Genomic DNA, 66,642 nt, shown 5'->3' with positions numbered 1-66,642 from the left:
GTCAGCCAGCACCCGCATGAGATTCACCCTCGGCTTCTGGTGGCCCCGAGCAGCCGCCAGCGCTTTGGGGATGCTGCAGGGGGGACCCGGGGATGCAGGAGCCCCTGTGACCCCTCCCCCAGCAAAAGCGACTTTTCTCACCCAACAGATTTGTTTATCTCCCCCCCAAAACCCCCCAATAAATCATGGAGGAAACTATGAATCCCAGGAGTTGGGGTCTCACCCCAGCAGCGTCACATCGCTGGGAAGAAATGAATTTATTTCACGCCGGGGTGGAGGAAGCGGTTTCAGCCCCAAGTGGGTCTCACGGGCGGGCGTGTGGGTGGCTGCGGGGTGTGAGGAGAGAGTCAGGGCGAAGGGGCTGTGAGGGGAGTGCCTGGGGGGTCACCTCTGGCCAGATGCCATCTGTAGAGCAGGATGCTCAGCTGGAGCAGGAGGAGGAGGCAGACACAGGACAGGGCCAGTGGCAGCGGCCAGGAAGGGCAGGAACCTGTGTGTGCTGGGAAAGGAGAGGGAATAGAGGGGCAGGGGGTGGGCTTGGTGCCAATGGAGAGCCCAGCGTCCCCCAGACGGGGTCAGGGCCCAGCGAGGGGGACGCGCAGGTTTAAAGCCTGTGGGTGTGGGGGAATTTGGGGCTGGGGGGACAGGACTAATTACCCTCCTCACGTCCCTTCCCGATGCTGATACTGATGCTCCTGTTCGTGCCGCTCTTCTCGGCCGTGCACGTCGCAGCCCCGTCCCAGCCCTCGGCCCACACCCAGGTGATGCTCCATGCGCTGAGGACACCGTGCTCATCCACGGCCGCCGCCATCACGGGCGTCACCTCCCCGCCGGGCTGCCAGCGCACGGTGTCCCAGCCCGCAGGGATGTCGTGGAGGTGGCAGAGCAGGGGGAAGGTGGCCGGGGGCTGCCCGGGCTCCTCTGTGCCCACGGGCACCAGGATGGAGAGCTGGGGCTCGGTGGCATCTGAAAAGGGAAACGGGGTGTGTGGGGGCACAAACCTCCCCAGGGATGTCCCCAGCCGCTGGGTGACACTCACTGCTCACAACCAGCCTGGTCCCACTCCCAAACACGGCGGGGAAGCGGGAGGAGCTGCAGTAATAAACCCCGGAGTCCTCCTGCTGTGCAGGGCTGATGGCGAGGAAAAATGTCAGGTCTGGTTTTCTCCCCCCAGAGTATTTTCCCTTCGGAGGGGAGTAGCTTGAGCTGCTGTAAATCCGTTCCAAGCTGCCGTCCAGCTTCTCCTTGTACCACTGGATGTGGCTGTCGAACAATGTGCTGCTGCAGCTCATCCGCGCTGTGTCCCCAGGGCGCACCCAGAGCTGCCCCGGGCTTTGCTGGACCCATCCTGCCTGTGCTGAGATCCCTCCTGCACGGGGGGAGCAGCTCTGAGTTGGGGTTTCTGCAATTCAGCCTTTCCAACAGATCACATTACAGTATTTTGGGGAAGAGCCCCCCTTCTGCAGCTCCCCCAGTCAGCAGATGCCAGAGGGTTGGGGTGTTTGCGGAGCAGGCACGTACCTGGCAGCAGGAGCAGGAGGGTCCCCAGGAGCCCGTAGGACATGCTAGCCACAACCCTTGTGCTGGGGAGATCTTGTCTCCCGGCCAGGCTGGGGGCAGCTGGGGGGGCTCTGAGGCACCAGCCCCACGTGTGGTCCCGTCCTCTGGCCGTGACGCCTCCCAGGCCTGGGGGGGACAGAAATGGGGCGGCAGCGGCGGTTTGTCCAGCCGTCCCCCAGCGACGGGACCCTTCTGGGCTGGGTCCAGCGCGGGGTGGTGCCGGGAGGGGGACTGGGGGGTGCCAGGGCCCAGCCCCCTGCCCGTGTCTCCCAGCAGCCCTGGGCTGCGTGGTGCCCGCGTTCTGCTGCTCTCCAAGGCACAGGCGTGGCTGGCTCGGGGTGCTGGGGCTGGGTTTGCCCAGGCTCCTGCCTGGCAGCCCCTGGGAATGGCCCCCGCAGCCCGGCGTGGGCGGCCGAGCGCAGCACATCTCTCTCAGGGGTCCCTGGGACAGACCTGGCGCCTTTCTGCAGCAGCCGGAGGCTTTGCTGGAGCCGCAGGTGGCTGCGGTCAGCCTGGCTGCTGGGCTGGGGCGCTTCTGCCGGGTGTCTTGACACCGACCCCCTTCCCCCACCGCCCGCAATGGGGCTCGGGGAGGGTTTTGGCCGCTGGTTGGGCCGAGAGCTCAATGTGCCCAACCGCAGCAGGAAAGGCAGCGTCAGGGCTGGGGGCTGGGAAGGGCTTCACAGCTTTGAGTCCCTTTGAAGGGTGTCGTGGGCTGCTGGGGGGGCGGCTGCAGCTGCCCCAGGGTGGAGGAAGAGTCCCCTGCACAGCCCCAGACCTGATGGCAGCCAGGGACTTGCTGGCCCCTGCATGGCTGCTGTGGCTCTGCCTGGGTGGGTAGCCAGGCTGCCCTTTGGGTAGAGCTCTGGGGTTTTCCTGGGGGGCATTGGGGGAGATGGTGGTGCTGGGGGTGAGCCTGGAGGGGGAACCAAGCCCATGCTTGTTCCTGCAGCCCCGGCAGCGCTGCTGAGGCTGCACCAGCCCCAGCCCGTCCTGGTTGTGCAGCCCGGGGACTCGGTGACCATCGGCTGTGAGGCCAGCGAGTACATCGAGACTATGGGGAAAGTGTCCTGGTACTGGCGTGTTGGTGGGAAGGAGCCCAAGCTGTTTCTGGATTGCACAACCCAGTCAATGAGGGGACATTTCTGCGAGGTCAAGACACGCAACATCACCCTGACCATCACCCGTGTTGACCGTCACAACACCGGCATCTACCTGTGTGCCTACACCAGGGGCGAGTTCCTGGATTTAGGCAGCGGCACCACACTGGTGGTGGGAGGTAGGATGGCGACATGGCCAGGGAGTGGGACACCCATGTCCCCCATCCCCTGCTGCCACCCACATCCTCTCTCCTCCTTCAGGATCCTACATCCACCTCTCTACCTGCCCTGTCCCCTTTTCCCCGTGTCCCCCATCCCTCCCCTCCCTCCCCTCCATCCCTGGTCCGTGCCCCCCTCAGCCCCCCGCAGCCCCTCTCCTTGCTGCAGACAGCTGGAGCGCCGGGAGCAGGGTGATGGTGCTGGCGCCCCATGGGGCTCCCCAGGCCCCCCCCGGCCCGGTCTGTGCCGTGGGTAACGCCACCGGCCCCGTCCTCGTCTCCTGGCCGGGGGGGCCTGGGAAGGTGCTGGGGCTGGGGAACGACACGAGGCTGCTCATCAGCCCCCTGGGCACGGCTGGGGGCACCGGGGTGCTCTGCGAAGTGCGATTCAACGCCTCGGGGTCCCCCATCCGCAGGAGCGTGGAGCTGTTCAGGGACGGGGGTGAGTACAGGGAACATCCCCCAGCTGGGGCACCCGTGGGGAAACCGAGGCAGAGGGAACAGTCTGGCCCTGATGTGTTTTGGGGCGCATTAGGAGGAGCCAGCCCTTCTCCACCAGACAGCTGCGTGATCAACCCTCTCATCGATATGCTGGCCGGGCTAAGGATACTGCTGCTGCTCAGCATCTGCCTCAGCATCCGCTGCCTCCTCCACACCAGGCCGATGGGTAAGGAGCGTGGGACGTGTGGGGGGTGTCCCACCATGTGCCCTGCTCTCCCCACTGTCCTGTCCATCTCACTGTATCCTCTTCAATGTCGATCCCCCTCCATCCCAATCCCCTCCTTACCTCATCCCCCTTCATCCTCTCTGTCCCCTACATCCCCACATTGGGACCATGTCTCCTGTCTCTGTCCCCTCCAGGCCCCCAACCCGGCAGCAGAGAGACCCCCCTGCGTCACAGGAGGATGAGGTGAGTCCGGGCGGCCCCGGTGCCCCCGGGCTGGGCTGGCTGGAGGCAGCGTGTCCCTGCTCGGGGCCCGCAGGCATCAGGGGACGGGCACAGCCCCGCTGCTGCGGCCAGAGGGGAAACTGGGGTGCGGGGGCTCTGACGGCATCGTCCCCCCAGGGAGAGCTGAACTACGCCCAGCTGACCTTCGCTGCCCCAGCGAGGCCCCGGCCGTGACCCGCAGCCGCAGGCGGTGACACCCCAAGCCCGGAGCTCGTCCCTGCCTGCCCGCACCCCCCAGCATCCCCCTGAGAGCCCCGGGGCGCCGGGGGGCTGCCCCCGCTGTGCCCAGCAGGGTGAAATAAAGAGCTTTGGGCTTCGGCAGCGTCCCCCCTCCCCGGCCCCGTGTGCCCGGCGTGTCCCCAGGGCCTGTCCCCGGGGCGGGACTGCACACCCCGCACCCACCCTCTGTGTCGGAAGGGATTTTGGGTGCAGTGAGGGTCCCCCATCCCCGCCCGGTCCCACGGCATCTGTAGCACCTTCTGGTTTGAGAGGGATGGGGAGGAGAGGGGCCAGGGCAGGCAGCCCCCTCCCCAGCATGAGCCCCGTGCTGCGGCAGCCCCAGCCCATCCTCAGGGCTGAAGCCCAGGCCCATTCTTCAGGCTCCCAGGCACATTCCTTACACCCCAAGGCCCCAGACTCAGCCCCAGGCCTGATCCTCAGGCCTAAGCCCTTCATCTGGCCCCAACCCAGGGCCCAAAGCTGAACCCAGGGCCCCTATTCCCATCCCCAGCCCCATGAGATGTACCCAGGGCTGCCCTGGCCCTTGGCCACCTCCAGCCTCTCCCCACCCCAGCCCCACCCATCCCAGCTGGGCTGCCCAGCCCCAGCCCACAGCTGGAGCCCCCAGGAGCCGGGGAAGGTTTGTTCCCCCCACACCTCAGGAATCCCCGCCCGGGGCTGCGCATGACGGACAAAGCACGCTGCGGAGCTGAGAGCCAGCCCAGGGGACGCTGGGGGGGGCTGGCCCTGCCTGGGGGACAGGGACCCCCGCAGCCGCTCGCTCACCCCCCAGATGGGAGGGGGCGGCTGGCGGTGGCGCCGCGCTGGCTCGTCCCGTCCCCCCTCGCTGCGAGCCCTTGGCAGCTCCCCGGGGTTTTGCATTATTTCCGGCGCGCTGGGGCGCTGGGTGCTGGTGAACCACAGCCAGGAGCTTTCCGGGCGCTGGGTGTGCACAGCTCGGCCCCTCGGCCTGGCAACGGGGGAGATGTGGTGGCGAAGCCAGCGCTGCGCCCGACGCCCAGGGCTTGGCAAGGGGCCGGGCTGCTCCTGAGCTGCTGCTGCCATGGGGAGGGCTGGAATTGGGCCGGGGGAGATGCAGTGCTGTGCCCAAAAGGGTGCTGGGGGGACACCCAACCAACGCCTGGGAGCTTCCGGCAGCCGGAGCCGAGTGTCAGCCGGCACCCGCATGAGATTCACCCTCGGCTTCTGGTGGCCCCGAGCAGCCGCCAGCGCTTTGGGGATGCTGCAGGGGGGACCCGGGGATGCAGAGGCGTTTCACTGTGTGTCCCCCGAAAATGTTTACCCCCGAAACACTTTTCCACCCTCACAGCCTTGTTTCCCCCTCTGTCCCCCTCAATAAACTCAATAATTAATTCAGTCCCAGGAGTTGGGGTCTCACCCCAGCAGCGTCACATCGCTGGGAAGAAATGAATTTATTTCACGCCGGGGTGGAGGAAGCGGTTTCAGCCCCGAGTGGGTCTCACGGGCGGGCGTGTGGGTGGCTGCGGGGTGTGAGGAGAGAGTCAGGGCGAAGGGGCTGTGAGGGGGGTGCCGGGGGGGTCACCTCTGGCCAGATGCCATCTGTAGAGCAGGATGCTCAGCTGGAGCAGGAGGAGGAGGAAGACACGGAACAGCCCCAGTGGCAGCGGCCAGGAAGGGCAGGAACCTGTGTGTGCTGGGAAAGGAGAGGGAATAGAGGGGCAGGGGGTGGGCTTGGTGCCTCTGGAGAGCCCAGCGTCCCCCAGACGGGGTCAGGGCCCAGCGAGGGGGACGCGCAGCCTGTGGGTGTGGGGGAATTTGGGGCTGGGGGGACAGGACTAATTACCCTCCTCACGTCCCTTCCCGATGCTGATACTGATGCTCCTGTTCGTGCCGCTGTTCTTGGCCGTGCACGTCGCAGCCCCGTCCCAGCGCTCGGCCCACACCCAGGTGATGCTCCATGCGCTGAGGACACCGTGCTCATCCACGGCCGCCGCCATCACGGGCGTCACCTCCCCGCCGGGCTGCCAGCGCACGGTGTCCCAGCCCGCAGGGATGTCGTGGAGGTGGCAGAGCAGGGGGAAGGTGGCCGGGGGCTGCCCGGGCTCCTCTGTGCCCACGGGCACCAGGATGGAGAGCTGGGGCTCGGTGGCATCTGAAAAGGGAAACGGGGTGTGTGGGGGCAGAAACCTCCCCAGGGATGTCCCCAGCCGCCGGGTGACACTCACTGCTCACAACCAGCCTGGTCCCACTCCCAAACATGGCGGGGAAGCGGGAGGAGCTGCAGTAATAAACCCCAGAGTCCTCCTGCTGTGCAGGGCTGATGACGAAGAAATATGTCTGGTCTGGTTTCTTCCGTGACGAGTATTTTCCCTTCGGAGAGGAGTTAGTTGAGCTCTGGTAAATCCATTCCAAGCTGCCATCCGACTTCTCCTTGTACCAGTGGATGTTGCTGCCGTACAATGAGCTGCTGCAGCTCAACTGCGCCGTGTACCCAGGGCGCACCCAGATCTCCTCTGGGCTTTGCTGGACCAATCCTGCCTGTGCTGAGACCCCTCCTGCACGGGGGGAGCAGCTCTGAGTTGGGGTTTCTGCAATTCAGCCTTTCCAACAGATCACATTACAGTATTTTGGGGGAGAGCCCCCCCCTCCCCACCTCCCCCAGTCAGTAGATGCCAGTGGGTTGGGGTGTTTGTGGAGCAGGCACGTACCTGGCAGCAGGAGCAGGAGGGTCCCCAGGAGCCCGTAGGACATGCTGGCCACAACCCTTGTGCTGGGGAGATCTTGTCTCCCGGCCAGGCTGGGGGCAGCTGGGGGGGCTCTGAGGCACCAGCCCCACGTGTCGTCCCGTCCTCTGGCCGTGACGCCTCCCAGGCCTGGCGGGGACAGAAATGGGGTGGCAGCAGCGGTTTGTCCAGCCGTCCCCCAGCGACGGGACCCTTCTGGGCTGGGTCCAGCGCAGGGTGATGCTGGGAGGGGGACTGGAGGGTGCCAGGGCCCAGCCCTCTGCCCGTGTCTGCCAGCAGCCCTGGGCTGCGTGGTGCCCGCGTTCTGCTGCTCTCCAAGGCACAGGCGTGGCTGGCTCGGGGTGCTGGGGCTGGGTTTGCCCAGGCTCCTGCCTGGCAGCCCCTGGGAATGGCCCCCGCAGCCCGGCGTGGGCGGCCGAGCGCAGCACATCTCTCTCAGGGGTCCCTGGGACAGACCTGGCGCCTTTCTGCAGCAGCCGGAGGCTTTGCTGGAGCCGCAGGTGGCTGCGGTCAGCCTGGCTGCTGGGCTGGGGCGCTTCTGCCGGGTGTCTTGACACCGACCCCCTTCCCCCACCGCCCGCAATGGGGCTCGGGGAGGGTTTTGGCCGCTGGTTGGGCCGAGAGCTCAATGTGCCCAACCGCAGCAGGAAAGGCAGTGACAGGGTTGGGGGCTGGGAAGGGCTTCACAGGTTTGAGTCCCTTTGAAGGGTGTCGTGGGCTGCTGGGTGGGCGGCTGCAGCTGCCCCAGGGTGGAGGAAGAGTCCCCTGCACAGCCCCAGTCCCTGATGGCAGCCAGGGAGTCGCTGGCCCCCACGGGGCTGCTGTGGCTCTGCCAGGCCATTCTTTGGGGAGAGCTCTGGGCTTTTGGGGTGCAGAGGCTGCTGGGGGGCAGTGAGGTGGACAGCAGGGCTGGGGTTGTTCCTGGAGGGGGAACCGAGCCCACGCTTGTTCCTGCAGCCCCGACAGCGCTGCTGAGGCTGCACCAGCCCCAGCCCGTCCTGGTTGTGCAGCCCGGGGACTCGGTGAACTTCAACTGCAAGGCCAGTGAGGACCTGGAGAGGAAAGGCAAAGCGTTCTGGTACCAGCGTGTTGGTGGGAAGGAGCCCAAACTGTTCCTGGATTGCACAACCCAGTCAACGAGGGGACATTTCTGCAAGGTCAAGACACGCAACATCACCCTGACCATCACCAGTGTTGACCGTCACGACACCGGCATCTACCTGTGTGCCTACACCAGGGGCTCGTTCCTGGATTTCGGCAGCAGCACCACACTGGTGGTGGGAGGTAGGATGGCGACATGGCCAGGGAGTGGGACACCCATGTCTGCCCCATGTCCCCCATCCCCTGCTGCCACCATCATCCTCTGTCTTCCTTCACCATCCTCCATTTCCCTCCCAACCTCCCCTGTCCCATTTTCCCCGTGTCCTCCCACCCTCCCTCCCCTCCATCCCTGGTCCGTGCCCCCCTCAGCCCCCCGCAGCCCCTCTCCTTGCTGCAGACAGCTGGAGCGCCGGGAGCAGGGTGATGGTGCTGGCACCACATGGGGCTCCCCAGGCCCCCCCCAGCCTGGTCTGTGCCGTGGGTAACGCCACCGGCCCCGTCCTCGTCTCCCGGCCGGGGGGGCCCGGGAAGGTGCCGGGGCTGGGGAAGGACACGAGGCTGCTCATCAGCCCCCTGGGCACGGCCGGGGGCACCGGGGTGCTCTGCGAAGAGCAATTCAATGCCTCGGGGTCCCCCATCCGCAGGAGCGTGGAGCTGTTCAGGGACGGGGGTGAGTACGGGGAACATCCCCCAGCTGGGGCACCCGTGGGGAAACGGAGGCAGAGGGAACAGTCTGGCACTGATGTGTTTTGGGGCACATTAGGACGGGCCAGACCCTCCCACCCAGACAGCTGCGTGATCAACCCCCTCATCCATGTCCTGTCTGGGATCAGGCTGCTGCTGCTGCTCAGCATCTGCCTCAGCATCCGCTGCCTCCTCCGCACCAGGCCGATGGGTAAGGAGCGTGGCACGTGTGGGGGGTGTCCCACCATGTGCCCTGCTCTCCCCACTGTCCTGTCCATCTCACTGTGTCCCCTTCACTGCCAATCCCCCTCCATCCCAATCCCCTCCTTCCCTGTTCCCTTACATCCCCTCCATCCCCTCCATCCCCACACTGGGGACAAGTCTCCTGTCTCTGTCCCCTCCAGGCCCCCAACCCGGCACCAAGGAGACCCCACGTCCCGGAAGGATGAGGTGAGTCTGGGCGGCCCCGGTGCCCCCGGGCTGGGCTGGCTGGAGGCAGCGTGTCCCTGCTCGGGGCCCGCAGGCAGCAGGGGACGGGCACAGCCCCGCTGCTGCGGCCAGAGGGGAAACTGGGGTGCGGGGGCTCTGACGGCATCGTCCCCCCAGGGAGAGCTGAACTACGCCCAGCTGACCTTCGCTGCCCCAGCGAGGCCCCGGCCGTGACCCGCAGCCGGACGCGGTGACACCCCAAGCCCGGAGCTCGTCCCTGCCTGCCCGCACCCCCCGGCATCCCCCTGAGAGCCCCGGGGCGCCGGGGGGCTGCCCCCGCTGTGCCCAGCAGGGTGAAATAAAGAGCTTTGGGCTTCGACAGCGTCCCCCCTCCACGGCCCCGTGTGCCCGGCGTGTCCCCAGGGCCTGTCCCTGGGGCGGGACTGCACACCCCGCACCCACCCTCTGTGTCGGAAGGGATTTTGGGTGCAGTGAGGGTCCCCCCTCCCCGCCCGGCCCCACGGCATCTGTAGCACCTTCTGGTTTGAGAGGGATGGGGAGGAGAGGGGCCAGGGCAGGCAGCCCCCTCCCCAGCTCCAGCCCCGTGCCGGGACAGCCCCAGCCCATCCTCAGGGCTGAGGCCCAGGCCCATTCTTCAGGCTCCCAGGCACCATCCTTACACCCCAAGGCCCCAGACTCAGCCCCAGGCCGGATCCTCAGGCCTAAGCCCTTCATCTGGCCCCAGCCCAGGGCCCAAAGCTTTACCCCAGGGCCCCTATTCCCATCCCCAGCCCCATGAGATGTCCCTGGGGCTGCCCTGGCCCTTGGCCTCCTCCAGCCCCTCCCCACCCCAGCCCCACACGTCCCAGCTGGGCTGCCCAGCCCCAGCCCACAGCTGGAGCCCCCAGGAGCCGGGGAAGGTTTGTTCCCCCCACACCTCAGGAATCCCCGCCCGGGGCTGCGCATGACGGACAAAGCACGCTGCGGAGCTGAGAGCCAGCCCAGGGGACGCTGGGGGGGGCTGGCCCTGCCTGGGGGACAGGGACCCCCGCAGCCGCTCGCTCACCCCCCAGATGGGAGGGGGCGGCTGGCGGTGGCGCCGCGCTGGCTCGTCCCGTCCCCCCTCGCTGCGAGCCCTTGGCAGCTCCCCGGGGTTTTGCATTATTTCCGGCGCGCTGGGGCGCTGGGTGCTGGTGAACCACAGCCAGGAGCTTTCCGGGCGCTGGGTGTGCACAGCTCGGCCCCTCGGCCTGGCAACGGGGGAGATGTGGTGGCGAAGCCAGCGCTGCGCCCGACGCCCAGGGCTTGGCAAGGGGCCGGGCTGCTCCTGAGCTGCTGCTGCCATGGGGAGGGCTGGAATTGGGCCGGGGGAGATGCAGTGCTGTGCCCAAGAGGGTGCTGGGGGGACACCCAACCAACGCCTGGGAGCTGCCGGCAGCCAGAGCCAAGTGTCAGCCGGCACCCGCATGAGATTCACCCTCGGCTTCTGGTGGCCCCGAGCAGCCGCCAGCGCTTTGGGGATGCTGCAGGGGGGACCCGGGGATGCAGAGGCATTTCACTGTGTGTCCCCCGAAAACGTTTACCCCCAAAACACTTCTCCACCCTCACAGCCTTGTTTCCCCCTCTGGCCCCCTCAATAAACTCAATTAATTCAGTCCCAGGAGTTGGGGTCTCACCCCAGCAGCGTCACATCGCTGGGAAGAAATGAATTTATTTCACGCTGGGGTGGAGGAAGCGGTTTCAGCCCCGAGTGGGTCTCACGGGCGGGCGTGTGGGTGGCTGCAGGGTGTGAGGAGAGAGTCAGGGCGAAGGGGCTGTGAGGGCGGTTCCGGGGGGGTCACCTCTGGCCAGACGCCGTCTGCAGAGCAGGATGGTCAGCTGGAGCAGGAGGAGGAGGCAGACACGGAACAGCCCCAGTTGCAGCGGCCAGGAAGGGCAGGAACCTGTGGAGTGGGGGGAAAGGAGAGGGAATAGAGGGGCAGGGGGTGGGCTTGGTGCCTCTGGAGAGCCCAGTGTCCCCCAGACGGGGTCAGGACCCAGCAAGAGGGACGTGCAGGTTTAAAGCCTGTGGGTGTGGGGGAATTTGGGGCTGGGGGGACAGGACTAATTACCCTCCTCACGTCCCTTCCCGATGCTGATACTGATGCTCCTGTTCGTGCCGCTGTTCTCGGCCGTGCACGTCGCAGCCCCGTCCCAGCGCTCGGCCGACACCCAGGTGATGCTCCATGCGCTGAGGACACCGTGCTCATCCACGGCCGCTGCCATCACGGGCGTCACCTCCCCGCCGGGCTGCCAGCGCACGGTGTCCCAGCCCGCAGGGATGTCGTGGAGGTGGCAGAGCAGGGGGAAGGTGGCCGGGGGCTGCCCGGGCTCCTCTGTGCCCACGGGCACCAGGATGGAGAGCTGGGGCTCGGTGGCATCTGAAAAGGGAAACGGGGTTTGTGGGGGCACAAACCTGCCCAGGGATGTCCCCAGCCGCCGGGTGACACTCACTGCTCACAACCAGCCTGGTCCCACTCCCAAACAGGGCGGGGAAGCCGGAGGAGCTGCAGTAATAAACCCCGGAGTCCTCCTGCTGTGCAGGGCTGATGGCAAGGAAAAATGTCTGGTGTGATTTCATCCCCCCAGAATATTTTCCCTTCGGAGGGGAGTAGCTTGAGCTGCTGTAAATCCGTTCCAAGCTGCCGTCCGGCTTCTCCTTGTACCAGTGGATGTTGCTGTCATACAATGAGCTGCTGCAGTTCATCTCCACCGTGTCCCCAGGGCGCACCCAGAGCTGCTGTGGGCTTTGCTGGACCCATCCTGCCTGTACCGAGACCCCTCCTGCACGGGGGGAGCAGCTCTGAGTTGGGGTTCCTGCAATTCAGCCTTTCCAACAGATCACACTACAGTATTTTGGGGGAGAGCCCCCCCACCCTCCCCAGCTCCCCCAGTCAGCAGATGCCAGCGGTTTGGGGTGTTTGTGGAGCCGGCACGTACCTGGCAGCAGGAGCAGGAGGGTCCCCAGGAGCCCGTAGGACATGCTGGCCACAACCCTTGTGCTGGGGAGATCTTGTCTCCCGGCCAGGCTGGGGGCAGCTGGGGGGGCTCTGAGGCACCAGCCCCACGTGTCGTCCCGTCCTCTGGCCGTGACGCCTCCCAGGCCTGGGGGGGACAGAAATGGGGTGGCAGCGGTGGTTTGTCCAGCCGTCCCCCAGCGACGGGACCCTTCTGGGCTGGGTCCAGCGCGGGGTGATGCCGGGAGGGGGACTGGAGGGTGCCAGGGCCCAGCCCCCTGCCCGTGTCTGCCAGCAGCCCTGGGCTGCGTGGTGCCCGCGTTCTGCTGCTCTCCAAGGCACAGGCGTGGCTGGCTCGGGGTGCTGGGGCTGGGTTTGCCCAGGCTCCTGCCTGGCAGCCCCTGGGAATGGCCCCCGCAGCCCGGCGTGGGCGGCCGAGCGCAGCACATCTCTCTCAGGGGTCCCTGGGACAGACCTGGCGCCTTTCTGCAGCAGCCGGAGGCTTTGCTGGAGCCGCAGGTGGCTGCGGTCAGCCTGGCTGCTGGGCTGGGGCGCTTCTGCCGGGTGTCTTGACACCGACCCCCTTCCCCCACCGCCCGCAATGGGGCTCGGGGAGGGTTTTGGCCGCTGGTTGGGCCGAGAGCTCAATGTGCCCAACCGCAGCAGGAAAGGCAGCGTCAGGGCTGGGGGCTGGGAAGGGCTTCACAGGTTTGAGTCCCTTTGAAGGGTGTCGTGGGCTGCTGGGGGGGCGGCTGCACCTGTCCCAGGGTGGAGGAAGAATCCCCTGCACAGCCCCAGCCCCAATGGCAGCCAGGGACTCACTGGCCCCCAAGGGGCTTCTGTGGCTCTGCCAGGCCATTCTTTGGGGAGAGCTCTGGGCTTTTGGGGTGCAGAGGCTGCCGGGGGGCAGTGAGGTGGACAGCAGGGCTGGGGTTGTTCCTGGAGGGGGAACCGAGCCCACGCTTGTTCCTGCAGCCCCGACAGCGCTGCTGAGGCTGCACCAGCCCCAGCCCGTCCTGGTTGTGCAGCCCAGGGACTCGGTGACCATCGGCTGTGAGGCCAGCGAGTACATCGAGACTATGGGGAAAGCGTCCTGGTACCGGCGTGTTGGTGGGAAGGAGCCCAAACTGGTCACGGATTGTGGAACCAAATTGACAAGTGGACATTTCTGCGAGGTCAAGAGGCACAACATCACCCTGACCATCACCCGTGTTGACCGTCACAACACCGGCATCTACCTGTGTGCCTACACCAATGACTCGATCCTGGATTTCGGCAGCGGCACCACGCTGGTGGTGGGAGGTAGGATGGCGACATGGGCAGGGAGTGGGAACCCCATGTCCCCCATCCCCTGCTGCCACCCTCATCCTCTGTCTCCCTTCAGGATCCTACATCCACCTCCCAACCTCCCCTGTCCCATTTTCCCCGTGTCCTCCCACCCTCCTTCCCCTCCATCCCTGGTCCGTGCCCCCCTCAGTCCCCCGCAGCCCCTCTCCTTGCTGCAGACAGCTGGAGCGCCGGGAGGAGGGTGATGGTGCTGGCGCCCCATGGGGCTCCCCAGGCCCCCCCCGGCCCGGTCTGTGCCGTGGGTAACGCCACCGGCCCCGTCCTCGTCTCCTGGCCGGGGGGGCCTGGGAAGGTGCTGGAGCTGGGGAACGACACGAGGCTGCTCATCAGCCCCCTGGGCACGGCCGGGGGCACCGGGGTGCTCTGTGAAGTGCGATTCAACGCCTCGGGGTCCCCCATCCACAGGAGCGTGGAGCTGTTGAGGGACGGGGGTGAGTACGGGGAACATCCCCCAGCTGGGGCACCCATGGGGAAACGGAGGCAGAGGGAACAGTCTGGCCCTGATGTTTCTGGGGGCACATTGGGACAAAACGTCCTCTCTCCCCCAGGCAGTTGCCTGACCATCCCCTCTGTCCTGGCCGGGGCCGGGGTGTTTCTGCTGCTCAGCATCTGCCTCAGCATCCGCTGCCTCCTCCGCACCAGGCCGATGGGTAAGGAGTGTGAGACGTGTGGGGGGTGTCCCACCATGTGCCCTGCTCTCCCCACTGTCCTGTCCATCTCGCTGTGTCCCCTTCTTGCTGATCCCCCTCCATCCCAATCTCCTCATTACCTCATCCCCCTCCATCCCCTCCATCCCCACATTGGGACCATGTCTCCTGTCTCTGTCCCCTCCAGGCCCCCAGACTGGCACCACGGAGCCCCCCGCGTCCCGGGAGGATGAGGTGAGTCCGGGCGGCCCCGGTGCCCCCGGGCTGGGCTGGCTGGAGGCAGCGTGTCCCTGCCCGGGGCCCGCAGGCAGCAGGGGACGGGCACAGCCCCGCTGCTGCGGCCAGAGGGGAAACTGGGGTGCGGGGGCTCTGACGGCATCGTCCCCCCAGGGAGAGCTGAACTACGCCCAGCTGACCTTCGCTGCCCCAGCGAGGCCCCGGCCGTGACCCGCAGCCGCAGGCGGTGACACCCCAAGCCCGGAGCTCGTCCCTGCCTGCCCGCACCCCCCGGCATCCCCCTGAGAGCCCCGGGGCGCCGGGGGGCTGCCCCCGCTGTGCCCAGCAGGGTGAAATAAAGAGCTTTGGGCTTCGGCAGCGTCCCCGCTCCCCGGCCCCGTGTGCCCGGCGTGTCCCCATCCTCCCCGCTCCCCGGCCCGTCTCTCCCCCCCTCCCCGGGCCGGTCCCGCCGCGCTCCTCCCGCCGCCAGCGGGCGCCGCCTGGGCCCTGCCCGCCCCGCGCCCGCCCCGGGCCCGCCCCGCCGCCATGGGGGCCGCCGTCTTCTTCGGCTGCGCCGGGATCGCCTTCGGGCCGGCGTTCGCCCTCGTTCTCTTCACCGTGGCGGCGGAGCCGCTGCGGGTCATCGTGTTGGTGGCGGGGTGAGCCCGGGGGGCCGGCGGGGGCGGCGGGAGGGGGCCGGGAGGGGCCGGCGAGGGGTCTCTGAGGGGTCTCTGAGGGGATGCGGCGTCCGTGAGGGGCTGCGGGGGTCTACGATGGCTCTGTGTGGGGTCTCTGAGGGCCTGAGGGGTCCGTGAGTGGTGCAGGGGTCCATGGGGGGTCTACGATGGCTCTGTGAGGGGTCTCTGAGGGCCTGAGGGGTCCATGAGGGGTCTCTGGTGGGTCTGTGAAGGGTCTCTGAGGGGCTGAGGGGTCCATGAGGGGTTCAGGGGTCTGTGAGGGGCTGCGGGGGCCGTCCTGATGCAGCTGGGGGTTCCGGGAGCATCGAGGGCGCTGGCAGCCTGCGGTGGGGTCTCTCGGGGTCCCTGGGCACAGGGGGTCCGGGGTGGGAAACAGCCCCCCGGGGGACAGTCCTGGGGGTGCCTGGGGACAGGCTGTGTCTGGTGGGGGGGGCTGAGGAAGGTTTGGGACGTCTCCTGTGCAGCTGGGGTGAGGCCATCAAGTTGGAGGGGGTGGTTGGGGCTGTCCCCTCACCGGGGTCCCCTCAAGAGGAGCCGCTCCGAGCTGGGCACGTCCCACCGCCTTTGGCTTCCCGAGGGCAGCTGCCGGTTGAATCTCGGGGGGATGAAGCACCGAGTGTCCTTCCCTGGTCTCTCTGAGGAGAGAAGGGAGTATTTTGGTGGAGGGGACGTGGCTGTCATCAGGGACAGGACTGGGGGGTCACCCCCAGCTGCTTCAGCCTCCCAGAGCCCCCCACATCCCAGTCACATCCCTCTCGGGGTGCACTCGGGGGAAGGAGGTTTATTGAAGGGCTGGGCTCAGCTGGAGGATCAGCCACTGAGCCCCTGGTGGGGAATCACTTTAAGCCAGGCTTAACAGAGCTCCCCTCTGCTTGGAGACTCCCCTTTACCCCCCCAGCTCTTTTTGGGGGTGGCTGTGGGGCAGCTCGAGGGTGGTGGCGTTCCTAACGTGGCTCTGTCTGTCCCCCAGACGTTCCTGAACCCCCGGTACGAGGCCAGCCTGGTCCCCATCTTCATCATCACCCTCTGCACGGGGCTCTGGGCCTTCATCACCGCCGGCGGCTCCTTCCACAACATCCTCAAGTGCCTCTCCTGTAAGGGGGGGTGCCAGGCAGGGAGGGGGGGGTGCAGCAGGGGGGGGGCATCTGCAGCGCGGGGGCTTCTCCAGTGGGTCTCCCACTAACCAGCCTCCTGGGCACCCTGTTACCTTCGTTAGCGGCTTCGTTGGGCTTTTTTCCTCACAGGGTGAAGGTGGGAGGAGGGTGCTGGGTGCCCTGGGGTATATCTGGGTGCCCTGGGGTACATCTGGGTGCCCTGGGGTACATCTGGGTGCGTGGGGCTCAGGGCAGGACCCCCCCATCCCTCACGGTTCCCACCCCCATCACCCCAGGGAGAGCTCTGCCCGACCCCGCTGCTGTTCCCCGCTCTGCAGAAGCCGGGTGATGCTCTTGGGGTGGGGGGAGCTGGATGGGGGAGGGGGTCTCTGCCCCTTTCCCCTCCCCTTTCTGCTCCCTGCTGGGGGGCTGGGGGCACCCCTTACCCTGCTGTGGAACTGGGGGGGTAAATTATTTTTTTGATTCAGAGTAAAACCCTTTTACTAGAGCAACAGGTACCGTGGCACCGACTTCTGTGATGGGGGGAGAGGGGTTGGTTCCCCCCCCCATTTTGCTCCCAGCCCCTGTCTGGGGTTTGGGGAGGGGGAAAGGGGGGACCCACAATCCTCTCCCACAAAGAGCCACCAGCACCATGGGGTGGGGAAGGGGCTTTATTTCCTGGGGGGGGGGCAAGGCAGGAGCTATGCCCCCCCCCCACGGGGCTGAGCCCCAGCTGGCTCCTCTGGCATGGGCAGGGGGCTTGGGGGGGGGGCAGGGTTCAAGGGCGGGGGCCGTCGTGGTCGGGGGCACGGCGGGATGAGGCTTTGAACACGACGTCCTGCTCCTGCGTCCTCCTCGCTCTGCCAGGGGTGGGGGGGAGAAGGGCTGAGGTGAGACCCTCACCCACCCTGGGGGGGGGTCCCTGGCCCCTGTTTTTCCTCCTTGAGGAGGGGAGGGGGGAGGTCTCACCGCATCCTCTTGGCCGCAAAGTGGGTGATGAGGAAGAGGATGAAGCAGCTGAAGACGGCGCCGAAAACGATGGCGACAACCTCACCTGTGTGAGGGTGCAGAGGGCTGAGGGGGGGTCTGAGAGGAGGTGGGGTGGGGGGGTCACCCCCACATCCAGCCCCCCTGGCCCAGCCCTACCTGTCGAATACCCCTTGGGCCCTGGAAGAGAAACACTGGGGCTCAGTGCCGCAGCCTGGCACCCAGCGGGGCTGTTTGGGGGTGCAGGGGGGGCCCTTCCCACCCCCCTCCCCGGGCTCAGCTCTCACCCCTGGGGAAGGACGACAGCACCAGGCGCTGGTGGAGCTCCTGCGGCACCCGAAAATTCTCCAGCAGGCGCTGGGGCTGCGGCTCGGCCGCCGCCGTGGAGTAAAGGGCTCCCTGGAGCTGCTCCAGCTGGAAGGGAGAGCGGTGTGGGGACACAGCCCTGCTGCTTCCCCCCTAAAACCAGGGGGGAGTCACCCCAAAACGGGTCCTACCTGGGCCAGGCTGATGCGGGTGGGCTGCTGGAAGAGGGTCCAGAGGACGCCCTGGAAGCAGGGGGGGGTGGTGAGGGACCCGTTGTAGCGGTAGTAGAGGTCCAGGCGTGGGGGCAGCAGGTCCTGGATGCTGAAGGAGGGGATGGCCGTCGTCTGCCCTGCGAGGGGGGGACCGGTTTGGGGGTGCAGAGGGGGGATTGGGGGCTCCCCCACCCCACGCTGTGCGTTCTCCCTGCGCTCACCTGCGTAGCGGATGCTGCTGAGATGGGTCAGGATGTTGTCGTAGGCGGGGTGGGGGTCAGCACCCACCTTGGGGAAAGGGGGTGGGGAGCATGGTGATGGGGTGTCAGGCCCGGAGAGGGGGGGTGTGGGGGTGGTTTTGAGGGGGGGTCTGTACCTCCAGGAGGACGGCCAGCACGGCCAGCCCGCCGGCGTGGTGCTGCGCCTCGCTGGCGTTGGCGTAACGCTCCGCGTCGTAGTGCACCACGTGCATCTGGGGGCAGGGAGCAGGGAGCAGCCCCCAGCCTGTGACCCACCCCAGGCTGGGGTGCCCCACTCTTCACCTTTCCCATGCCCAGTTCCCTGTCCCAGTCCCTGCTGCTGCCTGTGCCCATCCTGGGCAGCTCCCGCTGGGTTGGGACCCGCTGCCGCCACCCATTCCCGTTCCCTTTCCCCTTCCCACACCCTGAGCCCCTTCCCTGCCCTCTCCCGTGCCCAATTCCCACCCCCAGGCCCCTTCCTGTACTTGGGCCTGGGCCCATTCCTGCCCCCAGCCCAATTTCCCACCCCAGTTTCCCCCTCTCCCCCCAGCTCCATTTCCTATCCCCATTCACCCCCCCAACCCCATTTCCCACCCCGGTTTCCTTCCCCAGCCCCATTTCCCACTCCTTTTCCCCACCTCAGCCCCATTTCCCACCTCCAAACTCCCCCCAGTCCCATTTCCCACCCCAGTTTTCCACCTCAACCCCATTTCCCACCCCAGTTTCCCAGCCAGCCCTATTTCCCACCCCCACTCCCCCTCCCAGCCCCATTTCCCATCCACATTCCCCCTCCCAGCCCCATTTCCCAGCCCCCATTCCCCCTCCCAGCCCCATTTCCCATCCCCATTCCCCCTCCCAGCCCCATTTCTCACCCCCAATCTCCCTTCCAGACTCATTTTCCACCCCCAATCCCCCTCCCAGCCCCACTTCCCATCCCCATCCTCCCCTAGCCCCACTTCCCACCTGTTTTTTTTTCCCCTAGTCCCATTTCCATCCCTCATTCCCCCCCTCCCCCCTATTTCCTCCTCCCCATTCACCCCCCCAGCCCCATTTCCCACCTCAGCCCCATTTCCCAGCCCCATTCCCCACCTCCTCCCCATTTCCCACCCCAGTTTCCCCTCCATCCCCCATTTCCCACCCCAATTCCCACCCCCTTTCCCACTCCCACCCCCCCTTTTTCCCCCCAAGCACAACTCCTCTTGGGGACCCCCATACCTCAGCGGGGGCACGGTGCCCATCCAGGAGATGCTCAGCACCCCCAGCCCGTCCCGGCCGCCCCCAGTGGAAGTGGAGCTGGGCGGCGGCGAAGCTGTGGGGCAGCCCCTGGAGCCGCAGCGCGGGCGGCAGCGCCAGCAGCGCTACGAGGGGACACTGAGCTGGGGGCTGGGACACACGAGGAGTGGGGACACACACACACCCCCCCACCCCGACCCCAAACACCCCCCGCTCACCGGTGTGGCCGTTGTTGGTGAGGGTGAAGGTCGCGACGCCGGGGCGGCTGTAGCCCACCGGGCGGATGGGCGGCAGCGAAGGGTCCGGCTGCACCCGCCGTGTGTGGATGTCGATGGGTGACTGGGCTTGGCCACCACATGCTGGGTGCTCCTCGGGCCAGTGGTGCTGCCCGTGGGGACCTGGGTGGGGGGAACCCTCAGGGGTCTGGGTGAACCCCCCCCCCCAGCACAGCCCTGTGCCCCAAAACACCCTCAGTTCCCCCCAACAGGGACACGGGGTGGGGATGGACGGACACATTCCCGATGTCCTTGTTAATCCAGGGGCATCTTTTCCAGCTGGGGGAGCAGGGACAAAGCTGACCCTGAGGAGGGGGGTTGTGGGGGGCCCATTGGGTCCCCGTGGGCCCGGCGGGATGGGGCTTAGTTGGGATTTGGCCGGGGTTGGATCCTAATTGGATTTGGCAGCCGGAGCGGGGCCGGAGCCTTACGTAAAGGAGCACAATGGGACCATTGGAGTGTGAGGGGGACCCAGGGAGCTGGGGGGGATATGGGGGGGGGGGCTGCACCCATCCATCTGTCTCCCGTTTTGGGGGGGGAGCCTGGTGCCTGGAGGTGATGTGGGTTTTCACCCATCCCACCCCTTCCCTTCTGGGGGGACCCAGGTGATGCTCTGGGGGTGCTGGATTTGGGGTGTGGGGGTTCTGGGATGGGGCCCCACTCACCCTCATACGCCCAGTGGGGACCTGTGGGGGGAAGCAGAGATATTGGGGGTTGGGGGTTCTGGGGGGGGCTCCCCCAGCCCTTCCCCAGGGAGGCTGCAGCCCTACCCCAAAGCGGGTCCTGGGGTGGCTGGGAATTGGGGTGAATGCCTGAAGGATTTGGGGGGCACTCACCGGCCGGCAGGACGGGGGCCAGGCCCCCCAGCAGCAGCAGCAGGGTGCACAGCATGGCAGGGGGCGAGGGGCTGGGTGCCACCGGCCGGGCTTTAAATACCCACCCGGGACAGGCCCCCCCGGGGGCACGGGGAGGGGTGGAGGGGCCATTCCCGGGGCATCGGGGCGTGGGAACAGGAGGGGCTGGGGGGGGGGCTGGGAGGGGCTGGGGGGATGGAGACCTGTGGGGCTTGGAAGGGTGCTGGGGGTGCTGGGAGATGGGGATGTGTGGGTGCTGGGGAGGGTCTGGGGTGGCTGTCTGAGGGGCTCTGGGAGTGCTGGGGGGCTCTGGGGGGATGTGGGTGTTCTGGGATGAGGATGTGTGGGTGCTGGGGGGCTCTGGGGGGCTGTGGGTGCTGTGGGATGGGGATGTGTGGGTGCTGGGGGGCTCTGGGCGGGGGGTCTGGGGGTGCTGGGGGTCTCTGGGTGCTCTGGGATGGGGATGTGTGGGTGCTGGGGGGCTCTGGGTGGGGGGTCTGGGGGTGCTGGGGCCTCTGGGTGCTCTGGGATGGGGATGTGTGGGTGCTGGGCGGCTCTGGGTGGGGGTCTGGGGGTGCTGGGGGGCTCTTTGGGGGGGTCTCTGGGCTGCTGGGGGGCTCTGGGTGCTCTGGGTGGGGGTCTGGGGGTGCTGGGGGGCTCCTGGGGGGCTCTGGGATGGGGATGTGGGGGTGCTGGGGACTCTTGGGGGGCTCTGGGTGGGGGTCTGGGGGTGCTGGGGGCTCCTGGGGGGCTCTGGGTGGGGGTCTGGGGGTGCTGGGGGGCTCTCTGGGGGGTCTCTGGGGCTCCGGGCTTGACCCCGCGCGGCCGCTCTGGCCCCGCCCCTTTCCCAGCCCCGGCCCCGCCCCCTGTCTCGCGGAGGGCGGCGCCCCGCGCACACGCGCGCGCCCCGCACCACCCCCCCCCTTCGCCCCACGCGGTGTCGCGTGCGCGCCCTGACGTCACGCAGGCGCGCGCCCCGCCCCCGCGCGCCCCGCCCCCACGTGGAGGCCCACGCGCCTGCCCTCCCCGATTATGTAACGGCGCCGAAGCGAGGCCGCTCCTCCCCATTGGCCGCGCCGGGGGGTGACGCAACCGAGGGGCGGGACTGGGAGGGCTCCGCCCCCCAACGCGGGGCCCCGTGACCCGCCGCGTGCCCCACGCCGGCCGCCAGGGGGCGCTGCCCCCCCCGCGCCCGCGCCCCCCGTGTCGCCACATGGGGGGGCGTGGCTGCGGCCCCACCCTCCCGGCCAATCGGCGCAGGGCGGCCTCCGCATTGGGCAGTGCCCGCGGCGGCGCTGGCCAATGGCAGCGAAGGGGCGGGGCGGGGGGCTGGGGCTCCGCCCGCTGCCGGGGTGAGGTGACCAATGGGAGCGCGGAGGGGCGGGGCCCAGCGGGAGGCACGTGCGGCCGCGCACGTGTCCGCGTGGGGCCGCCGCAGCCGGGCGGAACCGGCGCCGGAACGGGGACAGGGACGGGGACACCGGGACCGGCACCGGCACCAGGACAGCGGCACCGCCACACGGACACCGGCACCGGCACCGGGCCGGCGGCACCGGGACCGGCACCAGGACACGGCCCCCGGGACACCGGGACCAGCACCGGGGACACCAGGACCGGGCCAGGGACACCGGGACCAGCACCGGGGACACCGGGACCGGGCCAGGCCAGGGACACCGGGACCGGCACCGGGGACACCGGGACCGGGCCAGGCCAGGGACACCGGGACCGGCACCGGGGACACCGGCACCGCCGCAGCTGCAGCCGGGAGCAGGTGGGACACGGGGTGGCTGGGTGGGATGTCCGATGTGGGCAGCCCCAGCCCTGGGTAGGGGGGTCCCGCGGCCGGTTGGGGGGTCCCGATGCTGGTGACGGGGTTCCCAGTGCTGGGGGGAGCGGTTCCCACTTTGTGGGGGGGTGTCTCAGTCCTGGGTGGGGGGGTCCTGCTTCTCAGGTGAAGGACACCAGTCCTGGGGAGCCTTGGTGCCTGGGTGGGGGTGGCACCATTCCTGGGGGGATGGGGGGTATCCCAGTCCTGGGGGTGGGGGGGGCCTGGTGCTGGGTTGTTTCCTGCACCCCCCAGGAGCAGGAGATGCCCGAGGGGCTCTGGGGGTGCAGCCACCCCCGGGGGACACTGGGTGCTTTCCCAGCTTTCCAGTTTTCCCCATTTTCCCCACTTTTTCCCCTGTTTTATTCCCCCCCTTCCCCAGGCAGCCTCACCCCAGGGGCGCAGCAGGAGCTGAACCCGGGGAGAGGCTCCTCCTGGGGGGTCCCCCCCCCACCATGGAGTCCCCCGCTCGCTCCTGCTCCTGCGGTTCTCCCGCCTCCAGCCCGGGGGATCCTTCCGACAGCGATGCCGAGGCGAGCGGACACCCCCAGAGCCCCCCGAAAGCTGAGCGGACCCGGAAGCGGCCGGGGGGCCCGGAGCGAACACCCCCGACTTGGCTCGTCACCCTGCGGGGGGAAGCGGCCCCGGAAGGGGGAAGGGGGGGACACCCCTCCCAGCGACGGCGACCGGTCTTCGCCCAAAAAGTGAGTTCTTGGCAGCATCACCCCCAAATATACAGGGGGTGGGGTGGTGTTTGAGCTCCAATGCCTGCGGGGGGTTCGGCTCTGCCTCAGTTTCCCCACCAGGCACAGGTGGGGAGGGTTGGAGGGGGGAGAAGCTGGACACCCAGGACACACGGGACACACAGGACACACAGGACACCCCATCCCTGGTGTGGATGTGGCCCAGCCACCATCCTCCTCCTCTTCTTCGCAGTGCCAGGAGCTGCGGGGCTTCATCCAGCCGCTGGCGGAGCTGCTGGAGGGGCTGAAGCGGGGGCGGTATGACAGAGGTGGGTGGTCCCCCAGCACCCCCTACCCCGAGTTCTCCTTCCCCCCCCACCATTCCCCCCCTTTGAGGAGGTTTCATGGATCTTTGGGGTTCCCCAGGGCTGAGCAGCTTCCAGCAGAGCGTGGCCATGGACCGGATCCAGCGGATCATCGGGGTCCTGCAGAAGCCTGAAATGGGGTGAGTGCCCCCCCCAAAAAGTCCTCATGGAGGGGGACACACAGGGATACCCCCCCTCACCCAGCAGTGGGGTGATGGGTGCTGTCTGTGTAATCATTTCCCCCCACCACACCCCCCCAGCGCCCGGTACCTGGGGACGCTGCTGCAGGTCGAGGGGATGCTGAGGGTCTGGTTCCCCCACGTCGACCCCAAACCCACCCAGGATCCAGCCCCTGCTTCCACCCTCCTCCTCCACCGCCGCCGCCCCCCCGCTGGCCCCCCCGGGGCTCCCCGCTGCCGACGCCTGCCCGGTGACACCCCACCGGGACATCATCATCATCATCATCATCATCGGGGACATCAAGAAGGGGGGACGCCCCAAGTGCCAGCGCCCTGCCCAAACCGGGACCCCTCAGACCCCCCGGCACCGGATGAGTGACACCCCCCCCCCCTCTTCCCGCAGCTGGGGGTGGTGGGGGGGCCCCATCCCTCCTGGTTTTCTTGGGTTTTGCCTTTTTTTGGATGGTTTCTTTTTAAATATTGTGGACAGTGAGACCTGCGGGCGGGGCCATGGGGGGGGGGGTGTGACCCGTGACCCTCCCCCCTCCTCCTCCGCAGGGACCTCCCCCCCTCCCAAAACCCCGGGTGGGGGGGGGGGCTGGGGGGGGCAGGACACGTGCCTTCACCGGAGCCCAGCCCCCTCCCCAGGGCTGTGGGGGGGGGGGGGTCGTGCCTTGGCGCACCGGGGGAAGGGGATGAGGGGTGTGGGGAGCGGGGCGGGGGGCTGGTCCCCCCCGCTGGGCTCGTGCCTTCCCCCGCCGTGGGGCGCTGGGGGGGTGGGGGGCTGGGGCTGGGGGGGGTGGTGTGTGTGTTACCCCCCCCCATCCCCATCCCCATCCCCATCCCCATCCCCATCCCCATCCCCATCCCCAGCGGGGCTGCCCCGCGGCTCAGCCCTGCTGGAAGCAATAAACGCCGCGGGAGCGGCCGGGGCCGCCCGGTACCGGTGTCCTCTGTGCCCGGGGAGGTGGGGGGGGGGGATTTGGGGGGGGGGGGCACAAGGGGTCGCCCCATCCCAGCTCTGCCCGGCTGCCCCCCAAGGCCCCGCCCCCTGCGCGCCAGCCCCGCCCCTGATTGGCTGGCTCTGCCTTAAGCCCCGCCCCTCCCCGCTCCGCCCAACCGGGAGCGACTTTCCGGTTCCGCGAGGGGAGCTGCGGTCGCGGTTCGTCCCCGGGGGGAGGTCGGGTCGCGGGTCCCGGGTCCCGGTCCCATCGCTGCTGTGGGGCGGGGGGGGCGGGAAGGGCCGTGCCGGTGCCTTGGGGGGGGGGGGAGGCGGCTGTGGGCGGGGAAGGGGAGAGGGGGTTAAGGGGGGGGGAGGGGGGTGTCCCGTTGCCCCGGGGGGGCGCTGGGGCCACCCGGAGCCGCCCGTCCCACCCGCCCCGTCCCCGCTGCAGAGCAGAGGCCGCCATGGCGAACCACCTGCGGTTCGTGGGCCGCACCGTCATGGTCCAGAGCGGCAACGTGGACGCGGCCTACAGCGCTCTGAACAGGTGAGGGGCGGGAGGGGCCCGGGGGGGGGAGTGGGGTGGGAGGGGCCCCGGGTGGGGGGCGAGAGGGGCCCGGGGGGGGGGTGGGCGGGCCTGGAGGGGGGGTGTGGACCTGGGGGGTGGGTGGGCGGGCCCTGGGGGGGGGCTGTGTGGACCTGGAGGGGGGGGGTGTGGACCCGGGGGTGTGGGTGGGGTGTGGACCCGGGGGGGGGGTGTGTGTGGACCCGGAGGGGGGGGTGTGTGGACCCGGAGGGGGGGGGGTGTGGACCTGGGGGGGGGGGGGTGGACCTGGAGGGGGGGGGGTGTGGACCTGGGGGGGGGGTGGACCTGGGGGGGGGGGTGTGGACCTGGAGGGGGGGGGGTGGACCTGGGGGTGTGGGGGGTGGACCTGGGGGGGGCGGTGTGGACCCGGGGGTGGGGGGGGGCCGGGCCTCCCACACCCTCATTAATTAGACCGCCTGTAATTAGTCACCGGGCGGGGCCGGAGCGGCGCCTCGGGGCTCTTCTCAGGCTCTGAGGCTGCCGGCTGCAGCCCGACCCCTCCTCAGGCGCCTTTAATTCAATTAAACTCAATTAACAGCCCCTCCACCCCCCCAAACAGGGGCCGGGCGGTGGGGCCGGTAACCGGCGGGTGTCTCAGCCCCGCGTTTTAACCCGAATCCTCTGGGTTTCTCCCCGTTTCCCCCCATCGCGGCCCCGCGGCAGGATCCTCTCGCAGGACGGGCTGGTGGACGCGGTACGGCGGGGCCGTTACTACGAGAAGCCGTGTCGGCGGCGGCAGCGCCTGGCCTACGAGGCCTGCCGCCGGGTCTACAACGCGGAGATGGGCCGGAAGATCGCCTTCCTGGCGCGGAGCAGCCGGCAGACCCCTGGCTGGGCTGCTAAGGGGCAGCCGCGGCCCCTTTACCCCCCTCCCCTCCAATAAAGCCCCTTCCCTCCAGCGGCTCCTGGTTTAATTGCGGCGGGTTAATGATGGGGGAGGTGGTGGGGGGCCTCATTCCCCCCCTCCCCCCCCCAATAAAGCCCCTTCCCTCTAACGGCTCCTGGTTTAATTGCGGGGGGGTTAATGATGAGGGAGGTGGCGGGGGCCCCCCTCCCCTCCTCTCCCCTCCTTTACCCCCCTCCCTCCCCCCTTTTCCCCCCCCTCCTCCCCCCCCCCTTTCCCCCCCTTCCCTCGCCCCCCCCCCCCCAATAAAGCCCCTTCCCTCCAGCGGCTCCCGGTTTAAGTGCGGGGGGATTAATGGTGGGGGAGGTGACGGGGGCTCCCTTACCCCCCCCCCCCCCCCCAATAAAGCCCCTTCCCTCCAGCGGCTCCTGGTCTACTTGTGGCGGGGCCTCATTTCCCACCCCCCGCCCCATAAAGCCCCTTCCCTCCAACGGCTCCTGGTTTAATTGCGGGGGGTTAATGATGGGGGAGGCGGCGGCGGCTCGGCTCCCCTCCCCCCCTTTCTCCCCTCTCCCCCCCCCCCCCCCCCCCAAGAAAGCCCCTTCCCTCCAGCGGCTCCTGGTCTAATTGCGGGAGGGGGGTGTTAATGATGGGGGATGCGGCGGGGCTCGAACCCGCGACCTCCGGGTCCCTGGTGGGGTTCCCGGGGGGTGATTCTTGCGCGGGAATCAGGCGCGAGGGGGGGGCGTGGCTTAGCGTGGTCACGTGATGCAGGCGGCGTGTGGCGCCTCCCGCTCCTTCCCGGCAGCCTCCGCGGCAGCCGGGCGCGCAGGCGCAGCGCGGGGGTTTCCGCTTCCGCCCCCGACGTGCCGTCACCGTCAGGGTCGCCGCCGCCGACCGGGCCGGGGCCTGTCGGGGCCGCGCCCCGCCCCGCCCTGTCCTGCCCGCACCGGTGAGGGACCGGGGGCCGCTCCGCGCCGGGGAGAACGCGAAGGAGGAGGGGGGGTGTTCGCGGGAGAGCCCGCGGGGTGGGGGAGGAGGAACCGGGGAGGCCGCGCCTGAGGCGCCGGCCCACAGTGACGGGCCCCGCGCCGGGGCCTGTCCCTCCCCGGGGAGGCCGCGCTGAGGGGTCCCGCTGCGCTGCTGGGCCTCACCGAGCGGCCTGGGGGGTTGGGGCGGAGGGAAGCGCGGCCGGCGGCAGCTGCGCGGGCTCGGTCGGGGCCGCCCCGGTAGCGGCGGGAAGCTGGGGCCGTGCAGGGTGGGGGGGGAACCGCCGGGGATCTCCACCGCCCTTCCCGGGCCGTTGGGCTGCAAGCGGGTGTGCGAAGCCGCGTCCTTGCTGTGCTACCCGCCCCCCTCACCCCCTTCCCCCGGCTTCTCCGCGGTGCCGGAGCCCCGGCGGGGTGTGCGGCTGCCGGGCGGGTGCGCTCGGCGCAGCGAAGCCGAATTCCCCGTGGTTTCTCTCCCCGAAGGAAGCGGTTTGTCCAGCCGGCAGCGCTGCAGGGGCGTCTCCTTCGCGTTCTCCCTGTTCTGAGCCACAGAGTAGCACAAGCGGTGAGTGTTGGTGCTGGAAGCCGCCTGTACCCCTCCTCTCCCCTTGTTGTCACCCCCTCTGCCAGCCCTTATTCCATCTGGAGTTGAAACGAAGAGCTAATTAGAGAAACTCCTCATCAGAATACCTGTGCCAAGCTGTTGATGCATCCCTGTAGTCGTTAATTCTCCCCCCCCCCTTGTCTTCAAGCTTTGCCCAGAGCATCACATGCTGCAGCAAAGTCCAAACTAATGGGGGAAACTTTATATTCATGTTCTTTTTTGGCTGGTGTTTGGTGTTTCTCTGAGAAACCTGCCTTAAAAAGTAAAAGGCTGCAGAGATTTGTCAGGTTTCTGGTCGCAGAGGGGGAAGAATGGGGGTTAAATCTGTAGATTTACATCTCAGCTGCTGTTTGCAGACCCCAAATTGAGAAATACCTCGTTAGAACCAACTCCCAGGCTCTTAATTCTCAGGTTTAGGAATGATAACTGTGTTTGATTAACTCAGACCTGTGTTGAGGTTGAGGCTCTGCAGCGTGGAGAAGAAATCCTGAGGTCAAACATATTCCCTTAAGAAGATTTCCTCCTGTTTCCAGATAAAGGAGACTTGGAACCCAAATCAGATTAAGGCTTGGGTGCTTAATTAAAACATTATTGCATCTGCAGGCGGTGACAGGGGGTGAGTCATTAACCAGGAGGAAGTTTTTACCTGGAAAAATGGGTGGTTTTGGCTTTGCCAGTGAGATCTGGGCACCTCTTGGGCTCTAGAGCATCAGTGGGGTGTGTTCAGGGTCGTTTGTGAACCTCATGGGGAAAGAGACTAATTAAGGCAGCCTTGAAATCGCTCTTCCCAAGCAGTGAAGTGCAGGTTTGTGGGGGTTGAGGGGTGTTAACAACCAGCCCTGCAAAGACCTGAGGGAAATTGGGAGGGAAGCTGAGGTGTGATGGGACCAGACGTCCCCATCCCAGTTGTGGTGGGTCCCTGGGGAGAGCAGAGCCTGAGCTGGAAGGCTGGGTGCAGTGCTTGCTGGGTGTGTTTCTCTCTTCTGCTGGGATCTTTCCTCAGCACACTGGCTCATCAATTTTACATCTAATTTTAAAAAGAAGGGAGCAGAAATCATCTCTGAGAGGGGTGGCTGCTCCTGAGCTCTCCCATGAAGGAGAAGAGCACTGAAACAATGACAAGCTCCTTGTTTATATTGTTACTCCATGGGGTTTCCTCCTCATCTTCACAGGTACAAGTGGAAGAATTCACTTCAGCTCCTGGCAAAGATGTCTCTCTCCAAAAGGGAGCTGGATGAGCTGAAACCATGGATAGAAAAGACTGTGAAGAGAGTCCTGGGCTTCTCAGAACCCACCGTGGTGACGGCGGCGCTGAACTGCGTGGGGAAGGGCATGGACAAAAAGAAAGCTGCAGGTACGTCCCACCCAGCCCAGCCCAACCCCCTGTGCAGAGGTGCTCAGAGCCCTTAATGGAGAAAATCCCCTCAAATAACCTTGAAATAGCCTCAAATCAGGTTTAAATTTGCTCCTTTTGTTCCTGGAAGACTGAAGGGCTGCCTGGAGAAGAGAAGGCTGTGGGGGGACCTCACTGCAGCCCCCCAGTCCCTGAAGGGAGCAGAGGAACAGGAGGGGAATCAACTTGTTAAAGGGTGGATAATGGCAGGACAAGGGGATGGGGTGAAGCTGGAGGAGGGAAGGGGGAGAGGAGAGACTGGGGGGAAGTTCTGTCCAGAGAGAGTGGTGAGGGGCTGGAAGGGGCTGCCCAGAGAGGGGGTTGGGTGCCCCATCCCTGGGGGTGTCCAAGGCCAGGTTGGCTGGGGCCCTGGGCAACCTTGTGTAGCTCCAGGGCTGGGGGTTGGTGGCCCTGCCTGTGGCAGGGGGGTTGGAGCTCTGGGACCCTTGGGGTCCCTCCCAACCCAGCCCAGTCTGGGATTCTGGGATTCTGTGCTGGGTGGGCTCAGGGGGTCACTCTTGTTGCTGCTGGTGGCTGGTGGTGTCTGGAGGGGGAATGTCATCCTCCCCAGTATGAAAATGTGTTTTGTGGTGAGGTGGTTGTAGAGAAGATTCAACAGAAACCCCAAGGTTCTGTTGTGAGTTCTGTTGACACCCAGGCACAGCTGGAGTCTGGGTCTGGATCACCCCCAGGTTCATCTAGAAGCTTCCATGTGTGTGTGGGGCTGATGCCAGCTCAGCCTTGCTGAGCCAGATGCAGACAGGCTGCAGGGCAGGGTGGGGGAGAGGGACTGATCATTTCACCTGTGGCTTTTTCTTTTCCAACCATAACTTTTTCCAGCTGAGGTCTGGACTCCCTCAGTCCTCCTGAGTTTCAAGAGGATCCCCAGATCCCATGTCACACCCCTCACTGCCACCACCTCCAAATAAATCCATTTCACAGCCTCACAGAAAAACTCTCCGTGGATTCTCCAGTCCCCCCCCAATCCCAAGCAGCAAATTCTGCCCTTTACACCATTCCTCCTCTCTTCTTTTCCCCTTCCCCAGACCACCTGAAGCCCTTTCTGGATGATTCCACCCTGAGGTTTGTGGACAAGCTCTTTGAAGCAGTGGAAGAAGGTCGAAGCTCCAGGCATTCCAAATCCAACAGCGATCGGAACCGGAAACGCGAGCTGAAGGTGATTATTGATTATTGGTTATTGATTGTCTGCTTTTGGTTTGGTTCATGCTGGTTTCATGGTGGTTTTTATTAATCTGGTGCTTTTGGTGGCCGTGGAGGCAGCAGTGGGACTCTGCCACACTTTCCTCTTCCAGAGAGGTACATCTGGTAATGCTTAATGTTCAAGAGAAAAGACCCTTCTCCATGATGAAGTGTGTGAGCCTTTACCTTGTGGTTCTCTTGAGGCAGCTCCGTGCTATCTTGAGGTGGAAACTTGGACTTCTGGTTTCTTTTAACCCTTTTCTGCACAGCTTGTGCAGCAGAAAAACTTCTCAGGGTTCCATCTCTCTGTTTTCTTCCCGCTCTTGTGTTGGCAGCACTGTGTTTTCCCTGGGAATTCCCAGTGCCTTCCCATTGCTCTTCCTTTCCTTGGATGCTCAGTGTTTCTCTCTGCCAGCCAGCTCTTCCCATGGGGCTGTCTGCTGGGTGATCCCATATCTTTTCAGTCTCTTTTTGCCACCTGGAATCAACACAGGGTGATTATTGTCAGGCCCCTTCATAACACAAGGCTAATTAATAGGATTTAATCACTCTGTGGCATCTCTCCCATCTAACACTTGTCTGGGATGGTGGAAGTCTCACACATCCAAACCTGTTTTCACCTCCTTTCTTCTCCTGAAGACTTCCCACCTCCTGGAATCTTGTCTTTCCATCGCTCACATACCCAGCTTAAAAGGGGTGCTGCTCCCCACTTAAGAAGTAAGTTCCCTTTCCCATTTTCCATGGTTCCTAATTGATGGCAATCCATATTAATTAATCTAGCACCATAGAATCCCAGACTGGTCTGGGTTGGAAGGGACCCCAAGGGTCCCAGAGCTCCAACCCCCTGCCACAGGCAGGGACACCAACCTCCAGCCTGGAGCTACACAAGGTTGCCCAGGGCCCCAGCCAACCTGGCCTTGGACACCATGAGCTAGAACAATCCAGGATTTGGATCTCTTTGGGTGTGTTGGGAGGCAGCTGCCTCCTCTCCCTTCTTTTCTGTTAGAAACTCCCTGTTCTCCTCTCACTGTGTGGCTGAGGCTTTAACTGGTGCCAAAAAGGGTCTCCTCCAGGTCCAGGTACGTTCACTGGTCACCAAAGAGCTCTGGAGTGGGTACAGCTGGAGGAACAACCCAATTGACTGATCCAGAGAGGTTTGGATTTGGGTTTCTCAGCTGCCTGAGGGCAGCTTAAAAGGACCTCAGCCTTCTGCAGCTTTCTTGGTGCCAATAAGTGTTTTTTGATGATTTCCAGGCTGCTGTTCCACTTTAATGTGGATGTGTTTGGGCTGGTACAGCCACACACTGTGCTGAGCTGCCACAGGGGCATGGAAAGAGATGTTCTGGTTACACTGGTGGATCCTGGTTGCTCCCCTCAACCCTTTTGCTTCTGATCTCTTGGGGAGGTGGTGGAGAGATAAGTGAGGTCGTGGTGGTGCTTGGTGGTGGCAGGATTGCAGGTGACAGGCTGGCTGGTGCCTCTGGCAGTCCCATGGCACAGCTAAGGGGTGTGGATCCCACTTTTCTTCACAAACTGAGTTGGGATTGTGCCCATTTTTGGGCTGTCTTGTCCTCTCTTCCCTGCAGGATGCAAGGAGGGAGCTGCAGCCTCTTGCAGCGCGGGGCAGGGACGGGGTTGGGTGTGGAGTGAGGTGTCTGCTGGGGTGTCTCACATCACCACGGCTGGATAATGGTCTTTTTGGCTTCCCAGCTAAGCCAAGAGCAGGGCTGGGAAGCAGCAAAGCAAACTTAGCCTCTTCTCTTGGCTCCCAGCATGGGGACAGGCATCCTGCCTGGCAAATCATCACCCCCCCTCTCTGGAATTCCCTTTCTTGGAGGTTCTCCATCCAGCTCTAGCCACGTCCTGCCCCTGCTGTAACACGAGATGTTCTGGTGAGGTGGTCAGGTCACCAGCAGACTTTACAGACTGACTTTGCCCCAAGCCCAGCTCAAGTTTAGAGTTGAATTTATACTTCCCCACTGAGATCTTGTCTCAACAAGCAGCAGATTCATTCAGGATGCCACTTGCAGGTCCTTGTTAGCCATCTTCAGCACGCTGCCTGGCCTGCCTTCTCCCTCCTGGGTTAACTCTCGTGGGGTAGGTCGTTGCTTGGGAAGTTTCAGGAACTAAAACGTAATGGTTTACACACTTTATACTATGGGCAAGTCCTTTCTCTTGAACTTGTAGGTTTTCCAAGAAGTACCTGTGTCTGGATGAGGAAGTGTCCTTGTAGAATATGAACCGTTATAGTGAAGAAGGGATTGCAACTAACGCTTACAAACCGGTGTGTATATCTTCTTTTCAAATAACACTTTGACACACACACACTCTACAGTTAACACAGCCACACAGACAAACCCAGTACACAAAACAGGCACTTGACTGGCTGGAATCCATAGTCCCAGTCTGGGGCAGAGCTCCATGTAAAACACACCTCACCTTTTGGCTTGTGACCCGCACGGGCTACGTGAGTCTGTCAGCGTGGCTCTTGCTGGCTGAGCTGTGCTGCTCTGGAGCTGCTCGGTTTGAGCTCAGTGAGTTTGGATCCAAGCTGGAGTCAGCTGGGTTGGAGAGCAGAGGGAATGTCCTGAGCCACCCCAGGTCTGGGGCTGCAGCCTCCTTTTTTTGGGGAGGATGTGGTAGGACAGTGCCGATTCCTTCAGTAAACCCTCTGAAGCTGGTAGAAGATGTGGGAATTGGTTTTGCCCACTCAGGTCAGGTTGTTGGGTAGGTTTTTCCCATCTCTCTGGGTACCTGAGTGAGACTTTTCATCTCCTCAGTGCCAAAAACCTTTGATCATCTGAGAGAACAGTGGTGGCTTTTACCCAGGGACATCCCTCTGGTGTCTCCTGGCCTTCAAACTCTCGGATGGATCATCACTGGTGCTTCTCCAGTGGGGGCACAGGCTTCTTGTGGGATTCCCAGTAAGGTCAGCCTGTGAGTGCCACCCTGGAAGCCTGGAACCACGGTGCAGTGCTGCGTGTACGGTGCTGGATCTGACCTGGGTGGTGCTGAGCGTACTGTGCTGGATGTGACCTTCATGTTGGCTCTTCATCTTAAAACACCAGCCATGAAGAGAGTGCTTTGGTTTTAATCACAGCCCTTACCTTCTTCCCTTCCACGTCAGGATGTGTTTGGTGATGACTCTGAGGTATCCAAGGAATCTTCCGGCGTCAAGAAGCGGCGCATACCGCGATTCGAGGAGGTGGAAGATGAGCCTGAGGTCATTCCAGGCCCACCATCGGAGAGCCCTGGGATGCTGACCAAGCTACAGGTTGGTCTAAGCTCCATCCCAGGACGGGTCTTGAATCCTGATGTAGTTTTGACCTTTGTTTGCTGCAAGGATTGACTGTGCTCCCCTCACGAGTCCCGCTGAGCTGCCGATCGCGCGAGGAAGGTTCATCCCATCCCCCTTGTCCTGCCATTATCCACCCTTTAACAAGCTGATTCCCCTCCTGTTCCTCTGCTCCCTTCAGGGACTGGGGGGCTGCAATGAGGTCCCCCCACAGCCTTCTCTTCTCCAGGCTGCCCCAGCCTAGCTCCCTCAGCCTCTCTCCCTAGGGAAGGTGCCTCAGCCCCCTCATCATCTTCACAGAGATGTTAGATTCCTTCTCTGCAGCTGGAGGTGGTTGTTTAGAGCCACTCAGTGTCATTCTGTTCTCACAAAGCTGCCTTGCACGGATTTGTGGCTGTAGAAAGGTGCTCAGGGCCCCTTCTCCCTTTCCCACAGAGAGAGGAAAAACTCACTGTCCTGTTTTCTTTCCGCAGATCAAACAGATGATGGAAGCAGCCACCCGGCAGATCGAAGAGAGGAAAAAGCAGCTGAGTTTTATCAGTCCTCCAACACCACAGGTACCTGCAGGAAGCAACAGGCAAAGCCTGTCATCCCCATTTCAGCCCTGACCTGGGTGTGCTGGAACGGGCGCGTAACGAATCTTCTTCCTCTTGTCAACAGCCAAAACTTTCTTCCTCATCCCAATCGGAACGTCTCCCCATCGGCAACACCATCCAGCCCTCCCAGGCAGCCACCTTCATGAACGATGCCATTGAGAAAGCCAGGAAAGCAGCAGAGCTGCAGGCCCGGATCCAGGCTCAGCTCGCCTTAAAACCCGGGCTCATCGGCAACGCCAACATGGTGGGGTTGGCCAACCTGCACGCCATGGGCATCGCGCCGCCGTGAGTACCCGTCCTTCCTGGCTTAGTCCTCGTGCTGAAGGTTCCTCCAGTGCTGCTGGGTCCTCAGCAATGGCCTTAGCGCCCACTGAAGGAATAAATTTGGGGTTTAAGAGGTGAAGTGGAGGTTGCTCCATCCTTGGGTAAGACTCCACCTGAGGTTTGAGGCTGTTCTAGCAGTATAGATGAGATTTAACGTTAGGAGGAGCTTTTCACAAGTCATGGGGTGGTTTGGTGCTTCCCATGGAAGTGAGAGTTGTGTTTCCTTTGAATTAACTCCACAATCATGTTTTAATGGGACAGAGCCAGCAGGGACAGGGAGGGGATTGTCCCTCTCTGCTCTGCCCTCCCCAGCTGGAGTCCTGTGTCCAGAGCTGGGGCCCAAAACAAGGAAGATGTGGGGCTGTTGGAGAGGGGTGAGAGGAGCCACGGGGATGCTCAGAGGGCTGGAGCAGCTCCCCATGGAGAGAGGCTGATGGAGCTGGGCTGGGTCAGCCTGGAGAAGAGAAGGCTGTGGGGGGACCTCACTGCAGCCCCCCAGGCCCTGAAGGGAGCAGAGGAACAGGAGGGGAATCAGCTTGTTAAAGGGTGGATAATGGCAGGACAAGGGGGATGGGGTGAAGCTGGAGGAGGGAAGGGGGAGAGGAGAGATTGGGGGGAAGTTCTGTCCAGAGAGAGTGGTGAGGGGCTGGAAGGGGCTGCCCAGAGAGGGGGTGGGTGCCCCATCCCTGGGGGTGTCCAAGGCCAGGTTGGATGGGGCCCTGGGCAACCTTGTGTAGCTCCAGGCCTGGAGGTTGGTGTCCCTGCCTGTGGCAGGGGGGTTGGAGCTCTGGGACCCTTGGGGTCCCTCCCAACCCAGACCAGTCTATGATTCTATATCTTATCTTGCCCCCAGGAAAGTGGAGCTGAAGGATCAGACAAAGCCCACACCGCTCATCCTGGATGAGCAAGGCCGGACTGTGGACGCGACTGGTAAAGAGATCGAGCTGACTCACCGCATGCCAACCCTGAAAGCAAACATCAGAGCTGTGAAGAGAGAGCAGTTCAAACAGCAGCTTAAAGAGAAACCCTCAGAAGATATGGAATCAAACACCTACTTTGACCCCAGGGTCTCCATAACCCCCGCCCAGCGTCAGAAACGCACCTTTAAGTTCCATGAAAAAGGCAAATTTGAGAAAATCGCCCAGAGGTTGCGGACGAAGGTATTTTGAGGCCGTGTCATGCTGGGAGAGAGCCATGGATGGGAGGGTTTGGTTTGGGCTAGGACTTGATCCTCCTCTCCTGGGATGTGAGGGAATGCCACCTTGGCTTCATCTAAGAAGCTTTCCAGTGGAGTCACCTGAAAACGTTTCTCATTGGAAAGGCCCAATTAAAATCTGTGTGTAGAAGGTGTTTCCTTGAAGCTGCCTTCACCTGATGGAAGATGAGGTTTATTTCTGGAAATAATCAATATTTGCTTAAAAATAGGATAGATCATTCTCTGGCTGAGTGTTTTTCCACAGGAGTGATCACCTTAGAGGTGGAAGGTTAAAGGAATCCCAATTTCTCAGGGACAAGGGGACAAATGAGCTTTGTTAGACAGAAAAAGGATATGATGCCCAAGGAAACATTCCTCTGGGGTGACTCCATGCTCCTGGAAGGCTCAGTAATAAGAGGAGGTTCTTTGGGAGAGCTGTGAGCTGCTGCAGAAGCTCTCTGCCATCCTGTGGTGTGTGGTTTCTTCCACAATCCACTTCAGGCTGTTTAAAACAGAAAGAGGCAGGTGTGGTTGTACTGTGCTGTTCTGGAAGGTTGTGCTCCTCCCAGCTCCCCTTTACCAGCTGTTTTCCTCTCCTTGTTCTCAGGCTCAACTAGAAAAGCTCCAGGCAGAGATCTCTCAGGCTGCCAGGAAGACAGGGATACACACTTCCACCAAGTTGGCTCTTATTACCCCCAAAAAGGAGCTGAAAGAAGGGGAGATCCCAGAGATAGAGTGGTGGGACTCCTACATCATCCCCAACGGCCTCGATTTGTAAGTTGAGTCTGCTTGTTGGGTTTGGATGGTTCCATTGTGGGAAGAAGACTCCAAGGAGCTTCTCAGGGGTGGGGTAGTGCTGTGTCAGGCTCTTTGGGTAGATCAAGCCAGAGGTATCTCCTTGAGCTGTTGAATTCCACGTGTGTTCTGCATCACTGCACGTCTCCTTCAGCTCATCGAGCTCTGAACTCTGCATCAAGTAGGGTTTTGGGTGGGATTGCTTTTATTTCTTCATGGTTTGTGTTTAAGGGAGCTCAGAAATCCAAGCTGGGAGGTTTGTGATGACACCCAACTCTTTCCTTTCTAGAAAAGGTGGAACATCCTCAAAGAGAGACGAGTACTTTGGGATCACAAACCTCGTGGAGCACCCAGCTCAACTCAACCCACCAGGTACTGCCCCAGTTTCAATCCACTTTGCTCTTAGACATGAAATAAAACACTCTGAGCAGCTGATGCTTGGTGGGATGAACCAGCCTGTGGTCACAGCACCTTGTTCCTGTGAAGAGGAGATACTGTGTGCAGCTAAAGCTGAAAGCTCTGCAGAGATAGCTGAAACTGGGAGGAGAACTCTAGAGACTTGATATAAACCAGTAGCTTTCCTCACCTATTGATGCCCCGCTCTGCTCGCTGGGGTAGCAGGGCAGACATGATCTCATCTCCAGCAGGTTGGTTTTGACCTTGACTTGAGGAAAAGCCATAAAATAACAACCAGAGAATCTTTTAATTACCAAGAAAATTAAAGCCAACCTGGTTCTGTGTTGGGTGCACTGCAGAGCCTGGGTTTATTGATGGAAGTGTGGCATTACAGGGTCTATCCCCTGCTGAAGGTCACAGGCAGCGGGGTTTTTCTCTTGTTTCTTCAAAATCAGATTCCCATTTATCCCACCTTGTTTCTCTCCCCAGTGGACAGTGACACACCAGTAACCCTGGGTGTTTATTTAACGAAGAAAGAGCAGAAGAAATTACGACGACAGACTCGGAGAGAAGCCCAGAAGGAGCTGCAGGAGAAAGTCAGGCTGGGCCTGATGCCACCACCAGAGCCCAAAGGTAAAACACTGGCTGCAGCAGGCAGGATCGTGTGGGGCTGTGTGTCTGGTGCCTGACAGGCTCCTCTCACAGCTCCTCTCCTGGTTCCCTTGCAGTAAGGATCTCAAACTTGATGCGAGTGCTGGGGACAGAAGCTGTTCAGGACCCCACAAAAGTGGAAGCTCACGTTAGAGCGCAGATGGCGAAGAGGCAGAAGTAGGTGGCACCTTGGACCATTTTGGGGGGGGTCATTTTTAGGTGGATTTAGTGCTGGTGCTTTATTTTTAGAGAGTTACCTCCTTGAACCTATGCAGCAAGGCAGAAGCAGTGTGATTTTTCTGCTCCTTGCTCTTGTAGCCTCTTTATCTGCCTTAAACAACCTTCCAGGGGGGTGGGACACAACCTGGGTACTGGTGATCAGCTCCTGGCCTTGCTGTGCTGGCGATCGCTGTCGCGGTTGGTACGAAGATGGGATCAAAGAACTCCACGTGCTTTTAATTCAGGGGGCTGGAGGCAGAAATCAGGGCAGGAATCACAGCTGCTGTGGTATCTGTGGAATTTAGGAAGGGAAGGATCTGTTTTGGTGCTGGAATGGACGTGCTGTAAGCTGTGCCTTGCTTATTGTTGTGTTCCTCTCTGCGTCCCAGAGCTCACGAAGAAGCAAACGCCGCGAGGAAGCTCACGGCGGAACAGCGAAAAGCCAAGAAGGTGAAAAAGCTGAAAGAAGATGTTTCACAGGGAGTTCACATAGCTGTGTACAGGTGAGTGTGACAGGTTTCCATCAGGCCTTCAAGAATTCCAGCCTCTAGGAATTGCACCACCACTAAAGATGTGTCGGTTGACTCTGACCTTAACTCATCCTGTTAGAGCAGAGTGCTAAAAACACACGTCAAGTTTGCAGTGGTTCAGTTTTGTCCAGCTCTCAGAGCTCATCTGGTTCAGAAATTGGGAAACATTCAAGATTTAAAAGGAATGAGAATGGGAAAGGATGGATGTAGCCTCTCTGAGCAGTCTGATAACAAACAGGCATCATTTTGAGGTGAGGGTAAAGACCCTGAGGAGCTGGAGGAGGAAACGCTGGACCCAGGTGATGCTGAGCATAGGGAGCTCTTAGTGATAATACTTTTTGCTTTTCCACAGACGTCAGTGTTTGGTTTTTAATTTCCTTTCCCTGTCTTTAGGGTCAGAAACTTGAGCAATCCAGCAAAAAAATTCAAAATCGAGGCGAACGCCGGGCAGTTGTACCTAACGGGAGTGGTGGTTTTACACAAAGACGTCAACGTCGTCGTGGTAGAAGGAGGTGAGGACTTCTCAGGCAGGCTTTTTGGTTCAAAAGCTTGCCTCTAGCAAAAAAAAATTACCATGAAAATTGTTATGGAAGGACAAGGAAGTAAAGAGGCCATTTGAAAGTCCCTTAATTAAGGTTGTAATGGGGTTAGCGCTGGCTGCAGAGCGCGCGGTAATCCAGTTAGAAAACCTTCAGTGGTGAAGGGCTGAGAGCACTTGATTAGAATCCTTGATGCTCAGAGTGGATGTGAGGAGAACCTCAGCTCTCAGTCAGGCAGAGCATCCTCATGGTTTGGGCAATTCTAAATAATTTTGAGGTGTTGAAGAGCCTTTTTGGAAATCCCCAGGTGCTGAGAGCCTCAGCTCTCAGTCAGGCACAGCGTCCTCATGGCTTGTGCTGCTCTAAATAATTTCATGAGGTGTTGAAGAGCCTTTTTGAACATCCTGAGGTGCTGAGAGCCGAGTGCCATGGCAAAGGATGCAGGAGAGGCTTGGCCACCCCAGGGTGTTGGCGCTGGATCAGCCTGGTTGTGGTTTATTTGCTGTGCCTGGTTGGCTGGCTGCACTAGGAGGTGTTTGTAGGTGGTGTTTGGCTTCACTACTTTTTAGAATCTCCTAAAAAGTCCAAGGTTAAAGGATTTATTTGGGAATCAATGAGTCTCAATTCATTCCACAGGCCCAAAAGCACAGAAAAAATTCAAACGTCTTATGCTTCATCGAATAAAATGGGACGAGCAAACATCGAACACGAAGGGAGAGGGTAAGTGTCGAGCTGTGTGAGGAGGGGTGGTGAAGCAGCTCTTCCTTCAGGACTAAAATCAGCTTTATTGGTTGGTTTTATTTGTGGTTTGTTTGTGTTTTTCCCCAGATGATGATGAGTCCGACGAGGAGTCTGTTAAGAAAACAAACAAATGCTCTCTGGTTTGGGAGGTGAGTCATGGGCGTAGTTTGGTATGGGGGTGCTTAGGGTGGAGGGAAGGGAGCTCCATCTGACAGCAGCTGAGGCAGAAACAGGCTCACAGGATCATAGGGGTTGGAAGGGACCTCCAGAGCCCATGGGGTCCAACCCCCTGCCAGAGCAGGGTCCCTAGGACAGGGCACACAGGTTGGTGTCCAGACGGGGCTGGATTCTCTCCAGAGAAGGAGATTCCACACCCCCTGGGCAGCCTGTCCCAGGGCTCCCTCACCAATCCAAGGTTTAGGATTGGATGCCAAACCCTTTTAATAGTGTTTCTTGAGCTGTAGCAGCAGTAGGAGCCTCTTCCCTGCACGGTGCTCAGGTGGGGGGTTTATTCTCAGCTTCCATGTCACACAGACCTGTGTTTCCCCTCATTTTCACTGGAGGTGGATTGGAAAAAAACCCCTTTTCTCCTCTCCAGGGCACAGCGAAGGATCGCAGCTTTGGTGAAATGAAATTTAAGCAGTGCCCCACGGAGAACATGGCACGGGAGCACTTTAAGAAGCACGCTGCCGAGCACTACTGGGACCTGGCCCTCAGCGAGTCGGTGCTGGAGTCCACAGACTGAGGGGAGGGGGCTGCCGCCGCCCCCACCTCCCTCAAACCACAACCTGACGCCCCGCCGGTTCTCGGATGAACCCCTTCCTCCCCCTGCTCTCCTCAGCACACCGATTAAAGACATATTTTTTAAAACAAATTACTGTTATGCTAATTAATTTAGGCTGAATGTGAGGGGAGGGGTGATGGGGGGGGGCGGCTCTGCCTGAGGTGTGAAGGGAGGGGGGGCTGTCCTGCTGTCGGAAGGAGCCGGGGCTTGCAGCCAGCCTTGGGGCGCTCATTTATTTACACCATAAACCCATTTTGTTGGGATTTTGGGGTGTTTTTTTAGCTCCGAAGTTTGTTTTTCCCTCAGCCGCGACGGTGTCTCCCCTCCCTCCCCGCCTCACAAGGGCGGGCGGCCGCCATCTTGCACGGGGGCGGGGCGGAGGCGGGAGAGGGACACGGACACACACACACAGACAGAGCAGCCAGAGCGCAGGCGCCGCCGGGCTGAGGAGGGAGGGAGCGCGCGCGCCAAGGGGCGGGGCGGCACAGCGCAGGCGCGCGGGCGGCGGGCGGGAAAGCGCAGGCGCGGCGAGGCGGCGGCGCAGGCGCCAAAGGGCGTGAAGGGGGGAGTCGTGGGGGGGGGCGGGGGGGCGGTTGGGGGGGGGGGGAACCGCTGCGCCGCCGCGGCCCGTGTGAGGCAGCCCGGCACAAAATGGCGGCGGGGGGGCGGGCGCTGCGTGCGGAGGGGGCCGGTCGGTGACCGCGGCGCCGCCGCTCCCGGCCGCTCTCCGGGACCTGTTGAGATTATAGATTCCCGACGGGCCGCGGGCCTGAACGATCGGCCTCGGGGCGCCGCCGCCTCGTCGCCTCATCTCGCAGGGGGGCTGTCGCATTCCCCGCCCCGTCGCGCCGGGGGGGGGGCCCCCGCCGTTTTCTGAGGCGCCGCCGGGCCCCCGCCTTCGCTCCCGGCTGAGAACGGAGCCGGGAACCCTCCCCCCGCCGCCGCCGTCGTCCGTGCGGCCCGGCTGGGCGAGCAGGGCGGGAAGATGGCGGCGGGCGGCGGAGGCGGCGGCCGGGCCTCCTCCTCCTCCTCCTCGGCCGCCGCCTCCTCCTCCTCGGCCGGCGCGCTGGAGGCCTCTCTGGATCGGAAGCTTCAGGCGGTCACCAACACGATGGAGTCCATCCAGGGCCTCTCGTCGTGGTGCCTGGAGAACAAGCGGCACCACAGCACCATCGTCTACCACTGGATGAAGTGGCTGCGCCGCTGTGAGTGCGGGGGGGGGGGGGAAGGGAAAGGGAGGGGGGGGTAGCGGGACAGGGGGGAGCGTCCCTTGTGATGACCGGGCAGGTGCTCGTCCGCCTCCCCTTTGCCTCGTCCAGCTTCCCCCGCTGCCTGTCGGGGTGAGAAGGCTGCGCGGGGCAGGGGGGCTGTCAGCTGCGATTGGGGGGGGTCTACGCGGAGGGAAGGGAAGGGGAGGGGGGGGGGTGGGGATGGGGGTGCATCTTACGCGGCCGTGCTGGAGGTTTTGGGGTCTGACATCAGGCAGAGGATAGAAATCCGAGGTTGTGCGGTGTGTCGGTAGGGTTTCCAGCTCAGCATCACCTCGTCGCGCCTAAATAACCCCACGGATTGCGTGGTTGTGCCTGAACGGCGGCGCTGCCGGCCTCGCAAGCCCTGCGTGTGTTCACCCGGGATCTGCTAAGATGTTACTGGGAGAGCTGAGGAGAAAGATGTTTTCAGTGTTGTGGGGGTGAGGGACTGTCCCTGTCCCCTTCCAGGGGCAAAGCAGTCGGTTGTAGGCACAAACAAGCATTGGGTGCCAACACTGGGATTCGGTGAGCGCCCACGGGTGACGCGGCAGGGACCTGAGAGTGGGAAAGTTAATGTTTTCAGGACTCTAAACAAGGTGGCATTACCCTGTCCCCACTCATTTCACTGCTGTGTGGATGGTTTTGCCTGTTGCCAGAGTTCAAGTAAGCGCTGGGGTAACGTAAAGGTAACGTTGCTCTGGTTTGTGCTAAAGCTTTCTGGAAAGTTTGGGGGAGTTTGTTTCCTCTGGTGAGACCCTTCTGTGAGATGCTGAGGGCCCCCTTCCCCCTCTTCCCCCCTCTCTTCCCCGAATTTTGATTGATGTTTATATTTGTCTGGATGCCATGTGATTAAGGAGTGTAAGGTAAGACCCTGAGGGCTGTTCTCTGGTCTGTACTGACCTGCTGGTGAGGAGAAGCTGGCCCTGGTTCCGTCCTGCCTTGCGGTCGGTTCCCACCTCTCCTGGAAATCCCCCTGACAGCACTTGTCACCAGGAGGGTCCTGTGGAACTGTCCTCGGTCTCTCATTCTAAGTGTGTCCCCTCCAAACAAAATCCAGCTCCTCTTTCTCCTCTGGACCCTGGGAGCTCTTCTGGACTTGGTGTTTCGTGTCGCAGCTGCTGCTCTGGCTCCTCTCTCGCAGCTCGGTGAGCGTCTCGCTGTAGGTCAGGCTCAGCGCCACGCAGCCCCTCGCTCCCTGCCTGTACCTCTGGGTAGATCCTGGTGTGGCCCAGCTGCTTTGCCAGGAGCCCTCACGCTGTGTTCATCATCCTGCAGCTCCCGTCCCACTGGCTGGAGGAGCAGAGACTCTTCCCTGGACTCCTGCCGCTTCTCCGCGCTTGACACTTTGTCTTTCAGCTCCTGGCCAAGGCGACTGAGCTTCCAGAGACGCTGTTTTGGCACTGCCCCTTCCTTTCCCCTTCCACCCCTCCACTATGCCTTCCCAAGCTCATCAGAAGGAAACTAATTGTTCCCTCTGTTCCTGCTTTGCTGGCTCTGGCCCCTGAGCCTTTGATACCAGCCTGGACTTTGTGTTTTATCTTGGTTTGAACTCTTTTGAGGCTTTTCCTTGCGCAGCCCCCACACAGATCTCTCCCCAACACCCCTCGTGTTTGTCCAAGTTCCTTCTTAACTATCTTATCCAAGGTACCAGCTAAAACAGCCCTTGACAGCGGCCATGAACCTGAGCCCTGATTATCTGGTTACTTCCCACTGATGTCAGGCTTTAATTCCCCCCCCTACTTTTCCTTTCATGATTCACTTCATTCTCCAAAGACCACCCAGCCTCTCCATGTTCTCATGTGCCAGGAAGCCACGGTCCCAACCAGTGATGATAATACCAACAAGGACTACAACTTACTTTTGGGTTCCTTTCCCAGCTTTTCAATGTTTTAACTCTAAATCTTCTAAGAATGCTTTTAAAAATTATTTATTTCCAGGCAGATCCTTGCAAGGGGATGGAGGCGGTTGGATCAGGGCGCCCTGCCTGGGTGAAGATGAAGGCACCTACGTTTAATTGGGGAACAAGGTGCCTTCGTTGTCTCTTAGATACTCATCTCTGTGAAGTAAGAAACCCTTTTTCCTGCCCTCTGTCTCTCCAGCCATGCTGACATCGGGCTGAGGGCAGCTTGTTGCAGGAAGCTTGTGGAAAATGTCAAGTGTGTGCCTGCGTGGGGGGGGAAATTGCCCTTTTTATTCTTCATATCCTATAAATCAAACTAAGTAGGTGTTGGGCTGGCCCGTGGGGCTGTTGGTGCTCTTGCCTTGGGCTGTGAAGGGCTTTTGCCCAAGCACTGAAGGTCTCCTGGGTGCCTCTGCCCCTGAGGAGTGGTTGGTCCCTCTCCCCTCACACACTCTTGATAAGAAACGGCTGCCTTTTGCTGTGGACATTTCCTAGGATCTACATTTTTGGTATCTCAACAGATTTCCCTGTGCTTCCCTGTTACTTTTTTTCAGCTGCTGTGGAGCAAAGAGGTATGTGGCTATTTGGAGAAAGATTTTGGTCATTTCAGGGATTAAAAAAAAATGAGTGTTGGTACGTAAAGATGCTGCTGGTGGTGTGAGCATCCCCCTTGCCAGGTCAGGACTTGTCCTGAGTGTGTTCCCCTCTGGCCACGAGCTTTCCAACAGGAGTTTCTGTGAGGTAATGCTGTGATAACCATAACCCCTGGATAGTTTCTGCTGGGAATCTGGAGTGTTCCTGCAGGAGGGTGGTCTTACCAGTGCATCATGGTGTGCTGGTTAACTGGAGAGGTCAGTCAGTGGAGCCAGTGGCTGTCCTGGAGCTGAGTGAAATAACAGGGTGGGCTCAGTAATAAACCATCTTGTTTCTTGTCTGTGTGTCCTCTGGTTTAAGCTGAGGCAGTCTGGGAGTAAATAAGGAGCTGTTCACCTGTCAGATACAGCCAGTTGCATAATGTGGTTGAAGCCCCTTGTTCAAAGTGCATTTCGGACCCAGAGTTGCTTGTTTTTCTTGTTCATGATGAGGGTATTGGTCCAGCGTGGATGTTTTTCCCCTTCTGTGTGATTTAAGTGGCTCTTGGTTTGTAAATATAAGTGGTAAATTAATTCTGCCTTGGGGAAAGGGTGCTGGAGGTGATGGGGGAAGCCGTGCTCCTCCTCCATGGCATTTGTCTTGAGGTGAGCTTTGGGTTTGAAGGCTGGCTGTGCATTGAATCATTTAAATCAAAGGTTTATATTCCTCCCAAGATGTGTTTTGTGTTGTCAGAAGATAAGAAACCGGCGCTATCTCTGCTGGTGAGTGACATCTCTGGGATAGAAAGAGCATCCGGTGATGAGCAGGACAATTAGCAGCAGTGTGCTGGGGTGTAATTAAATAACAGCAAGCCTCTTTTGATGGGGTGGTGATGGGATAGATTTGGGGAGCTGGAGTTTTGGGGGAAAGCTGGCTCTGAGCTGCTTGGGGAAGCCAGGAGAGCGCAGCACCGCTCCGGCTGGGTTTCCCTCCGGGCAGAGCGGAGCAAACCAACCCCGCTGTGCTGTGTAGGTATGTCTGGGCTGGAGGATGTAAGTAACAGTTCCTGGTAATGAATCCCTGGGTTTGTGGCTGTGAAAGCATCCTCTGGGACGTGGGAACTGAGGCTTCTTGACAGCTGCTGACAAGGTGGGAAGGATGAAAAGTGCCTTCAGCAAAAAAAAAAAAAAATAGCTGGAAAATCCAGGAGGAGCAAAGTTAGGGGTGAGAAACTGGATGTGGTGCTGGGGAGGCAGCTCTGACCTGGTCTTACGCCTCAGGCTATGGGGAGCAGGGACACCACACAGGTTCTCTGTCCCCTCAACATGTTTTGCTGCTGCTGCCCCAGGTTTAGGGCTGGATGATGCTTCTTGCTCACCTGCCAGTCTGTAGCAACACTCGGGGGGGGCACCAGCAACAAGGAAGAAGTATCACTGCTGCTTGTTAGGGGCTCTTGGAGGATTTGATGATCAAACCAATCCAAACCTCAGTGTGCATCCTCAGCTTTGCTTTCCCAAGGAGTCTGCCTTGTGCAGAAGATCTTGAACAAGCAACTTGCTGAATTATCCCTTAATGTGGGTCAGTGTGGAGCTCCTACGGTGAAAATGGTGCTGATGTGAACTTCTCCAGCTCACTGATGCAGCTCTGCTCGCTTGGTGCCCATTCCTCACCCAGGATCAAGCCCTTCTCTGGGAAAGGGCTGTGTGAGAGCACAGGCAAGAGCTGTGTGTGGAGAGAGGAGGCCCAGAAAGCGCTGACGTTCCCTGCCTGCCTTCCCACACGTGGTGTAATAAGGCTTTTAAATAATTACATTTGTAATACTACTAGTGATCTAATCCCCTGTCTCTGTGGCTACGCTCCTACTTGGATGGGCTCTGTGCCAGAAGGCCGTCAGCAGGCGCTGACCCTCTCTGCTCTGCGTCCCAGAGCAAGGGTGGGAAACAGGAGGGTGATAATATTTAACAGTTGGTTCCCTGTAAAAGCACCTGGGCTGGAAAATCCTCACACAGTGGCTTTTCCTCAGGCTGGGTCGAAGGCATGACCGAGTTGTGTGAAAGTCCTGGTGATGGGAGTGAGCTGGGGCTGTTCAGCCTTGGGAGAAGAAGCCTGGGAGAGGATTTGATCAATGGTTATCAGTATCTTAAGTATGGGATGCAGAGGGAAATGGGCAGCCTCTTCTCAGTGTCTGTGAGGACAGGACAAGGGGCAATGGCTGCAAGTTGGAGCACAGGGAGTTCCACACCAACATGGGGAAGAACTTTTCCCCAGTGAGGGTGAGGGAGCCCTGGGACAGGCTGCCCAGGGGGTGTGGAGTCTCCTTCTCTGGAGAGATTCCAGCCCCATCTGGACACCGACCTGTGTGCCCTGTCCTAGGGACCCTGCTCTGGCAGGGGGTTGGACCCCATGGGCTCTGGAGGTCCCTTCCAACCCCTACAGTTCTCTGTGGACAGTGGGATAGTGAGTGGGATTGAGTGTGCCCTCGGCATGTTGTTGGTAAGACAGAGCTGAGTGGTGTGGTTGGCATGTTGGAGGGAAGGGATGTCATCCAGAGGGACCTGTGTGGGATTGAGCTGTGGGGCACTGAGAACCTCCTGAAATTCAACAAGGCTGGGTGCAAGGTCCTGCAGTGTGGGCAGAGAATGGGCAGAGAGCAGCCCTGAGGAGAAGGGCTGGGTGGTTTGGGTGATCAGAAGCTCGAGGTGACCCAGCAGCGCTCACAGCCCTGAAAGCCACCCATGTCCTGGGCTGCATCCCTGGCAGCAGGACTGGCAGGACTGGGGAAGGGGGATTCAGCCCCCTGGCTCCACTCTGGGACAGAGACCCCCCCCCAGCAGCACTGCTGCTCAGGGATCCCCAGGACAAGGAGGACACGGAGCTGTGGGAGGGAGTCCTGAGGAACACACGCAGAGGATGCAAGGGCTGGAGCCCCTCTGCTCTGGGAGAGCTGGGCTGGCTCAGCCTGGAGAAGAGAAGGCTGCTTCTGTGGAGAGCTCTGAGCCCCTTCCCATCCCTCGAGGAGCTGGAGAGGGGCTGGTGCCAAGGACAGGGAGGGCCAGGCCCAGGGGAACGTCCTCCAGCTGCAGGAGGGCAGCTGGAGAGGAGCTGGGAGGCAGAAATCCTTCCTGGGGAGGGAGAGGCCCTGGCACAGGGTGCCCAGAGAAGCTGGGGCTGCCCTGGGATCCCTGGCAGGGTTCAAGGCCAGGCTGCATGGAACTTGCTGGAGATGGAGTTGCTGCTGTGGGTTGGTCTGGGGCTGTTCTGTGACAGCCCCTGTATGCAGGAGTGGTGTCAGTGAGCTCCTGCCAAGGGCTCTGCACCAAGGGTGATGCTAAAGCTTCCCGACAGGAATCCCAGCGACCAGGATAACTGCAGGGTGCAGCTGTGCCATGGGAAGAGGCTCTGCCAAGGTCGGGACAACAGTAAAATGCAGCAGGACAGAGAATTAAGGGATTTGTAGATAAAAACTACTTACTAAAGCAGCTGGGGTGCAGCTGGAGGGGTTGCAGGGGTGCTGGGAGGCTACTAGAGCTCACAGGCACGTGAAACACAACTGTCTGGTGTCACCATTCCTATAGTTAAATCCTCATGTTGCGTCCTTAAATTAAGTGAAGAAGCTAATTAGCATGTGGGTGAGTTTACTGCACTATGAGGACTGGTACTGGCCAACTGAAGAAGAGATTTGATGAGGCTGTGGGGGACCTCATTGCAGCCCCCCAGTCCCTGAAGGGAGCAGAGGAACAGGAGGGGAATCAGCTTGTTAAAGGGTGGATAATGGCAGGACAAGGGGGATGGGGTGAAGCTGGAGGAGGGAAGGGGGAGAGGAGAGATTGGGGGGAAGTTCTGTCCAGAGAGAGTGGTGAGGGGCTGGAAGGGGCTGCCCAGAGAGGGGGTGGGTGCCCCATCCCTGGGGGTGTCCAAGGCCAGGTTGGATGGGGCCCTGGGCAACCTTGTGTAGCTCCAGGCCTGGAGGTTGGTGTCCCTGCCTGTGGCAGGGGGTTGGAGCTCTGGGACCCTTGGGGTCCCTCCTAACCCAGACCAGTCTGGGATTCTGTGATTCTGTGAAATAATTCAATTTGGAGCTGAATATAAGGAAGATGGGAGGGATGTTGTTTGGAGTGTGACTGTGGGTGGGAGCGCTGGGTGCGAAGGTCAGTGCCAGCTCAGCAGGGAGAGGGGAAAAGGTTTTGGACAGTCCAATCTCTGGAGAAGGGACAGGGAGCTGGGGATCCTTTGTGTGCCCCAGAAAAGCTGGTGCTTGGCCGGTGGTAAATCGTAGGTCGGGAAGGAACCATCAGCACTAATTAAACATCCTCATAAACATCAGTTTATTAATCAGGGGTGTTTAAAGGGATGTGCAGAAAGTCTCTCCCTGTCTCTAGTAAATGCCTGGTGAAACCTCCCTGATAAAGCTGCCAATCTTAGAGGCCACTTTAAGACATTCCAGCTTAAAAAAAGTGACATTTCTATGTGATGATCCTTAGAAAATCCAAATAAGTGGCCTCTGAATTACTGATGGGGAGATTGCACTGAGTGCTGAGCCAAAAGGGGTGATGCTGGAGCTTCAGAGACCAGCTCCATGTTTGGGTTTGGATTTTTTTCCCCCATCCCATGTTGTGTTCGACCTCTTAGCCAAGGTGATGCAGCTCTTCCTGGCCCTGTGGTTCCTTTTGCAGCACGGAGATGGTAGAAATAACGTGGGCTCAACAGCTTTTCTAAACCCCAAGTCAAGAGCTGAGGCTCAGAGTTACCAAACAGGTCGATTTTGGGGAGATGAGGAAATGATTTGTAAATCAAAGAGCTCCCCTCTAGTCCCAACTGTTGGACATGCCCTGGGACTCACCATTGATGGAAAAGCTGAGCCCCCCACCCAAAACCAAGTACTTAATTCTTGTTGCCTTAACACAGCTGATGTGACTTCTAATTGCTGATGAATCTGAACTTTCTTTTTGTCTTTAGCTGCCTTTCCCCATCGACTGAACCTTTTTTACTTGGCCAACGATGTCATACAGAACTGCAAGAGAAAGAACGCCATTGTCTTTCGGGATACGTTTGCAGAAGTGCTTCCTGAAGCTGCCTCGTTAGTCAAGTGAGTAACGATGTCTTGGGAGGTGGAGTGTCTCCAAAGATGGGCTTTTTATTCCTTCTGACCACTCAAACTCTCTAGAAACTGCAGATTTTCAAGGATGTTGTAGGGAGATCTTGCACAGGGTGCCTTGTGGCTCTGCCCTTCCCTGCCTCCTCATGCTCACATACAGGCAGCAGCAGCTTGTCCAGCTGCCAGGACAGGCTCATAGGAGGGCTTGAAGCAAGGAGGGGTGTGATAAGACCCATCTGCACCTCCCTGCTCCTGCAGGGTCACATTCTGTCTGTCCTTCCGCAGAACTCTGCGTGACCAGGGACGGCAGTGTCGCTCCGTGCTGGAATCTCAATGACCAACCTTCTTCCAGTCACTAAAAAGCAATAGAAGTGCTGAGCTGGAACATGAACACAACAGGGCTTCATGTTGAGTCCAGTGGCTGCTTAGGTGGTTCCTAAAAAGGTCCCTCCCGCCCCAAACCACCTGGTGAAGCACCCTTCAGTCTGCATGTGGAGCCCTGCCGTGGCACCCAGGTCCTACAGGGAGTGGTGGTGGCAGCTTCACTTTCCAATGAGAGTTTGTTACTCCAAGCTCAGCTCCTCTGGGACAATCCCTTCTGATTGTTGGCAGCGTTGAGGCTCACATGCTGCCCTCAGAGTGCTAAATTCAGGGTGCTTGAACTTTTAATTCAGGTTGCTTTGCAGAAAGCACTGTTCATGTGGGTGTTTGGTGATGCCAGCCAGTCTGGTCGTGCCTTTTTCTTCTCCTCTTTTATCCCAAGAGCATCTTCACCCTCGTGTTGCATTGAGGGAAAACACCCCAAGAGTGGTTGCTTACAGATGTTGTATCCATCAGTTTGTTTCCCTTGAAACTCCTGGAATATTTGACTCCTTTCTTTGCTGATTCCTGCATTGTTTGGCTCCCAAGTCTCCTGCGATGAGAGATGAGTGCAAGAGCTTGGCAACTTGATGAAGTTTAACACCTCTGAGCAGCTTCTATGCACTCACTTCTCTCTGAAGCAGTTACTCTTCTCTCTGAGGAGTGATGTTTTATTTCCCACCCCTGCAATAATCCTTTTTTTTCCCCAGAGCATCTGTATAGAAATGACAGACTAACAATATTCTCCCAAAGACAAAGGGTTCCACCAAATCCTGTTGGGTTCCTCTTACTCTGAAACCTTCTAATTTTACCCAAAAAAGGGTAAAATCCTTTAGGATGGGGAAGTGGGGAGGGGGACTGGAGGGGATGGAATTATTTCCACTATTAACCACAAACATTACAGTGCAGGAGCAGAGAAATCCCAACCTCTCCTCTCTCTTTCAGGGATCCATCCGTTTCCAAATCCATCGAGAGAATCTTCAAAATCTGGGAGGACAGAAACGTGTACCCTGAGGAAACCATTTTAGCACTGAAAGAAGCTCTGAGTAAGTTACTCACCCTTTATGTTTCACACCTCACAAACTTAACCTGTGAGCTGGAATCGCTGAGTAAAACGGGTTTTGTCCATGAATTCATCTGCTTCATGGTTGGGGAGGGGGATTTGTACCTTTCTAAAGCCACCTCTGAATCCTTTCACCTCAGCTGGAATGATCCCAGCCAAGAGTAAATAGTACCTGGAGGGAAAGTGGCCCTACAAGCCCTGCACACGGTGCCCTGCGATCCCCTTGGAGCGTGAGCCGACCGTGGGGTGAGGAAAAGAGGCGCCTTCCTTCCTTTCTAGTCCTCTTTTCATGATTTAAGTTGTTTTTACTACTAATATTTGTGGTGGAAGAAAGAGGTGGGAAGCAGAGCTTTCAGAGGGTGGAGTGTCCTCAAGTTCTTAGGACAGAAAAGCCCAACTGGAAACACCTGTAAGCAGTGACAGTGAGAAATGAGCCGATACTCAAATACTTGAAGGAAATCAGTGCAGGTTTCTCCTTTCCCTGGTTACCTCACTGAGAGGTAAAGGTGCTTCAGGAAATCCTTGTGTGTGGGTTTGAGAGCCACTCGACGTCACGGCAGGAGAAACACAGTGCCTCAGGCTTTGGGAAAAGGATTTAGCTGGGTGTGAGACCTGAAGTTTGCACGTACACTTCCAAAATCTCCACTTTTAACTCAAAAATATTCCCAGCCACTTGGGAATTGGGTATTGTGGCTGTTCCCCCAGCTTACATTAACTCCCAACACTGATTTCACCAAAGCCTGCTCATAGAGCTGAGTGCTTTGGGTTTATTTTCAGGTGCTTCATGCTTTTCTTTGCTCTTTTTGCTCATTACTGTGACTTTTGAACTGTCTTAGTGTAAGGAGCAAACAGAAACTTGGTTTAAAAGTGGAAGACCATCCCACAGCTTGCTGAATTCCTGAGTAAAAACTCCCTTAAGTTCTCTTAGGCACCCAGCAGCTCACCAGAGAGTTGGTTGAGGTATTTTAAACCAAATTTCTGTTCACTCCTTTTTGTATAACCTCGAGACCATGTGGTTCCAAACCCAAATTCTTAAAGGAATCCCTTAATCCAAACAAAACCCAACAATAAAAACCTGTTTTCCAGGTACCACTTTCAAAACTCAGAAGCAGCTGAAAGAAACTCTGAACAAACAACCGAATAAGCCGTGGAAGAAATCACAAAGTAAGGAAACAACCTGAACTCTCTGGTTTAATGTCAAAATTGCTTTCTTGAGGAACAGGAGAAAGGCCAGCCCAAACTGGGAAAAGTATCATGAACCAGCCTGAGTCTTCCAGGCCTGTAAAGCTCCTTATAGACTAATATGGTTTGTTATTTGGCTTAACATCACAAGCTGCTTTCCCAAACCCAAACCTGCTGGTTTCAACCTGGTTCAAGGGTTTAGATTTGCTTCTTCCTAGATGTTTCTCCTGTTTTGTCCTGAAACCAGTGGACTTAGTGTCTCTCCATAGTGGGATTCACCCTCTGCTGCTCTCATAAGATGTCAGGACAGAGGTGTAAGAGTGTTTTCAAGGCTGAGAGCACAGTTAGGCCTCGTGAGTGCTGAAGGGAGACCCCCTCCAAAGGAAACACTGGGCTCTGTGCCTGAGACTAAGGAAATAACCCTCCCTTCCTCGTGGAGAGGAGTGAGGCTGTTACATCAGCCCTTGCAGGGCAGGGAATTTTCTTCTCAAAATAGGAGCTGGTATCTCTTTACAGCCCATTAAAGAAAATAACTGATAAAACCCAGTAGTATCATCTGTTGACCTTGATCACAATATAGCTCCAGTGTCCTGTTTAGCTAACAGCAAGTCTGGAGCATTGAGGGACAACTCTGGAGGAGGAAATGTAATGAGTAGTGACAGCCTACAAGTTGTTTCACTGAATTTTGTTAAAATGGGGGTTTTTATGAGAACTTTCAGGTGGGGGTGAGTTATTTCATCTCTTTATACTCTGTCTTCATTCCAACAGCATCCACAAACCCGAAAGCTGCTTTGAAGTCCAAGATTGTTGCTGAATTCAGAGTAAGTCTGCCAGTGGGAATGCTCTGGGGGACTCATCTCTGTTCTTGAGCTGTAGCTTTTGGGTAGTTTACCTCCACCAGCAGCATGAGCTCGATGGGAAGCTGGAGTGTTCGGGGTCTTTTTGTTCCTCAGCCTGCTAAATGTTGGAGTTGTGAGGGGCTGGCTCTTGTGTGCAGTCAGGTCATAGAGTGAAGGAGGAGTTTAGGGTGGATGAGGAGTTGGTGGCAAGAAACTGATGGGAATTGGGTGCCCCATGAGAGCGCAGTGTGTTAAAGGAGTGTGTGGGCACTGGTAGAGTTTAAAAAAAGGCCAAAAAAAGGAGTGTCCCTACTCAAAACCATCACAGCAAGGAGACTTGGAGAATTACAGCCCCTGCATGACCCCAGGTCCAGCAATCTGTTGATTTGAGGTTAAAAAAAATACTAATCCAAAGAGTTCCAGGGTTGGTTTGTGCCTGAGCTCTGGTTCAGAAGCTCTTGAACCCAGAGCGTTGGTTGTCACTGAAGCTGTTAGCGCTGTGCAGCCAGGCTTCTCTTCCATGGAATGTGATGAGGCTGCTGTTCTGGTGTGACTTGGTTTGGGTTTGTTTTGTTTCTCCCAGCCACAGTCTCTCATCGATGAATTGTTACTGTACAAGCGCTCGGAAGACCAGATCGAGCTGAAGGAGAAGCAGCTTTCCACCATGAGAGTGGATGTGTGCAGCACCGAAACGCTGAAGTGCTTGAAAGGTAAAGGCAGCTTCTAACATACAAAACCCACCAGGACTGAGGGATTGAAGGGATGAAATAGAGTTGTAGGAACTCTTTGGTTCCGTGAGCTTTACTCCAGAAATCAGGCTGTGCCTGTGAAGTGCCAGAATTTCACAGTGCCTCAAAAGAACCACCACGCAGGAGCCTAAAACCTTCATTAATCCAAACCCCCTTCATAGAAACCCACAGGTCCAGAGCTCAGAGCAGAAGTGATGAGGATCTTTCACACCATTCAAACATCCCCCCGTGTAGCTTGCAGACGTGCGCTCGTAGAGTCATAGAACCCCAGACTGGGCTGGGTTGGGAGGGACCCCAAAGGTCCCAGAGCTCCAACCCCCTGCCACAGGCAGGGACACCAACCTCCAGGCCTGGAGCTACACAAGGTTGCCCAGGGCCCCAGCCAACCTGGCCTTGAACACCCCCAGGGACGGGGCACCCACCCCCTCTCTGGGCAACCCACCCCCTCTCTGGGCAGCCCCTTCCAGCCCCTCACCACTCTCTCTGCACAGAACTTCCCCCTAATCTCTCCTCTCACCCTTCCCTCCTCCAGCTTCACTCCATCCCCCTTGTCCTGCCATTGTCTACCCTTCTAAAAAGTTGATTCCCCTGATTTATTGAGTGACAGCTTATTTACTTGCTGTTAAATCTCCTTACAGACAAAACAGGAGGCAAGAAGTTCTCCAAGGAGTTTGAAGAAGCGAGTTCAAAGCTGGAAGAGTTTGTCAATGGCTTAGACAAGCAAGTGAAGAATGGCCCCTCTCTGACTGAAGCCCTGGAGAACGCCGGTATATTTTACGAAGCGCAGTACAAGGAAGTCAAGGTGGTAGCAAACGTAAGTGAGCTTCTCCTTGGTACCTCCTCCACAGACCAAAATCTGCCTCTGTTTGCTGAGTGTCTTGGGAGGTAGAAAATACGTTGTTGTTGCTGTTCACAGACCAAGAAACTTGGTGTGATTGCTATACACAGGGTTTCAAATGATAGTGGAGTTGAGGTGTTGGGTGAGAAAAGGTGGCTCTCCAAAAACCCTGGGGTCAGGAGCTCTGTTCTCTTGTGTCTTGCTGGAATTCCACAGCCCTCCTGAGTTTTTAAATAGGGGATGGAATTGCAGTTAGCCTAGCAAACCCTGAGGTTGCAATCAGTATGTGAACTAGATGGATGAAGAAAGAATTCAGTAAAGCATGGTAAAAAGAGCCACCCCCCTCAAACACACCCCAAAAACTCCCCAAAAGATCCTCAGTAAGTAAGATGACTCCATCCCATGTCCTTTCTTTCACAGGCTTATAAAACATTTGCTAATCGTGTGAGCAACTTAAAGAAGAAGCTAGACCAGTTGAAAGCAACACTTCCCGACCCAGAGGAGTCTCCTGTCCCTTCCCCAAGCATGGATGCCCCCTCTCCAACGGGCTCCGAGTCCCCTTTTCAGGGGATGGGGGAGGAGGATAATTCCCACTCTCCGGTGGTTGGAAGCCGTAAGACAGGCTCTCCGGAGCCCGTGACGGATAATCGGGATGTGGAAGACATGGAGCTGTCGGACGTGGAGGATGATACAGCCAAAATCATCGGTGCGTTGGGTGGGAACGGGGAACGATAGGACAGCCCCTCCTGAGCCCCTCCTGTTGGGTTTGGATCTCCTGCCCCAGGAAGGGATGAGGGTCCTGTTGAAAATCCTCTACCCTGAGTAATCCTTTGGGGATGGAGAGATGTCAGCATCCCAGACGGGTCTGGATTGGGAGGGACCTTTAGAGTCCCAACCCTGCACTCAGTGGGGACATCTCCAAGTAGATGATGTTGCTGGGAGTGCTGGTTCTGATCCCCTTCTCCCTCTCCCCGCTGCAGTGGAAGAGAGGAAAGAGAAGCAGTCTGCTCCAGCTTCAACACCTGCCAAGACTGAAAGCGTCCCCAAGGCCGTGCCGTCGACTGCTGCGACAGTCACGACCTCAGTGACGGTGACAACTCCTGCCCAGACTCCCCCGACCCCCCCGGCTCCGAAGGCGACGAGCGCGGCGTCCGTCCCGACGTCGCCAGCGCTGGCGTTGCCCAACCTGGCCAACGTGGACCTGGCAAAGATCAGCTCCATCCTCAGCAGCTTAACTTCTGTAATGAAAAATACAGGTGAGTGCTGAAGCAGTGCTAAGCCAGGCCTTTGCTAGGCCAGGCCTTTGCTAGGCCAGGCCTTCGGTTACCGGAGCGAACAGTGGAGTCTTGTAACCTTTTAAAGCTTTAATTGTCTGAAAATAAACACAAATTTGAGTTACTGCTTCAAAGATCTGGCTCAGTCTCTCTCACACACGACTGTTGGCTTAGTGAGCAGCTCCTTGCTCCCGCTCCTGGAAAACTTGAGCAGAATGGGGGGAGAAAAAGCTCAGAAAAGCTTAAAAAAACACCCCCAAACCTTAAAAAAAAGCTTCTGGTAACGAAGCAAAGGTACGTGAGTGGTGTGTGCTTCTGTCCTAGGTGTCAGTCCTGCCTCAAGACCTTCTCCAGGAACCCCGACGAGCCCAACAGCTCTCACTAGTGGCCTGAAGACTCCTGTCATGGGGACGCCGTCTGCTCCTTCCAATCCGTTAGCAAATATTCTCTCCAAAGTGGAAATAACTCCTGAAAGTATTTTGTCTGCTCTCTCCAAAACCCAGACTCAGACTGCGCCGGCATTGCAAGGTACGTGAGCGGGTCCTGAGGGAACCGCCAACCGTTCTCCAGCAGCGGCCGCGCTGAAACGAGCTGCTGTGTGAAAGCAAAGGGAGCCAGGAAAGCCAAGGGCATCCTGGCTTGTGTCAGACCCAGCGTGGCCAGTAGGGCTGGGGAGGGGATTGTGCCCCTGGACTGGGCACTGGGGAGGCTGCAGCTCCAGTGCTGGGTCCAGTTCTGGGCTCCTCAGCATCAGAAGGACATTGAGGTCCTGGAGCGAGTCCAGAGAAGGGCAACCAGGCTGGGGAAGGAGGTGGAGAGCAAATCCTCTGAGGAGCAGCTGAGGGAGCTGGGGGTGTTGAGCCTGGAGAAGAGGAGGCTGAGGGGAGACCTTCTCCCCACCTCCCCTGCCCTGCCAGGAGGGTGCAGAGAGGTGGGCGATGGTCTCTGCAGCCAGGGGACAGGAGATGGGACAAGGGGCAATGGGCTCAAGCTGCCCCAGGGCAGGGGCAGAGCAGCTGGGAGGGGAAAGTTCTTCCCTGGCAGAGTTGTGGGGCTGTGGCACAGGCTGCCCAGGGAGGGGCTGAGTCCCCTTCCCTGGGGGTGTTTAACAGAGGGGAGATGAGGTGCTCAGGGAGCTGGTTCAGCACAGGATGGGAACGGTTGGACTTGATGATCTTTAAAGGTCTTTTTCAGCCCAGTGATTTTGAGAGAACATTAGTTGGGGCCTGTAAACATCTTTCCAAACCCACATGATTAATTTTTCCTCACTCATGTTACAGACCTGTGAGTTTTATTACACGTTTTTGAGTTTTATGACTTCCCTGAACATATTTTTGCTGTGACTGGAGTGTGCTTATCCGGAACGCTCCGGGAAAGGCGCTGAGTGGGACAGGAGACGGTGTTTTCCAAGGATGCTTTTCCTTTACAGAGCAGAACGCTTCCCAGAGGTGCTACCCCTGCTCTTTGCAACTCACTTGTGTAACACCAACCAGCGCTGCGGGGTTTTTTTACGCCTGGCCATAAAGCCAGGGTGAATTAATCCCTGATTTACTCACACATATGTTGTAAATTCATATTGATGGACCAATCTGAGCCTTTGGCAAAAGTTCTGCAGCTCAGTGGGTGCTGATGTCACTATTAACACACCAAAATCCAGTCATTTTCCTGGCTGCAACACAACATCTGCAGTACAGACACCGAATCCTTTCCCTCGACAGCAGCTCGAGTTGATTTGCCTCACGCTTGAGTAACTGCCACCTTTTTTTGTTGGTTTTTCCTTTCTTTTATTGTGTCTTTCCAGGTTTGTCATCCTTACTTCAGAGCGTTGCTGGAAATACCGTTCAGTCAAGCGAAACCACGTCGCAGAGCACGTCGGCGTCGCCAGCCAACACGACTGTTCCGTGTGGGAAAGGGAGGAATATCCCTTCCAGTACTCAATCCTTTATATCCAAAACTTTCGGGTATTCTCCAAATTCATCTACAGCTGAGGTTTCCTCAACTTCAGTTAATAAGGCTCCCGTTGGACATACCCCAGGGCTGGCAAGCTCCAGTTTTAAACCACCAACTAATTCCTTGGGATTTTCCAGTTCCCACCCTACCAGTCCTTCTTCCCTTTTGCCAACAGAAACCTCACTGGGTCAATCCTCTGAAATTTCCAAGACAAAGCTGGAATCGGAACCCCCTTCTCCCAGCCTGGAGATGAAGATACACAATTTCTTGAAGGGAAATCCTGGCTTCAGTGGGTTGAACTTGAATATTCCCATTCTCAGCAGTTTAGGGTCCAGCATCTCAACGGAAAGTCACGCGTCTGACTTCCAGCGTGGTCCTACCAGCACTTCCATGGACAATGTGGACGGGACGCCGGTGCGCGACGAGCGGAGCGGGACGCCCACGCAGGACGAGATGATGGACAAACCCACGTCCAGCAACGTTGACACCATCTCCCTCCTGTCAAAAATCATGAGCCCTGGTTCTTCTACTCCCAGCAGCACGAGGTCACCTCTGCAGAGCCGGGATGATGGATATTCCCAAGAACTCCCCAATTCTGTGCACACTTATCGTCCCTTCGGCCTGGGCAGAGAGTCTCCGGCCAGGCTTTACAAGCAGTCTGCAGACAGCAGGGAGATTCCCTCCTCTTTAATGGACTCCTCCCAGGAGAAGTTTTACCCTGACACCTCTTTTCAAGAGGATGAAGATTACCGTGACTTCGATTACTCGGGGCCTCCGCCTTCGGCCATGCTAAACCTGGAGAAGAAACCTGCCAAGTCTATCTTGAAATCGAGTAAACTCTCTGAAACCACCGAATACCAACCGGTCCTGTCCAGCTATGGCCAGAGATCCCAAGAATTTGGTGTCAAGTCATCCTTCCCTCAGTCCATGAGATCTATTCTTGATCAGAGCGAGACCTGCGATCCCTTGGCGGCGTCTCCGGGGATTTACGGGAGCTACAGCCTGAGGGGAAACGACTCCACATCGGATGGTTCCCCTTCACCCAGTAAGAACGAGGTGTTCTTCACACCGGACTCCAACCACAACAACCTCCCCAAACCGGTGGTGCACTCCGGCCTCTCGCAGAAGCAATACCCAGACTCCCCCCACTCGATTCCCCACCGTTCCCTTTTCTCTTCCCAAAACCCCCTTTCCAACCCCGCTGGCAGAGCTCCCACGACAACCGTGGAGAAATCCTTGGGTTCTTCCATTTCCACCACATCCACCATGGAATTTAAGAACATGCTCAAAAACGCCTCCCGTAAACCCTCTGAGGAGAAGCATTTTGGTCCAATTTCCAAAAGCACTTCTGGAGAGGGGGTGAATTTATCCTCTCACCCTCCAACCGGAGCTTCCAAGGGAGAACAACAACCCCAGGAGGAACACTACCGCATCGAGACGAGGGTCTCCTCGTCCTGCTTGGACTTACCTGACAGCACCGAGGAGAAAGGGGCACCCATCGAAACGCTGGGGTACCACAACGCCTCGAGCAGGGGGATGTCGGGAGAACCCATCCAAACCGTGGAATCCATCCGGGTTTTAGGGAAGGGGAACAGAGGACACGGCCGGGAGGCGAGCCGAGCGGCGGGGTGGTTCGAGATGAGCGGCGGTGGGAGCGCCTTCGATAACGGGCCCTCAGGTACGTCGGAGCTTCCCGGGATGGGCGGTTTCCCGGCGCCGTACAAGGACCGCGTGGCGCCTTTCCAGGAGAGCGTCAACAACTTCCGAACCAATAACTTCAGCCCCGCTTTCGAGCACCACATGCCGCCGCCACCGCCGCCCCTTGCGCCTCCTCCCATGGAGCACGGGACTCCCTTTCAACGTGACCCGGTGGGCCCACCGACCGGACCCCCGCCCGCCCCCCCTAAGGACCACGGCAGCCTGTTCCCGAGGGATCACTCGGTCCCTCCCCGCATGCCGTCGGTGGATCACGCCAACCCCTTCTCCAAGGAAACCTCCGCTCCTCTCTCGCTCCCCCACGGCGTCCCCGCTCCTCCCTCGGTGGAGCACGCCGGGGTCCCCTTCCCCACGCCCCCGCCTCCCCCGGTTCCCGGGGATCACGCCGGCGTCCCGTTCCCTTCCCAACCGCCTCCGGCCGGGGACCACGGTGGCGTCCCCCCTTTCCCTGCGCCTCCCCCCATGACGGTGGAGCACGGCGCCGGCGCCTTCCCCAAGGAGCACGGTACGATCCACCAAGGGACGATCAAAGAGCATTTCGCCGTGCACGCCGCCGCCACCCGGGAAGCCGTGTCGCAGCCCCAACAGCGCGACCACACCGCCACAACCCTGTCCCGGCCCCGCGAGGCCGTGACTCTCACCCCCCTCTCCAGAGAGCCATTGGGGGGAGCACCCCGAGCTCTGGGACCCCCCAGGGACGGTGGGAACCGCGGCGGGGTGTTGGTCAGAACCCCCCGCGCTGACTTCAGGCCGCGTGAGCCCTTCGTAAGCAGAGACCCCTTCCATAGCCTGAAGAGACCCCGGCCGCCGTTCGGGAGGGGGGGAGCCCCCTTTTTCGCCCCGAAACGCCCCTTCTTCCCCCCCAGGTACTGAAGCAGACACCCAGCTCCCGAGCGAAGGCCCCCGGACGCTGTAGAGAGCAGCGGAGTAGCTTTCACTTGGTTTTCCCATCTTTTTTTTTCCTCCCTTTCCCTCCAGAGCCCCATAACTTTCACCTAAATTAAACATTCTGGGTTGGTTTTGGGTTGGTTTTTTTTTTATTATTTTTTAAATTTTTGGAATATATTTTTTTTTAAACCCTCCCCCCCCCAGAGCTGTTTATTTCCCACCCCCCCAAGTTGGTGTTTATTTCCCACCCCCCCAAGTTGGTGTGAGACTAGAAAGAGGAAAAAAAAAAAAACCCAAAAAAAGAAGTTTTAAGGAAAAATACAAGTGTTGCCCTCGAAATAAAAACTTCCAGGAGTAGGTAAAGAGAAAAGGAGGGGGGGGAAAAGCAACCCCCCCCTCAAGAAGGGAAAGGAAAGAGGCTGTGTGCCCTTGGGATGATGTTTTAAAGCTGCTGTGGGGAGGAGTGGAGGTGGCTGACACCCCCCAGAACCCTCTGCCTTCCTCTGCAGCACTGCGTGCTGCTCTCCTCCTCCCCAAAACCCACCCAAAAAGCCAAAAATTCAAGTGAATAATACTAATTAATAATAATAAACCCAACACAACCCTACAGGGAGCTCTGGCACGTTTGCTTCCCGCCGCCCAGGGAGTGAGGAGGGGTCCCCAAATTCCTCTGTGTGTCCCCCTCCCCCCCCGACTCCCAACTCACCTTGGGAACAACCTCTCATCCCATTGGTTGGATTTTGGGTTATTTTGGGGATTGATTTGGGCTTTTTACGCTTTGGTTGGTATTATTATTATTATTATTTTCCAGGTCCCACCTCTGTTTCTCCCCCCCCCAACCCCCCCAGAAGGCCGTTGACTTTCTACGTGTGTGTATATAAGAATAACAGATCACTTTTTAATGCCATCACCCATCGTTGGAAACACCCAGCCGGGGCTGGGGGCTCAGCACCACCCACCCCCCCACCCCACCCCCCTGTGCCCAGGGCTGGGGGCTCAGCACCACACCCCCCCTCCCCCTGCCCGGGGCCGTCCCGCCGGCGGCTTTTATATGAAGTTGGAATTTTACTTGATTTATTTTATTTGGGGGGGGGGGGAGGGGGGGGTTGGGCGGGGGTGGGGGATGGGAGGGGGGGCTCGGGGGTTGGTTTTGGTTGGATTTTTGGCTTTTTTTGGTTCTTTTTTTAGTCGCTAGGCTCCATCATCTATGTTTGATAACGGTGTAGGGTTCAATATCTACATAAAGATTACAAAACCAGACGGTGGCGGGTCCTTTCTTTGGCGCCTTTTGCTTTTTGGGGGGGTTTGGGGAGGGGGGGGGGGGAATCGGTCTGTGTGTCCATCCCCCCCTCCTCCCCGGGGGGCTGCTGCTTCCTCCCTGGCCCCCCAATCGGGCCTCGCCCCGTTGGAGGGGGTATGGGGGGAGAGTCGGTGCTGGTCGCCCCCCCTGTTCTCCAGCGGACACGTGTGGTGGTGGCGGGGGGGGCCCCGTGGCTGTGTCCGTCTGTCTGTGTGTTCTTCCCCTTTCCCCCCCCCCGCTGCTGGTTGTGGTTCCATCCTGCCCGCGCCGGGACTGAGGACGGGCGAGTCCAAAGCGGGCTGCGCGGGGGGGGGGGGGGCAGGGCATGGGGGCGGGGTGGAGCTTATCCGCTTGGCTCCGCCCGCCGGGGGTGCTGATTGGTTTTGTCTCGCTCGGGGGGACTTGGCTTAGCTGCGTGCTCCGCCCCTGATTGGCTCCGCCTCACCTGACCCCGCCTCTGGGCGTAACTCCACCTCCTGCCCCGCCCTCACGGTACATCCCCTAATCCCTCCCATGAGGGGGGCGTGGCTTCGCGTCGTTCCCACCCACTGATTGGCTGGTCCCTCCTCTAGCCCCGCCCCTCCCGGCGCTTCCCGCCCTTGGCCCCGGCGGCGGAAGGGGCGGGGTCTCGCGCCATGCCGGCCGCGCGCGCCGCGGGGCGGCTGCTCTTCGCGGGAGCTTCGCGCCGACACCGGGTGCGCTCAGACCCGGCCCGGGCCCCCCACGGGGCCCCTGGGGCCTCCTCCGGCTCCCACCGACCCCCCCCCGACCCCTCCGCTCCCCCGGGCCCCGGTGTCCGTCCCCGCGGTGACCTCTGACCCCCGTTCGCAGGGCTCGGCGCCGCCGCCGAACCTCCCCGAGCGCCTCCGGCTCTTCCAGCAGCTCCGGGCGGCGCAGGATGCCCGGGATGGGACCGGCACCGGCACCGGGCCCGGCCGCCCCGCCCCGGGCACCCCCATCCGCATCGCGCTGCCCGGGGGGCGCCTCCTGCCCGGCCGGGCCCTGCAGACCACCCCCCTGGAGGTGGCTGCGCAGCTGGGGTACGGCCGGGCCCGGGGGGGGGTCCCCATCCCCCCCACCCCCCCCGCGGGTTCCCACCGGTGTCCGCACCGTCCCTGTCCCCGCGGGTTCCCGGTGTCCCCTGGTGTCCCCCGGTGTCCCCTCGCGGTGTCCCCCGGTGTCCCCTCGCGGTGTCCCCCGGTGTCCCCTCGCGGTGTCCCCCGCAGTCCCACCGGACCCCCCTGGGGTCCCCATTTTCCACCCAACATCCCCACAGTCGCCCCCCCGGGGTCCCCGTGTTCCCCCCCCCGGTGCCTCCCCATCCTCTCCCCATCCCCATTGTCCCCCCCGCTGACCCCCATCCCCCAAAAGTCCCCATTGACCCCCCCAGTGTCTCCCCATCCCCTCAGCGTCCCCACTGTCGTTCACCCCCCGCGGTGTCCCCCCTCCCCATCTCCCCCGGGGTCCTCACTGTGCGTGTCCCCCCCCGGGTACCCCCCAATCCCAAAGGGCTCCCCCAATCCCCCCCTGCTGCCCCTCCACCGCCCCCCAGGGTCCCCCTTCTCCCCCTGCCACCCCCCATTCCCCCCCCTGCCCGTGCCCACGGGGTCCCCGCTGCCCCGCAGGGGGGGCCTGGCGGAGGCGGCGCTGGTGGCCCGAGTGAACGGGACCCTGCAGGACCTGGACCGGCCCCTGGAGACTGACACGGACCTGGAGCTGCTGGACTTCTCTGCGCCCGAGGCCCGGGCGGTGAGACCCCTCCCCTCGGGCCTGCGACCCCCCTGTGTGCCACCCCCACCCCGTGTCACCCCCTTTTATCCTGTCACCCCCCTTCACCCCGTGTCACTCCCTCATTGCACCCACCCCGTGTCACCCCCCCAACCCCATGTCACCCCCACCCCATGTCACCCACTATCCCATGTCACACCCCCCACCCCATGTCACACCCCCCACCCCATGTCACACCCCCCACCCCATGTCACCCCCCTTCACCCCATGTCACCCCCCTCACCCCATGTCACCCCCCACCCCATGTCAGCCCCCCTAAACCCCATGTCAACCCCACCATGTAGCCCCCCTGAGTCACCCCCACCCCGTATCACACCCCCTATATCACCCCCTTTTATCCTGTCACCCCCTTTCACCCTGTGTCACCCCCTCATGTCACCCTCCCCGTGTAACCCCCCGACCCCATATCACCCCCCCACCCCGTGTCACCCCCCTAAACCCCATGTCACCCCCCTGTGTCACCCCACTCACCCCATCTCACATTCCCACCCGCATCACCCCCCTGTGTCATCCCCCCACCATATCACCCCCCTAAACCCCATGTCAACCCCCACGTCACCCCACCCTTCACCCCATGTCCCCCCTCCATGTCACCCCAGGCCTTCTGGCGCTCAGGCGCCTGCGTGCTGGGCGCGGTGGCCGAGCGGTTCTTCGGGGCCGCGCTCTGCCGCGCCCAGGCCACAGAGGACGGCTTCTTCTGCGACATCCACATGGGAGACAGGTACAGGGGGGGCACAGGGACCCCCCACCGGGGGTCAGGGGGGGGTTGTGTGTGTCCCCAGCCCGTCCCCGTCCCCGCAGGGCGGTTCAGCGTGACGAGCTGCCGGCGCTGGAGGCGGCGTGCGCGGCGTTCGCCCGCGCTGGGCATCGCTTCGAGCGGCTCGAGGCCACGAGGCAGCAGCTGGCTGAGCTCTTCAAGGTGAGACTCCCCCAAAAAAGCAGTGTGTGTGTGTCCCCCATCCTGCCATGGGGCCAAGGACCCCAGCCTGGGGACGTCAGGTGGTTGGGGTGACACCCAGGGGATGGGTCTGAGGAAGGGGGACACACACAGGGAGGGGGGGGGGCACCCTGGGGATGGGTCTGAGGAAGGGGGACACACACAGGGAGGGGGGTGACACCCTGGGGATGGGTTGGAGGAAGAAGCTGTTGTGCTGGGGGGACACCCAGAGAGGGGGGTGACACCCTGGGGATGGGTTGGAGGAAGAAGCTGTTGTGCTGGGGGACACACAGTGAGGGGGGTGACACCCTGGGGATGGGTCTGAGGAAGGGGGACACACACAGGGAGGGGGGTGACACCCAGGGGATGGGTTGGGGGAAGAAGCTGTTGTGCTGGGGGACACACACAGGGAGGGGGGTGACACCCTGGGGATGGGTCTGAGGAAGAAGCTGTTGTGCTGGGGGACACACCCCAGGGGCTGGGTGTCACCCCCCTTGCTGTGTGTCCTCCCCCAGCACAACAGCTTCCAGCTGCAGCAGGTGGAGGAGGAGGTGACGTCCCCTACAGCCACTGTCTATAGGTGAGCGATGGGGATGGGGGGAGTTGGGGGGCAGTGAATGGATGTGTGGGCTCCCCACCTCCACCCCCACCTCCATCCATCCCCGTGTCCATCTGTCCATCCAGGTGTGGCCCCTCTCTCCAGCTCATCCGCGGGCCCCTCCTGCAGCACACGGGGCTGATCGCCGCCCTCCGCGTCCTGACGGTGGGTTGGGCTGTGGGGCTGGGGGGGGTTTGGGGTGGGGAGACACCCACACCCCCCCTCTGAGTTCTGTCCCCCTGCCCCAGCAGAGCTCGGCAGCGCTCTGGGAGGGGGCTGGGGGCCGGCGGTCGCTGCAGCGCGTCGCCGCCGTCGCCTTCCCCAGCGCCCAGGCTCTGGCTCAGTGGGAGCGGGCGCAGGAGGAGGCGGCTCTGCGGGATCATCGCCGCATCGGACGGGTACGCCCTGTGCTTGGGGGTTGGGGTGGGTGGGGGGGGTGTATTAACAGGTTAGGGGGCTCCTGGTGACCCCCCTGGTAATGTTTCCCACCCCAACCCACCCAAAACTCTTACCACAGGAGCAGGAACTGTTCTTCTTCCACAAGCTCAGCCCTGGCAGCTGCTTCTTCCTGCCCCGTGGCGCCCACATCTACAACACCCTCATCGAGTTTATCAGGGTACGGCCCCCACAGCCCCCCCCAACCCCCCCCCACCATCACCAGCACCTCAACAAGGGAGAAACCAGGGGCTGCCTTTCCCACCCTGCCCCATGGTCCCACGTATCTGCACCCAGCACCCCTGCACCCCCCGCTTAGTCTCACCCAGACCCCACCACACCCCAAATCCCCGCTGTGCCCCCTCCCCACAGCACCCCCAGCACCCATAACCCCCCCACACCCCCCATTCTGTGGGGCTGGGTGCTGTGGGGCTGGGCTGATGGGCCCCTCTCCCCCCGCAGAGCGAGTACCGGGCCAGGGGCTTCAGCGAGGTGGTGACGCCCAACGTGTTCAGCCCGCGGCTGTGGGAGCTCTCGGGGCACTGGCAGCACTACAGCCCCCACATGTTCACCTTCCGCACCGGCACCGACACCTTCTCCCTCAAACCCATGAACTGCCCGGCGCACTGGTGAGCTGGGAGGGGGAGGGAGGGGTGTGATGCTGCTGGGTGCCATGGCTCCCACCTGTCTGTCTGTCTGCCTGTCTGTCCCTCCCTCCATCCCTCCCTCCATCCATCCATATGTCTGCTCATCCATCCCTCCATCCCTCCCTCCATCCATCCATATGTCTGCTCATCCATCCCTCCATCCCTCCATCCCTCCATCCCTCCATCCCTCCATCCCTCCATCCCTCCATCCCTCCATCCCTCCATCCCTCCATCCATCCATCCATATGTCTGTTCATCTGTCTGTCCTTCCATCCATCCATCTGTCCGTCCGTCCATGCGTCTGTCCATCCACCCATCCAGCAGTCCATCCATGCATCCATCTGTCTGTCCATCCATCCATCTGTCTGTCCATCCATCCATCTGTCTGTCCATCCATCCATCTGTCTGTCCATCTGTCTGTCCATCTGTCTGTCCATCTGTCCGTCCATCTGTCTGTCCATCTGTCCGTCCATCCGTCTGTCCATCTGTCCGTCCATCCGTCTGTCCATCTGTCCGTCCATCCGTCTGTCCATCTGTCCGTCCATCCGTCTGTCCATCTGTCTGTCCATCTGTCCATCCATCCATCCGTCCATCCATCCGTCCATCTGTCTGTCCATCTGTCTGTCCATCTGTCCATCCATCCACCCATCCATTCCTCCATCCGTCCATCCATGTGTCCGTCCACTCATCCATCTGTCTGTCCGTCCATCCATCCACCCACCCATCTATCTGTCCGTCTGTTTGTCCGTCCATCCATCCCTCCATCCATCCATGTGTCTGTCCACCCACCCAGCCACCCATCTGTCCGTCCGTCTGTCCATCCATCCCTCCGTCCATCCCTCCCGCCACTTGCCGGTCCCCCTGTCCGTCCCCCAGCCTGATGTTCTCCCACCGGCGCCGCTCGTGGCGGGAGCTGCCGCTGCGGCTGGCGGATTTCGGGGTGCTGCACCGGAACGAGCCCCCCGGGGCGCTGACGGGGCTCACGCGGGTGCGGCGCTTCCAGCAGGACGACGCCCACATCTTCTGCACCATGGAGCAGGTGAGGGGACCCCTTCCTCTGCCCCCCCCTTCCCTGAGCACCCCCCTTCTCCATGCCCCCCCCAATTCCCTGAGCACCCCCCCTTCTCCGTGTCCCCCCCACTTCTCCATGTCCCCCCCTTCTCCATGTCCCCCCCTTCTCCATGCCCCCCCAATTCCCTGAGTACCCCCCCTTCCTCCGTGTCCCCCCCCCTTCCTCTGTGTCCCCCCCCTTCCTCCATGCCTCCCACTTCCCTGAGCACCCCCCCTTCTCCGTGTCCCCCCCAATTCCCTGAGTCCCCCCCCTTCTCAGTGTCCCCTCCCTTCTCCGTGTCCCCCCCCTTCCTCCATGCCCCCCCCAATTTCCTGAGTCCCCCCCTTCCTCCATGTCCCCCCCCTTCTCCGTCCCCCCCCCATTTCCTCCATGCCCCCCCAATTTCCTGAGTACCCCTCTTCCTCCGTGTCCCCCCCTCTTCC

At 60.6% G+C, this 66,642-nt stretch overlaps 6 protein-coding genes across 7 annotated transcripts in view; 5 read left to right on the top strand and 1 right to left on the bottom strand.

The window, feature by feature from the left end:
- Positions 1-16,762: 16,762 nt before the first annotated feature.
- Positions 16,763-20,222, bottom strand: CA14 (carbonic anhydrase 14; the record flags this gene model as incomplete). Its single annotated transcript, XM_084276664.1, has 11 exons — positions 16,763-16,844; positions 16,954-17,038; positions 17,131-17,151; positions 17,259-17,385; positions 17,469-17,626; positions 17,711-17,777; positions 17,866-17,961; positions 18,944-19,086; positions 19,180-19,359; positions 19,902-19,922; positions 20,177-20,222. The coding sequence occupies 11 exons, from the start codon at positions 20,220-20,222 to the stop codon at positions 16,763-16,765; spliced, it is 1,026 nt and encodes a 341-aa protein (XP_084132790.1).
- Positions 20,223-22,440: 2,218 nt separating this feature from the next.
- On the top strand, positions 22,441-23,535 carry CIART (circadian associated repressor of transcription; the record flags this gene model as incomplete). The annotated part of the gene is given in 5 exon segments (XM_084276663.1): positions 22,441-22,603; positions 22,606-22,619; positions 22,852-22,927; positions 23,025-23,103; positions 23,224-23,535. Coding segments are annotated over 5 exon segments (630 nt in total). The 3' UTR covers positions 23,522-23,535.
- A 727-nt stretch (positions 23,536-24,262) lies between these two features.
- On the top strand, positions 24,263-25,569 carry MRPS21 (mitochondrial ribosomal protein S21). The gene is given in 4 exon segments (XM_084276836.1): positions 24,263-24,304; positions 24,537-24,632; positions 25,335-25,489; positions 25,492-25,569. Coding segments are annotated over 3 exon segments (261 nt in total). The 5' UTR covers positions 24,263-24,304; positions 24,537-24,549; the 3' UTR covers positions 25,515-25,569.
- An 883-nt stretch (positions 25,570-26,452) lies between these two features.
- On the top strand, positions 26,453-39,856 carry PRPF3 (pre-mRNA processing factor 3). The gene is made up of 17 exons (XM_084276588.1): positions 26,453-26,467; positions 26,988-27,069; positions 28,281-28,462; positions 29,548-29,678; positions 32,829-32,975; positions 33,470-33,553; positions 33,657-33,877; positions 34,770-35,076; positions 35,719-35,885; positions 36,196-36,278; positions 36,792-36,935; positions 37,031-37,130; positions 37,562-37,675; positions 38,096-38,214; positions 38,878-38,961; positions 39,070-39,131; positions 39,581-39,856. Exons 3-17 carry the CDS (start codon positions 28,318-28,320, stop codon positions 39,725-39,727), a joined length of 2,055 nt encoding a protein of 684 aa, XP_084132714.1. The 5' UTR covers positions 26,453-26,467; positions 26,988-27,069; positions 28,281-28,317; the 3' UTR covers positions 39,728-39,856.
- An 889-nt stretch (positions 39,857-40,745) lies between these two features.
- On the top strand, positions 40,746-60,637 carry RPRD2 (regulation of nuclear pre-mRNA domain containing 2; the record flags this gene model as incomplete). 2 transcript variants are annotated; one of them, XM_084276566.1, is made up of 11 exons in its annotated part: positions 40,746-40,971; positions 48,446-48,575; positions 49,890-49,990; positions 51,094-51,171; positions 51,958-52,010; positions 52,612-52,738; positions 53,416-53,591; positions 54,036-54,321; positions 54,596-54,871; positions 55,214-55,417; positions 56,691-60,637. In XM_084276566.1, 11 exons carry the CDS (start codon positions 40,752-40,754, stop codon positions 59,426-59,428), a joined length of 4,389 nt encoding a protein of 1,462 aa, XP_084132692.1. In that variant the 3' UTR covers positions 59,429-60,637. The 2 variants fall into 2 exon arrangements, with proteins under 2 accessions (XP_084132692.1, XP_084132691.1); XM_084276565.1 differs by lacking the exon at positions 51,094-51,171 and having other exon boundaries at positions 40,752-40,971.
- Positions 60,638-61,376: 739 nt separating this feature from the next.
- Positions 61,377-66,642, top strand: part of TARS2 (threonyl-tRNA synthetase 2, mitochondrial) — an 8,984-nt gene continuing 3,718 nt past the window's right edge. Inside the window, exons 1-11 of the mRNA XM_084276783.1 lie at positions 61,377-61,438; positions 61,575-61,783; positions 62,369-62,492; positions 63,131-63,252; positions 63,333-63,450; positions 63,984-64,048; positions 64,153-64,231; positions 64,318-64,464; positions 64,584-64,682; positions 64,964-65,130; positions 66,025-66,187. Of these exons, the coding sequence (XP_084132909.1) occupies positions 61,379-61,438; positions 61,575-61,783; positions 62,369-62,492; positions 63,131-63,252; positions 63,333-63,450; positions 63,984-64,048; positions 64,153-64,231; positions 64,318-64,464; positions 64,584-64,682; positions 64,964-65,130; positions 66,025-66,187 (1,353 nt within the window). The 5' untranslated portion in view covers positions 61,377-61,378. The remainder of the gene's footprint in view (positions 61,439-61,574; positions 61,784-62,368; positions 62,493-63,130; positions 63,253-63,332; positions 63,451-63,983; positions 64,049-64,152; positions 64,232-64,317; positions 64,465-64,583; positions 64,683-64,963; positions 65,131-66,024; positions 66,188-66,642) is intronic.

This window comes from Gallinula chloropus, assembly GCF_964237585.1.
Source record: "Gallinula chloropus genome assembly, chromosome: 29".
Classification (NCBI taxonomy): domain Eukaryota; kingdom Metazoa; phylum Chordata; class Aves; order Gruiformes; family Rallidae; genus Gallinula; species Gallinula chloropus.
This window is presented reverse-complemented; position numbering and strand designations above follow the sequence as displayed.

Coding starts and splice junctions, on each gene's coding strand:
- PRPF3 (XM_084276588.1), top strand. CDS start 28,318: ATGTCTCTCTCCAAAAGGGAGCTGGATGAGCTGAAACCATGGATAGAA. Junction 35,077..35,718: donor CCCAGAGGTTGCGGACGAAG/GTATTTTGAGGC, acceptor CCTTGTTCTCAG/GCTCAACTAGAAAAGCTCCA. Junction 38,962..39,069: donor ATCGAACACGAAGGGAGAGG/GTAAGTGTCGAG, acceptor GTTTTTCCCCAG/ATGATGATGAGTCCGACGAG.